The following is a 72,089-nucleotide window of genomic DNA, read 5'->3' on the forward strand; positions in this document are numbered from 1 at the left end:
ATCATATGCAGATTTTACCGTGAACACACTTGATTTGGTGTATCTCCAATACAACCGATCCTGGCAGCCTGTGATACTGAGTGGAATAGCTTTGATCTTTTGGATATCCTCTGCTATGAACCACCGGTTCAGTGTTTGCTGGTCCCAAGCTCCATCCACTATCAGCTCATCCACTTTCCTTAGTGTGCATTGTGGTTCCCTTCTAGTCTTAATCCTCCCCTCCTCACTCCCTTGTAACCAGTTATCCTGCCAAATATCAACAGTTTTCCCATCACCTATTATCTTTCCTAGTCATTTTGTCAGCAGTTGTCTTGTTCCAAAAATACTTTTCCATGTCCACGAAGCTGCTCCAGGAATGTCTTTCTCCCAGTTCTGTGGTTGTGCTAGGTACTTTGCCCTCATAATCTTGCTTACAAGCAAATCTGGACAGGACAGTATTCTCCACAGTTGCTTTGCTAAGAGTGCTTCATTGAACTTTTCCAAGTCCCTAAAACCCAGCCCCCCCTTTCCCTTCACCTGCGACATTTTTTCCCAACTAGTCCAATGTATTTTCCTCTCATTTTCTCCACCTCCCCACCAGAAATTTGCTATCATCTTATTGATATCCTTACATAGCACTTTTGGGAGTTTGAAACATGACATGGTGTACGTGGGAAGTGCCATTGCCACAGACTTAATCAAAATCTCCTTTCCTGCATGGCTAAGCAAGTTTCTCTTCCACCCTTGTAGCTTGTCTTTCACCTTGTGCCTAATATAGCTGAACACTTGTTGCTTTGATCACCCTACTAGCATAGGTAGTCCTAGATATCTTCCATTGCCCGCCTCCTTCATATTTCCAAGTTCCGCACAGATTTCCTTCCTTAGCTCATTTTTTGTGTTGGCACTAAAGAAAACTGCTGACATCTCATAGTTAATGGCCTGTCCTGAAGCTTGTTCATAGACTGCAAACATCTCTTTCATTTGTTTTGCTTCCTGTACGTTAGCTTTACAACAAAAAAGAGAGACATCAACAAACAAAAGATGAGACAATTTTGGGCAGTCCTTTCCCACCTTGACCCCTGTTACAACTTTATTGTTGAGTCTCTGATTCATCAAGTTTGATAGCCCCTCAGCACAAATAAGAAACAAATAAGGGGAAAGGGGATCTCCTTGCCTAATACCCCTGGAAGGTTTTACATATCCCACTTTTTTGCCATTCACATTAAAAGAATAGGCTGCAGTGGTGACACAGTTAAGGATCCATCTTACCCAAGTGGGACAAAAACCCATCTTCTTCATCATTCTCCCAAGAAACTGCCACTCTACTCTATCATTGGCCTTTGATAGATCAAGTTTAAGGGTCATAAAACCATTTCTGCCTGTTCTCTTATTTTTCAAAAAATGCATCAGTTCATGGGCAAGGATAACATTATCAAGGATGTGCCTACCCGGGACAAAAGCAGATTGGGCAGGACTAATGCAGTTTGGAATGACTCTTTTTAGCCTGTTTGCCAACACCTTTGCAACTACTCTATAGACAACATTACACAAAGATATAGGCCTATACTGGGACAGGTTAATGGGAGCTTCTACCTTAGGAATCAAGGTCACTATTGTTTCATTTAAAGCTTTTAATAGGTGCCCCCTAGCAAGCTTTTAATAGGTGCCCCCTAGCAAGGTCACATGTCTCGATTTAATTGCGCACATTTTGATGTAGTACACATATTAGTACTCGAATTACTCGAATTTGCACATACGCATATGTGCGCAGAGTAAACATATGTGCACATTTGAATGTATATATATTCTCCAAGGTGCACATTTTTTTCATTAAGATGCACGTTGCAATTCCAAAAATGCACATTGTGTTACGAGAGCAATTTAGTTATTTAGCGATAAATTGATTGCCTATTTTAATTGATGAATAGTAATACAAACCCCAAAATTAAATTACGTATAAGTTACTCCTTAATGAAACTCAATTTTTCCTATTCTCATTTTCCAAATTTCCCCCTTCCTCTTTTTTCCTTTTTTTTTGTTTGGGTAAAATTGCGGAAACAAGAACAGAAAATGTAGTACATATTAATGATAGAGTTTCAAGAAGTTTGTGAAGAAGGGAATGAGGTTACTTCATGTGGGATGAAATTATTAAAGAACAAGTCATAGAGAACACTTTAGAGTTAAGCATTAAATTTTAAAACTTTGAAGAGCATTTGAGAATCATGTGAAACTCATAGGGGAAGCTTTGAACTCAATGTAGGTTTAACTCAAACTAAATTTCTGATTTATCATGATCTTGAATTAAAATAAAGCAAGAATCTTTTAAGTTAAGTAAAGTTTTGAATTTTCTCTAAATACAAAAGCAAACATGGTAGTGTGGCAACGATATAGGAACCATCTTAGGAACCTAAATTAAAGTTATAAGCATTGCCAACGATGATCTCTAAGAATGCATATGTGTGTAGACTTATGTTGACTTATTGGCAATAATTAAAGACTCAAGTTTAAGCAATGAGTCAAGCAAATATGGTGAGAAGCTCTTGCTACTTTCGTTTTTCTAAATGATTTTGAATGACATACATTGGCAAAGAATGATGCTTTTGTGCAAGTACTGTTCAACTAAAATTATTGATATAAAATGGGACTATATGTGTATGATGTTATGCAATGCTTTCAATTACATGAAAAATAAAATGAATGAAATTTTATAACAAAAATTATGTGCATGCTATGTGTGCTTTGCATATTATGTATGATTCTAAATAAACTCAATTGTATTCATTCCAAGTTGGCAAACTATAGTTCACCAAAAGTTATGAAAGACGATGATAAGACCTTGTGAGATTAGCCGTTCCTAGACAACCCTACCAGTAAGGCATATTCATTAAGTTGAGTACCTAGTATTCCATCAAGAATTATGATTCACATACTTGAACTGTGGGGAGGACAGCTAAAGTTAAATTTAAAATTCTTATGTTACCAACTATGAAATAAAGTTCAAGTTTTATGTCACTCACAAAATTAAATGCTACTTAATTTAAAATGTGTACATGATATGCATGAACCATGTGTTGTATGCTAATGTTTAATAAAAAAAATGGATTATATACATAACTCATGTGATCTATAAAAGCGGTCAGAGATACTTGTTTAGCGATTGAGTTTGGTCATCCTATATTTATTATTGTCGCTGCAGACTTAGATGAATGCAAGTTAGTTGATGAACGTTCAAGTGAAGAGTAATGGAGATGCATAGTCATAGAGACAATAAAAAAAATTGATATGGTCCTTTAGATTAGAGTTTATATTTCATTATTGATGTAATAAGTGGCTTGTTATGTCACTAGGATTTAATGCTTATGCTTCTTCTAGATAGATAATTTCTTCATGGATGATTATTTATGAAGTATAACTTTTATGCAAATTTTAATGTTAATTTAATTAAAGCATGATTCCTTCTATGTTTGAGAGATTTTATTTCTAAAATGCACAATGTGATATGTGCAGATTTGGAGCATGACATATTGAAAAAGCATGTAAGTGAAATCATTCTTAAGAAAAAAGAAGGAAAAAAAATAAACATGTTCTCATCCATTGGTGCTTGTAAATACCAAGTTTACCCTGTATGCTTTTACATAACCATGGAGCCTAGAAAATGGGTTATCTATCTAAAGGTGGGTCAAGAAAAGCCAAGATTGATCAGAGGAAAATTGAACATACCCTACTTGGGGTTGACTTGTTTTAAATTATTGATGAAAAAGTAAGAAATCATCTAAACAAAGTTCCCCATACACTAATTATGACAAGAAGATGATAATCTAAGGTAGAGAATGCAAATTCAATTGGAGAGAGCAATGATATTTAGTTATTGTTGCTAAAAAAAAAAAGATATTTAGTTATTGTTAACATTTGAAATCATATAGATAAATTCTCTATGACCTTCCACCGTTCACAACATCTCTTGCTTGTTCTGAATGGCTCCTATGTTTCTTGATTGACTTGAAATGTAGCTATTAGAGAGGTTCTTACCTCTTTCTCTTCTCTCCAGCATGCATCCCTAACTAGTAATACTTAGAAAAAAGGTGGTTTTATCTAAGGATTGTTATGGCTTTATTAGACAAGCAAGAAAGAAGAAGGCTAATCTTGAAATGCCTTTTTCTTGAAGGTGGGATTTGCTATTTCTTAGTTCATCGCTTGGTAAAACAACACACTTGTGTGCTGAGTTAGACTCCCACAAAAGCATACATATATCAGCTATACATCTTCCTTGCATTTATGACGAAGATGTTGACAATGTCCAATCCAACGAGTCCCATGTCTTTTCATGTTATACTAATAATTTATTTGGTACTACATATAGTATTTGAAATACATGAAAGAAATATTCAGTTCAAGGAGCACTTCTTTTGTTCAGGTAGGATTGTGTCCTTGCATCGATTGGCACTATTAAGTCGGGCTGTCAAGTAAAGGAGCTACCGTACTTTAAGAAGTAAGGAAGGGTCATAATCCTTTTTGTTGACCTATCGATGGTTTGGATAATCTTTCCTGGCTCCTAGTCGATTAAAAGGGATTGAATATTCTTTGTTCTTTGGGTTCCTACACTCTGTATGCTCACTTAAGATTGCTCTTTGAAAGGTAGTTCTGAAAGGCAGCTCTTCATTCCTATTCAACCTTGTATAGAGAAGCCCCAAAACTATGTATGCTTGTCTGTGTGTGAAGAAGCGCTGAGCTTCCCCGAGGAGAGCTGACCTGATCAGCTCGGGGTGCTGATGGAAGAGCTGACTCCAAGCCTGCAAAACAGAAGGGACGAGCTAACAAAGGGGGCCCGAGGGTTGTCCCCGAGGGCACTCCGACGGTCAAGTTAGTTTTCCGGTGAGTAGAGTTCACGGGAAGTAATAACAGCCGGGAGAAATTTGCCTATGTTGAGCGTACCTTGGGCAATGGGTGTGTAGCACTATTTATACCTGAGCCAGAGTCCGACCTCCGTACGTTCCGGGACCTTCCTGATATAATCTCAATCCCGCGCCGAGCGGGATCTCCTCCGACCTCTGCGGGACGGTCTCCTGATCCCCCTGGAGCCCTAGCGGGGGTGCGGCCCAGGGCGGTCGCCAGGAGCCTGGGGCCGGAGCCCAGCTCGGCTTTACCTGGGCTGCCACGTGTCTAGGCCCAGTACGGGGCCTCTGCACTAGCCCCCTAAATTAGGTAAGGCTTCCAGGCAGACCTAATCTATACTCTGCCACGTGGGAGACCAGCGTCGCGCACTGCTCTGCCCTGGTCACCTCTGGTACAGTGCTGTCACTGAGAAAACAGCGCCGATCTCCTGGGTCGAGCGTCAAACTCCCAAGTTTCGACAAACTTGATCAATGCGTGCCGACCTCATGGGACCGAGCATCAAATTGCCACTGACATGGTTTAAGCCCCCGACTTTTAAAGTTTTGAGCCTTGCCGACCTCTTGGGTCAAACAAACCCATTCAAGTTAAAGCACAACGTGCCGACCTCTTGGGGCCGAACATCGCACTTTCCGACTTCAAAATTTCAAGCCGTGCCGACCTCTTGTGGCCGAGCATCATACTTTGAAGGCAGTCACGCCAACCTCCCGGGTCGAGCGTCGAACTCTGATTTTAGCGGATATGCCAATCTCTTGGGGTCGAGCATCACATTTCCAAGGCAGTTATGCCGACCTCCTGGGTCGAGCGTTGAACTCCCTGATTTTAGCAGACGTGCCGACCTCTTGGGTCAAACATCACATTTTCCAGGCAGTCATGCCGACCTCCTGGGTCGAGCATTACATTCTCAGGGCAATCGTGCCGACCTCCTGGGCCGAGCCAGCGTGCTCCCTGGTTTTGACAAGCTGCCTCAAAGTAAGTCACGGCGTGCCGACCTCTTGGGGTCGAGCATCACACCTTCAAGACGGTCATGCCGATCTCTTGGGTTGAGCGTCAAGCCTCCCGTCTTTAACAGGCGTGCCGACCTCTTGGGGTCGAGCAGTCCATACCCCATTAAGCGTGTTCGTGCCGACCTCCTGGGTCGAACCTTTCACACTTCCGAGTGTAAGCGTTATGTGCGTTTTTGCCGACCTTCTGGGCCGAACACTTCACACTTCATTAAGCGTGTTCGTGCCGATCTCCTGGGTCGAACACTTCACACCTCGTTAAGCGTGTTCGTGCCGACCTTCTGGGCCGAACACTTCACACTTCGAACACTTCACACTTCATTAAGCGTGTTCGTGCCGACCTCCTGGGTCGAACACTTCACACCTCGTTAAACGTGTTCGTGCCGACCTCCTGGGCCGAACACTTCACACTTCATTAAGCGTGTTCGTGCCGACCTCCTGGGCCGAACACTTCACACTTCATTAAGCGTGTTCGTGCCGACCTCCTGGGTCGAACACTTCACACCTCGTTAAACGTGTTCGTGCCGACCTCCTGGGCCGAACACTTCACACTTCATTAAGCGTGTTCGTGCCGACCTCCTGGGTCGAACACTTCACACCTCGTTAAGCGTGTTCGTGCCGACCTCCTGGGGGGTTGGTCGCGCGACTCATCCTCCGAGGGTTCGGGGAGTGGCTCATTCTCCTTCCCCTTCGCCTTGGAGGTCTGCGCGCCTCCAGCCTCCTCCCCCTCCTTTGCCTGCCGGATGATATCTTCCAGCATGGGGAGGTTCTCCGTCACGAACTGGAGGATCTGCTGCCTCCTTTCTCCTGAAAGGGCTGAGCCCCCGGCGCCCCGAGAAGCCTCAATTTCCTTTCGCTGGGATCCTTCACCGCCCCCCGGGCCGGTGCTTTCTACCGTGCGCTTGGATCGCGTCCTGGCCATCAGCACAATCTTACTTACCTTACGGTTCCCACAGACGGCGCCAACTGAAGAAGCGCTGAGCTTCCCCGAGGAGAGCTGACTTGATCAGCTCGGGGTGCTGATGGAAGAGCTGACTCCAAGCCTGCAAAACAGAAGGGACGAGCTAACAAAGGGGCCCGAGGGTTGTCCCCGAGGGCACTCCGACGGTCAAGTTAGTTTTCCGGTGAGTAGAGTTCACGGGAAGTAATAACAGCCGGGAGAAATTTGCCTATGTTGAGCGTACCTTGGGCAATGGGTGTGTAGCACTATTTATACCTGAGCCAGAGTCCGACCTCCGTACGTTCCGGGACCTTCCTGATATAATCTCAATCCCGCGCCGAGCGGGATCTCCTCCGACCTCTGCGGGACGGTCTCCTGATCCCCCTGGAGCCCTAGCGGGGGTGCGGCCCAGGGCGGTCGCCAGGAGCTTTGGGCCGGAGCCCAGCTCGGCTTTACCTGGGCTGCCACGTGTCTAGGCCCAGTACGGGGCCTCTGCAGTGTGATTAGTTGCTTAGTTGTTTGTCGTAAAAAAGTTATGATAAAATTAAATCCTTTATGAAAATAAACCACCAATATGCCTCAAATATCATGAATGAAGAAGTAGTGGCTTTTTCACCCCGGCCAAGTGGCTAATGATTGCTACCACTTTTAGTTCTTAAGCATGTGAGGAATTAGGTAGTAGTTAAAAAAGGTGCTTGATAATACATAATTTGTAGTACATTTATTTCTATGGGTTGCTATTTATCTATTCTATTTGAGCTTTAATTTGAATGAAAACTACTCAATTTATTCTTATATTGTTTTTATAGGTAGAGAGTTGAATTGGAGAGAAAATGGACTGGTTTTGGGAGTTCTAGGACAAAACAGATCACACAAAGGAGCAATGACAGAAGAAGACACAAAAACAAAGGATGACTTCTAAATTATAAAGGATATACAGATGGATCCATAAGGATCGATGCACGGATCCCTTGTAATCGCAGCTGGTCATTCCACCAGATTTTAGGTTGGCTTTGTTCTAATTTTAGCTTCGACAATGTCAGTGCCAGATTTTGAACTGGTCATTGGCCCGGCCTTTATTCAAAAAATACACAAATACATGATTTTTCAACTCCACTAAAACCTAACCCTATCCCATCTACGATATATCTTCGAGAAACTATAAACAGGGGTATTCTAGGTCATTTTTAGGTTAGAAAAACATTAAACAAATTTAGTTCATCTACTTTTTATAGTTTCTTCTTGAGAAATCAAGACAAAATGCAAGTGAATCAAGAAGCAAGCAAGGAAGAGATTGAAGCAGACGAACTAATAAGTTTTTCTTACTCTTTTCTTTATCTTTGCATTTGCTCATTGAATTTGTGGGTTTTAATTTTCCAAACATATTGAACTAATTTGTTTCTAGGGTTAGGATTTTATGAAGGAATTTTGATTAATTTTTCCAGTTCAATTCTTGATTTTCACTGTGATTTATCTATCTTGATTTAATTATATGTTTATACTTGATCAATATAGACATATTCTTAGGGTTTGTATTGAAATGAGAAGCGATATATAACCATATACTAGATAAATAAACCTACTTAGTCTAATCGTGAGAGTAGGTTAGGGTATGTATGATACATTATATCACCTAATTTTTTAAAGGGTTTAATTGAATACTTGCAATCTCAAAAGAGAAATAAAGGATTTATTTAGGCATACTTTAGATAAATAAAAAGACCATTTAAAACATAATCGCGTGATGCGTTAGTAACATGTTAAGAAAATAATTGGGTAAATTAACTCAAATTCTAGATTAAAATCTAAGACCCATTGTCTTGTCTATGTCTTCTCAATCGGTATTTGACTTGATTTGATTACTTATTTACTTCTTAATTGGCCACTTAACTCTTTTAAATTTAACTTCTAAAATTTGATAGAATAATTAAAATAGAAGATTAACTCGTCTTTATGGACTCAACCTTTGGATAACTCCAGGTGATTTTATTATTACAATAGACTTTGTGCACATATAGGAATTTATCAATCAAGTTTCTGGAGCCGTTACTATGGATGATGCCTAATTTTTCTACTTTAATTATTTTATTTTTGTTTTGTTTATTCTATTTCTAGATCTTCACTTTTACCTTCGATTTTTCTTGTTTAGGTACCTGGTGTATGACCCAATCTTCGCAATAAAGAGACTTATTGTTTGATCTTAAAATTGAAAAAAAATGCAAAATTTTTGAGGAAACAAGCTCATTTGCTAAAGTAAGCATTGCAACAATCATCACTAGGAATTCACATTGCAATAGAATTGACTGGATTGGGGAGTTCAGACGAATTGGAGATAGCTAAAGAGAACAGAAACAATGGCAATAATCAATAGAAAGTAGTTCAACCACTTGCTGGACTTCGTCTCAAGGACATCCAATATCTTGTAATTGTAGCCTCCTCCTTATTGTATTTGCCCAAATGATAGGTTAGGAATTACGAATTGTAAATAATTCACTACAATATGCCCCTTCCTTTTTATAGCTTGACTAATGAAGATCCGCTCTCTTTTATTGAGAAGTTCTTTACGGTGGTGTAAACTTTTCATTTGAGTGGTGTTTAAGAGGATAATCTAAGAACAAGGTGCTTTCCTTATTGTCTCAAAGATCATGCAAATCATGACTTCACTAGGATACATTGGTAATGAAACCCTGAAGGAATTAGTTGCTCCGTATGAATTGTTGACTAGCAATTGTCAGCAAAAAGCTATCTGAGATAAAAGAGTAGGAGTACATGAAGTGAATGTGTCATGGGATTTGGGGTCATAGGTTATTAATTAAGTCATCATATGCAACTAATCTTAAACATGGTAACTTAATCTCAAGAACCATGTTTATATTGTCATATGTATGGGCATACAACTGCAAGTTGCTATAACAGAGAGCCTTACACCATATTAGAAGACGTCAATTTCACTGGAATATATGGTACATAGAAATTTCAACCAAGAAATGACCCTTTTTTCAATATGTATAATGAGGGATAAAGAAACCATCCTAATCTCATGAAGAAATCAAGAGGTTAGAACTATGGGACCACTTGGGTTCCAAAGTCAAAAGTAGACCTCTCAATTTCCTTCCCAACCTGTGCAAGAGAAGATATCTAATCTTGAAGAAATGACACTGTAATATATGTAAAAGGTGGACCACATGATGGACAAATTCAATCAATTTGCCCAATCTCAATAGGCATCAATTTAAAATCTTGAGAGACAAGTTGGTTAGCTGGAAAAGGTAGTCACAGAGAAAGGACAAGGAAGTGAACCCTAAGAAAGTACAATGGTGGTGACTCTTCTTCGAGCACAGTATTGGATGATCTCATTATTAAATCCAAGGATAAACCTAGTGAAAAGCAAGAAGAGAGTAAAATAAAGGATAAATGTGAAGATAGTGGAGATGCAGTGAATGGTTCAAGTAGAAGGATTTAAGAGAACAATCAATGTATGAAAATGCCTGAAGTAAAAGTTTATGTACCGCCTATGCCCTTCTTTTAAAGGCTCAAGAAAAAGACAACTGTTGAGCATTATGAGAAATTTGTAGGGATCCTCAAAAAAACTTCAAGTGAACATGCCATTTTCTGAAGTTCTTTCCAATATACCCGCTTATGCAAAATTCTTGAAAGAAATATTGTCAAGTAACAAGAAGTTAGAGGACTTTGCGAGGGTATCACTTAAGATTGTAGTGAGGTCTTGCAAAATCATCTTCCAATCAAAATGAAGGATCCAGAGAATTTTAGTATACCTTGTCAATTTGAAAATACTTTCATTGATAAATGTTTATATGATCTTAGGTCTAGTGTTAATCTAATACCTTTATCATTCTTTAGAAAATTAAAGTTTTCCAACCTTGTACCTACCAAGTAATTCTATAATTAGCTAATCGTTCTGTGTGTTATCCTATTGGTAGTATAGAATATCTATTGGTTAAAGTCAACAGATTTTATTTTCTTGCTGATTTTCTTGTTCTTGAAATGGGTGAAGATCTTAATATGCCTATTATCCTTGGTGGAGGGTTCTTTAACTATGAGAGAAGGAAATATAGATTTATTAGAAGGAAAGTTAAATTTAAGGGTTGGTAAGGAAAAAAAAGAATTTAATATTTTTAAACCCGTAAAATATCCTTCTTTTGAGTCTTGTCATTATCTTGATGGTAATGACACTTTGTATGACGAGAAATATGTCACAGAGCAGGACTTGAAATTAAGGCTCCCGATAAATAATCGTCAATTTTCCTTTTGGGTGGTCAAAGAGTTGCATGCTGATGGAAAATATTGTGAGAAATTTTAGGCACATGCTATGGATGAAGTCAGATCATCTTAACCATATTACCCGCTATAACTATATATGGCCCTGTCTAGTTGAATATATTTAACACTTTTTGGGAGGCAATCCAACTTTCTTTTCAATTATTTACTCTTTCTTGATTTTCTTTTTTGGAATTAGTGGTGCTATTTATTCAGTTTAGGAGTTTATTGGTTTCTAGTTTGGGTTATTTGATGGTGTTTAATCCCTATTTATAGTGTTCATATGATCTTTAGTTTTAGAAGGATTTCACCGAGGGCCTAACTATGGTTGTTTTTTTTTTTTTTTAAAGCAACTTCGTAGCACTTTTATTGATAGAAACAAATTTTACAAACGGAGAAAGACCATTTCGAAGTACAACAAACAACACTAAAGACAACAAATCGAACACAAACCTCCTTGCCCCATTCAATAGCAAACTAGCTTCAAATCTCCTTTTTGCTCAGCCCTTCATCCGCTTAATTTTCCGAATTGAAGGCATCCCTAATCTATCAAGGCGAATTGCCCCACAAGCCATAGTTGGGAATGTATTAAAGGACTCATATAGCTTGACTTGATGCTCTGGATGAGATACTCCCACATTGGACAACGCATCAGCTACTGTGTTAGCTTCCCTGTAACAATGCGAAAAACGATAGCCTAACTATGGTTGTTGGTGACATTTCTCTCACCTCGCTTGATCATTGGTATTCATTTGTTGTCAAGGGAATTTCACCTTCACCCCTTTTCATGCTAGCTTTCCTATGTTTTTTCCCCAACATTAAGGATAATATTGTCTTTAGTGTGGGGGAAAGGTAAAAGGCTGAAATGAAAATTTTTTTGCTAAAATTTTTCAAAATTTTTGTTCTTATTTTCATCCCTAATATGCAATAGTTTATATTTCAAGTTTTATTATTGTTAAGGCTATATACATATGAATGTGTTAAATATGTATGTTGAATGGTGTTCCTTTAGAGCATTTCTTTGGTGAATATTTAGTATTTTGAAACTTTTTCAAGTTTTGGCTAAATTTTCCATGTATTATAAATATTTTTTAGCATTTTTCTTGTGAATTTGGTCTAATTATTAATCTTAATTCTCCATATTAGTAGGATATGATGGAATTTGTGTTTAGGTGTTTATTAATTTGACTTTACTCCATTGGTTATCATTACTTGGTAACCGGGTCTGCATTCAGTAAATGTGAACTTTTGCATTAAATAGTGAAGATAGCTAATGAGTATGTGATTCTTGAGTGGTGAAAAGCTGAGTAATCAGGCTTCTTTATTTGGGAGACATTGGAATTCACGCTAAAAACTTGAACAGTTGAGAAGTAAATATATTCCCCTTGTTAAAATGTGAAAAAGGTTAAGTATGGAGGATTTCATCAAAGAAAAAAAGGAAAAAAGAAAAATATGTTGATTATAATACTAGCCTATGGATCCATGTGGTTATGTGTTTAAGATTTTGATTAATGGTTGGTCCGTTTGCAAGAAAATATTCGATAAAAACTTTTATACACTTAGTTAAGTTAGATGGAGTTGAAAGGGTTGATGTTGTTAAAACTTAATCGAAGAAGTGTTTCTTTAATTTTCACTATTGGCACTTGACACTTGCTTAGAATAGTTACCTTAGCAATAATAGCCTTGAATATACCATTGTTTGAATTTTAATTTATTCTCGTTCTCATACTTGGAGACAAGCACGAGTTAAGTGTGGGGGAGTTTGACAAGACATAATTTGTAGTATATTTATTTGCATAAGTTGCTAGTTATCTATGCTATTTGAGCTTTAATTTGAATGGAAAATGTTCAATTTTATTCTTATGTTATTTTTATTGGTGGAGAGTTGAGTTGGAGAGAAAATGGACCGGTTTCGAGAGTTCTAGGGCAAAATAAATCGCACAAAGGTGTAATGAATGAAGAAGAAGCAAAAATAAATAAATAAATAAAAATGAGGGTACTGAATAATAAAGGATCCACAGACGGATCCACAGACGGATCCATAAGGCTTCACGCGCGGATTCCTTATAACCAACCCAGGTTGTTCCATCGAACATCAGGCCAATTTTTTTTTTATCTCAACTTTGCTAATGTCAGCACAGGACTTTGGGCTGGTCTTCATCAAAAAAAAAAATGGGCGAAAAGATGATTTTTAGCTCCAATAAAGCCTAATCCTATTCTTTTTGGGATACATTTTCAAGAAACTATAAATAGGGGTATTTTAAGTCATTTTTAGGTTAGAAAACATTAGGCAAGGTTAGTTCATCTACTTTTTATAGCTTTTTCTTGAGAAATCAAGATAAAACGTAGGCGCAAGCAAGGAAGAGATTGGAGCAGGCGAACTGAGAAGTTTTTCTTACTCTTTTCTTTATCTTTGTATTTATTTTTTGAATTCATGGGTTTTAATTTTCCAAACATGTTGAACTAATTCGTTTTTAGAGTTAGGGTTTTATGAAGGAATTTTTGATTAATTTTCCCAGTTCAATTCTTGATTGTCGTTGTAATTATCTATCTTAATTTAATTACATGTCTATACCTGATCAACATCCACATGCTTTTAAGGTTTGTATTGAACTGCGAAATGATATACAATTGTGCACTAAATAGATAAACATACTTAACCTAACCACGAGAGTTGATTAGGTTTTGTATGATGCAATTATATCACTTAAGTTCTTGAAGGATTTAATTGAATATTCGCGATCTTGAGAGAGACCATCAGATTTAATTAAACATATTTTTAAATATATCGAGAGATAATCTAAAATACAATTATTTGATGCGTTCATGGCATGTTAAGAAAATAACTATGTAAATTAAGTCAAATTCTAGATTAAAATCTAAGCTCTAGTCTTCTCAAACACTATTTTACTTGATTTGATTACTTATTTACTTCTCAATTAGTAATTTAACTCCTTTGAATTTAGCTCTCAATATTTGTTAGAATAATTAAAGTGGAAGATTAAATCGTCCTTGTGTGTTTGAGCCCTGTATTACTCCAAGTAATCTTATTACTATGACCTACCTTATGCACTTGTACAGACATATCACCTATAACATGATCCCCTTAATTCAAACATAAGGGAAGAAAGATTGTTCGAGGGATTGATAAAAGCTCATAACCGGACTTTCTGTTAACAGTCCTAATTACCACATGCACCATTATCACAAGGAAAAATTCAAAATCATTCTAATTTGATCTCGATTCTAAAGGGTCTATTCCATTACAACTTAAAAAAAAAAAAATTGGGCTAGAGCAAGGTAAGAGATTCATAGCCTAATAAAGTCTATTGCATGTGTAAGAGCTTTCTATGCTTACCGCTCAAAGTGGAACTTGCCTTGCCTTCATTGGTAGAGAGGTGAACATAGGAAAGAAGAGTTGCACAAAAGACTTTCTATTATCATACAATAAAGTGAAATCCTGCACTTTGGCTTGGACACTCTGTCCTCCTTCCTAAAAGTGGACATAAGTTGAATAAGAAGAGTTGCTACATCTAACATAAATTAGACTTTTCTCCTCTAAGTAGAGAGGAAGCCGTTAACAATTCAAGTTAAAGTTTCATACCTATTCGTTGTCCTTATTATGATAGTAGAATAGTGTTAAAATCAATAAGATAAGTATGGTCCATGACCTGGTCTTGAAAGATAGTCAATATTCTTGGTTTAACAATCAAAGTAATAATAATAGATATCATAACTGCTTTTTCACTCAACCAGGGATGCATGGGACTTGGAGAGTGAATTTCAATTAGAAGTGGCAAAATGGATTCATATCCACCAATCCATCCATATAAACCAATCTTAAATGGATTTGGATGATCCATATAAATTCAATGGTTTTAAATGGATAACCATTTAAATCCAATTATGTTGGTGGATTTAAATGGATTATCCATGTTATCCATATACATCCATTTAACTTAAAAAACAAAAAACATATTTATAAAAAAGTGAGATAGAATCTTGTGGGACCATCTATTCTTTTCTTCATAACTTTCTCATATGTCAAATTAATTTTGTGGGACCACCTACTCTTTCCTTCATAACTTCCTCATATACCAAGTTGTCAATAACATTAATTGCATTTTATTTGCTTCTAGTTCCTAGACTTCTTTCATCCTTTTCAAAATTATATTTTAGTCTCTAGTCTTTTTTTTTTTAATTAAACTCTCATGTAGTAATGATTGTAAACATTTATATTCTTAAGTAAAGAAAAAGCGAGAATGCATCATGCAGTGTCAAAATAAGTTTTATTTTTTTAATTATTTTATTTATAAAAAGAATTTTTCTAACGAGTGTCCCCGCAACATTGGTTAGGATATGTAAATGGTACCTTTTTTTTTTTTTCCAAATCCTCATACTTGCAATCCTTCTTCCCTTATCACCCAACCCAACTATCTAAAAAACAAAAGATACCTAATTTACTAAGTAATATAAGGTAGCTTGTATATCAATGGTATAATAAGGAGTTTCATACATTTTTAGGTACCACGTGCACATGTGACGAAAATATTTTACTTGTCAAATAACATAAGATTTCTTATTAGAACTCCACTTTTATTCAAGACATCCCTCTTGAACAGAAGTGCAAAAAATTGGAAACGTAAACTTCTTTTCACTGTAAAGCCATATTCAATTCATCCAAAAGTTATAAAAATGTAGCCAAGTTCTTAATTGTTCATTACTTTACAAAATAATACTTAAAGTAATGATGAACGGTTAAATTGACCACAACAGTTAAATTTTCTTGAATCTAAACTAATTTTATGAAGAATTGAAATAGAGTAGTAGTACAAGCATTTGTTATTACCAAAAGGTTTTAGGTTATTTAAGAATAGAACTTTGGAGATCTATATTTTTTGGAAAAAAATATTTGGATCTTAAATTTAGGATTTAGGAGAGTAAATGGATAAATGGATGGATCATGGTTTACACTATCCATTTAAATGACATCCATTTAGATCCATTTATTAAATGGTTTTAATTGGATTGGATCAATTTGATCCACTAGCCATTTAACTAAAACCATTTATCAACCATATATCCATTTTGCCACTTCTAATTTCAATACATGGAGGTCCGCTGGTAGGGATTCTTTGGGGATTATTTTGGGTTTTCATTGAGAGTGCGGATTGAAGCAACTGCAGCAAAGAAACGAAAGCTCATAATCAACAACATAGTTATCCAGTAGGAGAGCTACACCCGTATCCCAAATCTGGCTTCCTATTGATGAAATAAACATTAATCACATGATAGCAAATGATGTGATAAACCTTTTAGCGCCCCTTTGAGGTTTTGATGGTTTATTAAAAAGTACTTCACCTATAGAGTTCTTTATAAAAGCACTTATTAAATACTTAAATATGTTGTTTCGACCCATACTTTGATAAGTGATTATTGTGTTGGATAATATGTACTGCTTAATCATTCAAATGTATTTATCTCTTTCTTGAATTTATAATAGAGGATACAATAATTAAATTATATATTTTATTTTATAAAATATAAAAGCTATTCTAGAAATACCAAATTTGAGTTTTTGTTATACGTGCCATTAATACAAAAAGTTCTACTTTTAAATTTATGGGATGATGTTATTTTGGATGTTTTGAATGGTAAAAGCTAATATGTGATTATCTCATAAGTTGTTAGGCTCAGATTGTGATTAACCCAAATTTGTATTATCTTTAACAAAAAAAAAAAGAAAAAAGGAGAGAGAGTCCATTAATCAATTGATATTGTTTAATTGAGTTCCAAATCTCCAATCACAAGCCTTATTGGATGTGCGGCTATAGATTACTACTAGGAGAGATAGGCCAAATCTTGTTATTATTGTTGTTATTATTAGTATTAGACAGCAAAGATTAAGTGGGATAAAAGAAAGGAAATAACCAATAAGACTTTCTTGTCACAAGACCTCCTATTGCTAGCTTTCTAGTTGCTTCTCGCGAAATCATATATTTATGATGTGAACATCCACATTCTCTCCCTACTTGTGTACGTTTTCTACTTCAAGTCTACTATTAGGGACTAACTTAATTTTTTTTCCATCTAACTTAATCGACCCATAATAGCTATTAAGTAGGTTTATCACCTCCTCAATCCAAATTCAAAAACTGTAGCTAACTTGTGATTAATGTATACAAGCCCATTTGAGAGAGCGGTGCTTAAAAACAAAAAAGTACTAATTCCACTTTGCACCCTCAAACTTATACCATTTTTTCGCTTTGCACCTTAAACTTCAATTTTAGATATTTTGTATATTGAATTCTCAATTTTGAATATTTTGCACCCTAAACTCTTGAGTTTGCTCTATTTAAGTTCAACGATGATAACATTAGCAAAATTAGCAGTATTGAGGTACAAATCAATGATAATTTAGTGATCAAAATGAGCCAAGATATCCCAATTATAACAAAACTATGTTTGCTATATTATTTGTGTGGTGAAGTTAAGTTTGAAGTATGGTATCTTTCTCATAATTTGCACGCTCCACAAAATACTACTCTTTTTTAGCAGTAGAAGTCACCGGAACTCTTTTTTGAATCATACAAGTACTCTTATAAGTAAGTTTTTTGGATAGGTGCTTTTGTAAATAAGTTACTTATACACTGTATGTAAATAAAGTACTAATTTATGTATCAAATATGAAGACTTTGATGCAAAAATGTACTTATATGGTGATATAGGAAGACAAAAAAAACTTGTAAAAAATGTGTTTTTATGATAAAATGGGAAATAAAGAAGCACACAGAAAATACAGTTACATGGTCAATTATTTTTTCTATCTCTTCATGTAAGTACATTTTTTACAACAAAGTGGTAACATTTGGATCCATGGATTACACTTTGTAAATAATTTATCTACAATAGTAATTGTATAATTCAAGAAAGAGTCTCGATGACTCATATTGCTAAAAAAAAAAAAAAAAAAAAAAAAAAGTCTTTTGTAGAGCATGCAAACCTTGAGGAAGACACCATGCTTCAAACTGAACTTCGCTATACAAATTACTATAGCAAAAAAAAAAAATGTTGAATTGCAATTGGCATTTAAATTAAGATTCAATCAAGTACATGATATCATGGTTAAGATCAAAATTGACCATGATACCGATCTCTATATTGTAATTGTTAAAATTAGTATTCTTTCTTTTATTGATGACAATATGCACTTTAAACTATAGAAACATGCATTTTACTAAATGGATAATGTGCACTTTAAAATGATTTAATAGTATCTTCAGAAAAGCCTAATAAAATAATAATGCTTCCATCCAAAGTACAACAATGCAAGTGGGTTAGTGGCCATGAACTCGCGGGTTCAAAACTTAGGGCAGCTCCAATGGGGGTGTAATGGGGAGCCATTACACCGCTCCATGACACGGCTCCCCATTGGAGCCGTGTCATGGAGATTACACGCATCACATGTATGATGCGTGTAATCCATTGAATGTGGGCCCTATTTGTATTTTATTTGATTTAACTTATGTAATATTATGTTATGGAGTTCAACTAATTACATTCCGAATTATTAATTAAGTATGGATTATTATGATATCTTCGCATTTGAAGTATCAAATATTTGTTTAATTTCCTACATAATTATTTTTAAAAAAATAACAATATATTATTTTTGAAACATAGAAAAAGATATATTATTCAAACTTAAAAATTAATAATATCATTTTTAGAAAATAAAAAAATTCAAAATGTACAAAATTTAACAAAAGTTAGTACTTTATTTTTTAAAAATAACAAAATTAGTTTTAAAAATTACTTTATTTATTTATGGGATATGAGTTATGCATTATTAAAATAAATATTTGATTAATTGTGGACCCATGCTATTACACCTTGTGGAGTGTAATCAATTGTAAGTGAAAGTGTAATAAAAGAGGAGAAAGTGAAATGCTGACGTGGCATGTAGATTACACTCCACAAAGTGTAATAGCATTGTGGATGCTCTTAGAAGTAATAGTGGGTCCGTTGTTTAAAATAAATGTTCAGAGACTAGGCAATGGGCAATCAAGACATTTTACGAAATATCAAATATTTCTTTATTAGTATGAATAGTTCCCAATTCCCCATCTATGAATTAGCCCAAACTTACATCACTATTCTGAATTATGGAAGTTCCGGCTTCCATATCCAAAGTTTTCCCAATATATGTATTGTATGCTATAATAAATATGATTTATAGTTTTGCATTTCTGAATTTAGAAATCTCAAAACAACATTTGAACCAAATTTGACTATTTGTAGTTTGAATTTTCAAAATTACCCACCAAATTCTAATTTATGGACTTCAAAATTTCAAATTCAATTTAAAATTAGTCACTAACCCTGTAATTTACTTTTATATTAGTATGCAGAGTCAAAAAAAGGGAAACAAGTTTTACTTTATATTTCCAATTTGTTAATTGACGTGGTTTTAAAAGAAACAAAAAATTCACGTGTAGATCTTTATATAGGAGTTCAATATATTGTCAATCTGATGTAGAATAGTACTTCATCTTCTTTGTATTTGTCAAAGATTAAATTAAACAAATCTTGAAACAAGTATTTTAACCCGTGCATTTGCACAGTTTTTTTTATATATTAGTATTAATTATGAATTTATGAAAGCATGAATAATTCAAGAAAAATAATAATATTCTTACATGTTTATGAGTATTTATTTTAGAAAATGAATGTATCTAAGTGTTTAGGTACCATATCAATTTTTGAACACTTTTATATATTTTTTCTTTTGATATAATATTATTCATAAGATATGCAAGGTATACAAAAATATTGACATATATTTTTTAATTAATTATTAAATTTTTATATGATTAAAAACCTAAAAATACATATACAAATCTGTATTAAACTAAATACCAAATGTCCAAAAATATATTTTCTTCATGAATAAATATTAAATTTCTATCAACATTACTAAGTAACAATCAAAATAAGAAAGAATTAAAAAATTAATACATATGAATAAAATAAATTAAATGGATTTATAAATAAAGATATTTTTGTTAGAAGAGGGAAAATAGCCATAATAAAAAAATTATTCAAATTTATTAAAATGGATTAAGTTGTTAGAAATGAGAAAATTTATGAGAAAATTTGAAATTTTGAATAGAGAAGAGTTGGATATGGATATGGGTCAAACCCAAGTATCTAAATGACCCATTAATTCTATTCAATTAAGCATCTCACTTAAGAGAGAGAGATCATGAGTGTGTGTGTGTGTGTAAAATTACTTAACGAGTTTGTACAAAATAAAGTTATTGAAAAAAGAAAGAGAATGCTTAAAATGGTCTTTTTATCCACCGGTTCTTCAGTATACAAGGTCTAACTTGAATGCTTCGCTAGGAAAAACTAAGTCATGGGAACAGTTATGGAAACACAAGTAGATTGAGAAAAGGAAAGGTTTATTAGAGGATTATTAAACATGCTTCATGTGGTCTTGATTTGTTTAATTTGGTCAAAATATCAAAGATTAATTTGACACACAGGACCAAACCTTAGAGATCCAAACTGCATCTTTCCCATTTCTTTATATTTCCCATGTTCAACTTTTGAAATACAAATTCGTTTATGAGAATTAAGTTGTTGTCACAATCTTTTCAATCTGTGTTATTTTTCTCTTTCAATTCTATTTTGGAAATATCAACTCTCTATTGCTTCCTCCTATATAGGGCTATTTCTTCCTCTTGTTTAGGGTTGAAAGACAAATCAAATTACTCGATATTCGAATTGAGTTCGGTTTAATAAGAGTTCGTTTGAGTTTGGTTCGCAAACTTATCAAGCCAAACTTAAACAACATTTTTTATTCGACAAACTTTTAAACTCTGCTCAAGTTTGATTTGATTAACATAAAATTAAAATTTATAAGCAAAAAATTCAAACTACTCAAATTCAACTCGAACTTGGTTCAATAAAAGCTTGTTTGAATTTGGTTCGATAAATAAGTAAATCAAATTTGAGCACAATTTTAAGTTCGTTAAAATAATCAAGTAATCTTGAACATTAAAGTGCTTGATTTAATTAGACTCTTTTACACCTTACTGTTATTATCGTAAACAGGAACACTGCATGGATATACTAGAACTTAGTTATCAACAATTGCCAAATCATGTGAAGCCATGTTTTCTCTATTTTGCGGCCTTTCTGGTCGGCAAAGAAATCCTGACATATAGGCTGAAGAGTGCATGGATTGCAGAAGGATTCGTTGAAATGCAAAATGACGAGAACGGAAGGTTAGAGAATGCAGCTGAAACGTATTTGAACGATCTAATTGCTAGAAGCTAGCCTCGTACTAGTTTCCAAAAGACGATCTAATGGAGGTGTCAAAGCAAGCCGTGCTCATGATCTCTTTTTTGGTTTTGCCCGCTCAAAAGCTACAGAAGAGTTCTTCCTGCATTAACTAAATGGTCATGATAAACCTTTAAATTCATCTTCAGGTGCCCATACTGAATTTAAGCCACGCGGATACCATGTGTCCACTCTGGATTGAAAGATCTTGCAGCTAAATCAGAAACTTCCTACTGGTGTGTCTGCTCTCTAATACAGTCTTACTCTGCAGGAATACATGAATCATACGAGGATGCTTCATTTATCTCTAACCACTTTAAACTTCTCGGAGTGTTAGATCTTTGTAGGATCAATGGTATTGTCTTGGCATATTTCACTTAGTTCCCATTAGATTCTCATCTCTAGAAACTTTACATGCGAAGGATTCCGCTATAAACAGGCAATCTCAAGGACTTGCAAACGTTTCTACTGAGAACCTATACAATTGTTGAATTACCTACAACTGTCTGGAACTTGGGAAGACTGAGGCATTTGAAAATAGAAAGTTGTTCATACTTTTGTACTTTGCCACAATACACTGTCAAGAAATCGTTGAAGTTTGGTACTTTACAATCCCTTTCCACACCATTTTTGTGTTATCGAGAATATGCTGAACAGATCAGGAAGGCTTACCAAGTCTTCCAGAGCTAAGTTGTGCATGTCTTTGATTCATGAGATGATTCTTCTAATTGCAATGGATTTCCAAAATTGGACTTCCTTATCCGGCTTGAATCACTGAAAGTGGAATATAGACGCACGGGGAAACATTCTTGTGAGTTCAACTTTCCCACAATTCTTAAGAAGTTAACCCCGTCCAAATTTTGCCTTCCATGGAGCGAAACGTAGACCGTTGGGAAGAAACTGCCTAATCTTCAAGTTCTCAATTTATCAAGCGGTGCATTCGTAGGTAAAACATGGGACATATTAGGAGGAGAGTTTTGTCGACTAAAGTTCTTGAAGTTAGAGCCATCAGACATTGTAAAGTGGAATACTTATAGAAGATCATCTTTCCTGCCCTGAGACCCTAGTTTTGAATTCTTGGAACCTAGTTGAGGAGATTCCTTCTTGTTTAGGGGCTATACAGGCACTGCAGAGGATTAAGGTGCACTATTGTTATAGTCACTCTATTGGATTTCAGCCAGGAAAGTCATGGAAAGCAAGAGGAAATGGGAAATTTTTAGTGAGAAAGTAAGTAACAGAAGTTCGGTATTCTTATGGATATTTTTAGTACTCCTGCAAGCATTATTTGGATATAAAAACAAGGCAAACCAAATATTATAGGGGACAATGTCCTATTTCAATCTTGAACTACTTCAAATTAACAGCTAGGAAGAAGTTCAGTATTATGGAACGACATATGAGGCGTTCACCAAGAACAACTCCAGATATGGAGTCAGATTTGCATAAGAAACCAAACTAAGGTAAGGTCAAAAAGCATTAGAAGCCAAAAAGGAGAAGGGGGAAAAAAACTAAGAAAAGCTTGTTGAACAAGAAGACTATGCACTTCTTTGTTTCATGCGTTCAGTTTATGAAAAAAGGCCAACTTGACCTCGAAGTGGCTCGGTGAAACCTGCCACAGGAAGGGGCATACATCATAAGGGGTCAACTGCCACAGCTCAGCGCTAATCCGTCAAATGTTTTGACGAACAGCCCCTATTATGTGCTGCTACCGCTTCATCCTCTATAGAATGATCGGTGCAGAGACTTTGAGCTAGTGAAGTTAGCCTTTCAGGCTAGGGAAACTGAACTCACTTTTGGCTGTGCAAGGCATGAGAACGAGCCCTTCAGATTCAATTGAGACGAGCGTGTTCTTTCCCTTCAAAGACGGCATTCTCGGCATCAAGAATAGTTGCCAAGAAAGCTTTAAATCTTTTAACTACTATTTAAGTAAAACATCCATTTAAAAATCACAAAAATTGGCTTTCCCGTAGACACTGTCTATCCTACATATCAGTCAAAAACAAAGGGAGAACAATGAGGGGGGTTGAAAGAGACAAACTGGGAAACTCTGTGATTCTATGCCATGGATAAGAGAATCAGTTTATCACTCTTTTAGAACATTGTCTCACAACCTTAGCAGTGAAGAGGCTTGGACTCAGGGCAGAGATTGGAAGACCACGTAAAAGTCAGATCAACATGAGGGATCTCATCCTTGCAAAAGTTTTGACTGTGGGAGACAAAGCGAGAGATGTTAGCTTACAGAGAAAAAATTGAAAGTCTGCAGAAACATAATGTGTTTCCGTGCAAAATTTATCCCCACACTACCGAGAGGAAGCTTAGAAGGACAGTACTAATTATAACAATTATAACAATTATGTTAATGACTGATATGATCCCTATGAATCTGCAGGGATGCATTTACTCAAAACTGATGAGGCCAAATTGTCTCACTACAGTCGCCAGTGGAATTCTTGAACCTTTTTTACACTAAACCAGGAAACATTTCACATCAAAAGGACAAATAGAATCATCAGAGGCATCCCAGGAATATTGGTTTTCTCATTACATCCATGGAATGCCCCATCTTTCCCTATGGAGAGAGTTCAGGTGGGGGTACGGATGGTCTGGAGCCAATTAAACCCCAGCAGACAGTACAAGGAAAACAGAAGTCAGAAAAACATAGGGAATTCTTAAGTGAAACTCTCATCATCAGAAGAAATAATGTCCCCGGTTGCAAGGCATAAAAAAAATGCTGTTAATTATCCCTGCTAATGGTTCCAAGCTGAGATCATGCCGCTAAGAAAAAAGAAAAGGAGGAACAGAAATGTAACAATCTGAAGCATTTGGTTATCAAGTCCCAAAGACGAATCAAAGGCTACTATTATAGAACACATGAATAATCAGACACGTAGTGAGCTGATTGGCCAGTTGAAGATTATGCAGATATTCTGTACAAGTGGCTGAAAATCATTTTTTAGCATGTATTGATGCTCTAAGAACAATATATATATCAAGAACTTATCAGTTTACTGAATGCAAAGATTTGGTCTCTTAGCTTTAATCTAAGTATGTGAGGTCTAAATTCTGCTTTTGTTTTGGATGTAGTGGAATGACCCACCTCAAAAGAGCAGAAGCACATATATATATCCATACAGTTGGTGTGTGCGTGTTTGAGAGAGAAAGTAATGAGCGGATAATCTGTATTAGATACATTCATGAAACATCTACATGCATAGTTCTATGTAAGTAGGACAAATTATATGGCTACTCGGTTGACTTCTTTGTTATGCCATTTGCTTCACGTTCAGGCAATCAAATATCTAAGTAAATGCACCAAAGTTTGTTTGCTTTTGTGGTATTCTGATAAATGCACTAAACTTTGTTTGCTTTGCTCGGGCACTCAACTCCTTTGTTTGCTTCTGTATCAGTGGAATGAAATGAGGAAGACTCCTCCATAGTCTGGAGGAGTAGAAATCATGGGATCATTGTCATCCTTCAACTTGAATTGCTTTTCTGATGACAATCAGTATCAGATGATATTCATCACAGAAAGAATCAGTTACTTACAGAATCAACTTGTACAGTATTACTGCACCTTGGCCAGTACTCCTCTTGGAAAGTTGAATCTTATGTCCATTTTTACCTTATAGAAATTCTGTGGCTTCAGGTTTTCTAGCCTGAAACTTAAGTTTTGCCAAAACTTTCCTGCAACCATTTTGCTTGGACATGCAGCCCAGCATCCCTTAAAGCATTCAAAGCTGACCTATATAGTCTGACATCTAATTTGGTGCCTTCTGTCTTCATATCCTGCAAAAGCTTAACCAATTCATCAGCTCTATTCAACTTAGAGAAGACTGCAACCATGATAGCAGCCATTGCTCTATCAATTGCTCCCCCATTAAGCCTGAACTTTTGGTAATATCTCATACACGTTTCAAACTCCCTTGCCCTGCTATATGCACTTATAACACTAGTGTAACTAACCCTATCAGGCAATACCTTTCTTCTGTTCATCTCCTTCCAAATTTTCTCCACTTGCCTCAAGTTCACGGCCCTTCCATGCATGTCTAGGAGAGAATTGTAGATCCAAACATTAGGTTCACAGCCTCTTTCCTTCATTTTGGCCACCAGCCTCATTGCATCTCCCACCCTGCCAGTTTTACCATACATAGCAACCATGCTAGCGTAGGCCACAACACATTTATCAAATCCCTTTTCCTCCATCTCAGAGAATATCATCTCAGCTTTGAAATATTGTCCAAGCCGGAAATAGATGTTCTGGATTGAAGCATAGGTCACTTGACCTGGTTCACAGCCCTGCAATATAAGATCTTCATATACCTTAACTGCAGCATTAAGCCCTCTTCTTTTAGAGAAGCCATTAACTATTGCACAAAGGATGCAATCAGAAACTCTGATGCTAACACGATTCATCATCTTAACAACATCAAGAGTTCTTTCTACCAATCCTTCTTCAATGTACATCAATACAAGTTTCAAGAACAAAGCTGGATCCCTCAGCATTTTCTTACTCTCACCTTCCTCTAAAAGCTCTTCAGCCATTTTCACTTCTCGCATGCTAAGAAATGAAGAAATCAGAGAGGAGTAAAATAAATGATTCTCCAGAATACCTCTTTTTGTCATTTCTCTAAAGTACTCAAGAGCTTCAAAAGGCCGTCTTAGTTTCCCCAGTGATTCACACAAAATCCAGTAAATCTTCGGAGTAAATGGGGTAGAACCAAAATCTTTTGTTTCAAACTCTTCAAACAGTGAAACAGCATTCTCATATCTTCCAATTTTCATGTAGGCTTCCATTATATGGTAATAACAGCCTGAATCTAAAACAGTGCCATTCGATTTCATACGCTCGTACAATGAAATCGAACTGCTATACATATGCAACTTATTGTAGCCTTTCATGGCAGCATCAAAAGCCAAAAAAGCAATACTTTCATCAGCTGTGAAAATTCCAAGCAAAATATTTACAAGTTTGAATTTTCTAGCTCTACTGCAGCTACTAATTAATCTATAACATGTAGAACCATCAGGCAAGACTTGGAAACTTTTGAAATCTTCACACAATGAATATAACAGACCCCAGTTTCTTGAATTAATTAAGTACCTGATAACAAGCTTGAGGGTCAATTTCTTTGGTCTAAAATCTGGCTTGTCCTTAGCTCTTTCATAGTAATCATAAGCTAATTCCTCAGTTCTGGAATCCTCAAACAAAGCACAGATAAGGCCATTCAAATCCTCTGTTTCAGGCAAGCTGGAAACTTGATCATCAAGATCTTGCAGCTTCAAGTCCAACTGAATTACTGGTGAAGTGGTGGATGAAGCATCTTCCAAGACTGGTACTGATGAACAACTTGAAGACTTTGCTATTAAAGCTCTGGAATTCAAACACAGGAGGGAAAAAATGGGATGGCTTTTAAAGGGTTCTGAGAATATGGAAATTGGAACGGGATTGCGGGATGATTTCATACGATTGATTGAAGCTAATGACCATTCTGGAGAATTGGGAATGGCCATTTTTGCCACAATTTTGGAAGGAATTTGCAAGATTTTGTATTTGTACCTTATCGTATCTTTGCTAGTGCAACGCATGGTTTTATATGGACCACCGGTTGATGGACATGTGGAGGATTTTGAACTTGGAGTTTGTACTATGACTTTTAGTTTTAGCCACAATTTTGCTCAAGACAAGGAAGAAAAAAAATCTAATGGCGTAGTAGAATTTTCTTTTTCTTTTCTTTGTTTTCGTTACCAAAATAAATAAAATTTTTAAAATTAAAATGTTCGTTTGCAAAATATTGCAACGTATGATTGTATATTTTGGAGAAATTTTAATGCTAGATTTTTATACAATTTTAGTTTGTTATGGTTTTCAATTTATCTGAAGCTAGTCTCTTTCCCGTGCATTCAACAACACGATTAAATATTGCAATATAAATTTTGAAAATTAAATATTTATTTAAGAAATAAAATATTTTTTGATCAGCTATTCAAATATAGTTTGAGAATGGAAAAAAGGATATACTACATGTAAAACTTAAAATGAGCCAAATTTTGAAAAGAATTTGCAATATACCAAACAAAATGAGAGTTAGGTAAGAGCACTAAAAAAAATATTGTAAACAATCAATATAAAATTAAGGTAATTCTTTTTATAGTTAAGGTTAATCAAATTAACAGTGAGCAAATTGTAACACAATTTCAATTTAAAATTAATTTAGAAATCAATGTTGTCTGTTAGTTAGGCTCGTGCGTATTCTGGAGCAATATTATTGGTAAAAAGGGAAGAAGCATCATAACGTGTTCAATAATATTTCAGTATTGTTGTGATAGCCCCACATTCCCCTGAGGCGAACCTAGGACTGCAAACGAGGCGAGTCGAGTCGAGTCGAGTTTTGGGCTAATCGAGCCGAGTCTCGACTAAATTTTACCAAACTCGAACTCGACCTCGAGCTCGAAAAAAAATAAAAAATAATTATTTTATTTTTTAAAAAATAAATAAAATAATATTTTTTCTTAATAAATATTAAAATATTAAGGATATATATGTAATTTTACTATTAAAATAAGAAAATAAGAAAATATATATATACTTAAAATAAAAAATATATATATACTTAAAATAAAAAAATAAAAAATATTATATATATATACTCGAGCTCGCAAGCCTAACGAGTTTAATATTTTGATTTCGAGTTCGAACTCGATTTCGACTCGAACCAGCTCGAGCTCGACTCGAACCAGCTCGAGCTCGACTCGAGCTGCTCGCCAGTGGCTCAATTCGTTTGCAATCCTAGGCGAACCAAAGGGTTCGACGGATCGCCTGCCCAACTCTCGCCAGGACTTGTTCACTCTCTTTAAACAAATAGGATATCACCTTGAGGATAAGTGAAAATAATCAATCTCAATGCTTAAAACGTATACTTACATTCATTCCCATCTCAAATAGAATACAATCCCAATATATCGAAAGTTCTCAGTTCTTAATACATCCAACCCTATTCAAGCACTAGCGCGAGAAAAGCGAAAAAACAAAATTCAAAAGAACTAGTCCAGGCTAGTTTGCACAACTCTCACGCCCTCGCTCGCATCCCTTGTAAGGAAAACAAAACTAACGGAATGGGCTAAAAATCCAGTGAGATTCCATACACATAGCCAAGTAATTAAACAAGGACATTAATAACAAGTAATTCAGAAAACATTTACAATATAAAGCAATGATAATATATTTATTAAAAGGATACATGCTCACATGGAGCCCTTCGTTCATTCATTCCACCAACCATTTTTTTATTCCTCCAGCATTAAAAATAATTTCATTTATAAGTGAAAACCCCTCCATTGTTCTTGTCATTCATTCATTCATTTCATTTTCCCCCTACTGGACACTGGCTAGTCTCCACCAGACTTCGTGGTCATATTCGAGTATACCAAACATTAATCCAGGGTCACCAATCGCCCGACCGAGTCCGCTTCTGGCTCGAGTCGACCGGCAACGAAGGGCAAGGACCCAATTCAGCCAAAAGATTTACATTCATGTACAAGTAGTATTTAAACATTTAATCATTTAATCATCGTAAATTTCACATTCATTTAGGTCGAGTGCGATAAAGTACACACTTGCCTAGCAAAATTCATTTTTAGAAATCATTGAAAACATTTAACATTTAATCCAACATTCACAAATAGTCACATAGTCACAACAATTCACATAGACATTGGAAACATAACGTACAAAGAACACTCACCTATTTAAGCAAAATAACGTCCAAAGTATCCTTCCGGATAACACCATCAATCACCAAGGAACTCTAAGATTAACCAAGAAAACATAATACTGTTCAACTATCAAAGGTTTAGGTGAATCAAAGAAAATCCGAATAACTACTAGTACAATGTATAAATATGATTTTTGAAGTGAAAAGAGTACATTTAGATCAAGGAACATGAGTAACTAAGAGGTTCCCAAACCCAACACAAAACTACACTCAAAAGGTTTTAGAAAATTTCATCGGGAAACAAATGAACAGATGCCACGTCAGAATCCAGCCAAAACTTGGTCGGATATACGGCCGGATATGAAAAATAGTTTTGTTCAATTTTTTGTAAAGCACTTTGTTTGACTCGAAACTAACACATATGCAAAGAAACAACGTATAACAAGTGTTTTGAGTAAAATCATATGAAAAAGGAAGATAAACAAACCCTAAATTCATACCCAAAGCCTTGCTTGATAGAATAGGTTTTGTGGTCGAGAAACCCTATGCAACTCCTCTTTGTTTTGGGAAGAAAATGAGTAAACATTTGAAATTCAAAACTTAATATTTGTAACTAAGTATCATGTTTAAAACGGTCATCACATTCATCATGCGGAAATGTATAAGTTCAAGTGAAATCTAGCTCATATAACACCATTAGTGTGGACCGAAGCATGTTTAAGCAAAGTAAATCCAATGCATCACAAAATCACATTTCAAGTTTCACTTTCACTTATTCTAACTACGAGGGAATAAACGGACAGCATTTCCCCTTGTTTTTCCTTTACTTTTCCATCCTAGAATCAACACCAACTCATCTCAAATCAACCACAATTTCACATACAAATCCTAGGCAATATAATACACCTTTCGGTATAACAACCACAACTGAACCTACACTTATCGGATTAAAACGAATCTTATGGTGTTTTGAAGCCAAGACATATACCTACATTCCTTATGAAGACCTCCAAAACCAAATCATGCATTTTCATGGTCAAAAATCGAAATCTCAGAGAGGACAGAACTGTCCGTGAAACAAGGCATGTGGGCAGTCAAGGGTATTTCGGTCATTTCACAAGCTACAGTCTTCAGATTGAGCTGAAATTTTACAGACAGCTGTATAACATCATTTCCTACAACTTTTATATTTTGGGCTAAGCCCAATTCGACCTCCATCATGGCCGAATGAAACTGGTCAGAACAGGGCAGAATTCTCTACTAAAGCTGAAATTTAACACACAAGCTGAAAATTCCTTAGGCAAATGAAACTAACACCATAACACTAGATTTTTAACATATCAAAGTTAGTAAATCATGGCCAACCATTAATCATCACATGAGGGCAGAAATTACACCATAAAACTGAAAATTTTCATATCACCATCTCAACTCATGGAATATTACATAAAACTATCAAAATCTCAACCGTAAGCTACTAGTTTGCACATATTAAAAGTAGGGAAAAGTTGCTAGCCAAAAATACCTTGTAACCTCAAGAAAAATGATAGCTTAGTTTTTCCTCCTCCAAAATAACTCCACCAAAGCCTTAAAGCTTCCCTAGTGAGCACTTGTATGGAGTAGATTCCAATTTGGTTTGTTAAAACTCAAGATTTGAGCAAGTTTGAAAGCTAGAAAATGAAGAACTTTTCCTTGTTTCTCTCCTCAAAACAGCCAGCCAAGCATGAAGGAAAATGGTAGGAATTTTGGTCAAAATTAAGTTTTAGGAAAGTTAAATAAGGTTGGTCAAATTCCATCTTCCAATAGGTTTGTGACAAATGGCACCTTGAATGTTTTAAACTTATCTTTCTTCTCCCAATGGTTAATCTATCCAGCTAACCTTTAATTATCTCCTAGTACCTTGTAAAATAATAACACTTGGCACAAAATCACTTAGTCACCAAAATTTTATCGCACTAGCGGGTCCCACATCTATAATGCACTTCAATTTTAACGTACACTAACTTATGCTAGGAAAATGATTTAAAACTATATTTACTTATAAAAATGCATAGAAATTTTAATATTTTAAAGGACAGTATAAAAATGTAGGCAAGGAAATAAAATAATGCTTTAGAAAATGTGAAAATTTTCGGGTTCTCACAATTGTCCCATAAAAAGAAAATAAAGTAAAGATTAAAAGAAAGAGAGAGAAAAGGTTGTATATTATTTTTCATAAAATGAAAAGTTAAAGTGCAAAGACAAAACTATTACAATCATCATATAACTATGGAATTTTATGAGCCTCTGATGCTTGAACATCCAAAGTGGTTCTGTTTTTCTTTTTCCTCGGGAGTGAATCAAGGACATGCCATGGGCATGGGTTAAGCAATTTATATGGTTTAGTTGTTCAGCAAGTCCATCGTGGAAGTACTCAGAGTGGGAAAAGTGATTGATTGTGAATATAAGTAAACATATATAATTTTCATACTTTATATAAATACAAAAATTAAGGATAACAAAGTGGTAACTGATTTTCGTTAACGAGCTTAGTAAGTATTCTAAACTATGACCAAAATTAAACACACTAAGAAGGTAAATTAAGGATAAATTGATTATTGTTAACAAAAATACTACACTCAAAATGTCAAAAAGCTTAAGATTAGTTGTTATTAACAAAAATAAAATAAGTTAAACCTAACCATATAAATTAAGGCAATATATACACATGGCAAAAACAGAGGTCCACTTGGTTTAATGTCGCAGTATTTTGAAAAGATTTATAGTGTCGAACGTAATTCATGTGAATTTCAAATTTCTTATTTGCATGGTGACAATTTGGAAATCGGAAAACTAAAACTTGAGAATGATTGGATAATTTTGGAAACCTTAGGGACCTCCCTTGAGGTTTCTCTTAATATCACTTAACATGTTTGAAGTTTCTAAATTGTCATTTACCTCCCTTAAATAGTTAAATTGATGTTTTGTGTAATATTTTAGCCCCTTTAGAGTCCGTTCGGTTCACGAATTGGATGAGATGGGATAACTCATCCTCAAATTATTAATCCTGGGTTGAGTCATTCTCGGATAAATAGCTGGTGTTTGGTTGGTTCTAGGTTGGATAATATGTGTTGGGAAATAATTCTATCCTGTGTTTGGTTGCAAATTGGATGAGGTAAGATTATTATTTTAATGACCCAAGCACCCCTTACCTTGAAGATTCGTTTTAATAAAATAATAAAATATTTAATAAAATAATTAAAAGAGTACAAATTTGTATTTTTTTAAAAGATAAATTAGTTTAAAACTTTATCATCCTATCTATTAGTTATCTCAGGATGACTAATACTACCTCCCCCATGGGATTATTTTATCCCAGGAATAGGGAATTAATTCAGTTAAGTATGTATGATATGTCATCCCATGTATGAAATACAACCAAACGTATACAGGATAATTAATCTAATCCTATGTCATCCCATGAACCAAACGGACCCTTAGGAGAAAAAAATCATTAAACAATACATATAATACTAGAGAAAATATTTAAGTTGCGTTACTGCCCCTGTCATATTTATGAAATTTGTAGCAACAATAAAAGTCTATAAAGTTAAAAAAAAGTAAAGATAAAAAACGCTAGGGAGTACAATTACAACAAAGATTAAAGTTGCAACAACACATTAGCCATTACCCATCATAATAGATGCTATTTTGAACTAAAAAGAAAAAAAAATGTATGGGCAGTTATATTTTTGGTATAAGGGTAGGCTACACCAAACTACATATATGAAAAAGATTTTTAAATTTTGAATACAGCTTAAATAGCATCATCTATTAAAGTATACTTCCTAAAAAAATTTAATCCATAGAAAAAAAGTGTTAAAATATATTAATCTATAATTTTCAAAATATGATAAGAGTTTCTAAATGTATCAATTTACTGTTTTTATAGTATGATAAGAGTGATCAATTTGACCTTTTTTTAACAATAGATTTGTTGATTTAAACATACTTAGCTTTATGAGTAAAAAGTTATTCAGATTGTAAGGGTAATATTATCAATTTGGAACATATAGTCTTATCAAACTGACAAGGAAAGTAAGTAAAATTTTGAAAACCTCAGATGTGCTAGGTGATACTATGAGAAACTTCAAGAGAGGTTTCCAAAATTATTCCAGAATTATTTTGGTCAAGTATCTCCCAGCTAAGAGAAATACAAAGAATGAAATTGCATTCTGAGCTCAAGTTATGCTGAATTGCAGCCTTAGAGAGTAGTTAGTTATGATCTTTGAGTGTGTTGCTCATTTACCAATATTGGTGTTGATTTCACACACATAATAGATCTATTCATCCAAAAAGGAACTTCATCTCACGCCATAGAGCAAAAGAAGAAAGTAAAAGGCTAAAGAAAATTTAACATGGTAATGATTTGATCATATATAAAAAAATGTAGTACAATTAATGAATATTTGACATATGACAGAAGTGGAACTTGATCTTTCCGCCTATTAGAATAAAATTCTCAATAGGTTCGTGGTCTATGACTATGAAAAATCGAATCATCCAACCATTAATCAAATTATAAGATTTGACCTTGGTCCTGCACATAGTACTCCCTTATGTTGAGGGTTTTCCCCCTTTTTTCCTTGATTATTATTAGTATTATTGAAGTGAAAATATCAGAAACCTCCTCTAAGGTTTCTTCTAATATCACTTAACACACTCGAGATAGTAAAAATATCACTTACTTTCCCTCATAATTGCAAATGACTATATTAAGAACCCTCACTGGATATGTAATTTACATATCACATAAATAGAGATCAAAAAATTAAAGAAAAAGAAAAAAATCACCATCTTCTCTTTCCCTTTCTCCAACATTTTCTCTTACTCATATTTTGATGACTATGTAATTTTTTATTTGTAAATTAATTTTTTTGTCCTTTTCTTTTTATGATTATGGTAAAGTGGGGTATGATTTTTTTATTTATTTTAAATGAGTTTTTATTGTGATATGTGCAACTTAAAGGTTCATGTCATGAGTTGAGAAGAGGTTGGGTCTTTTATTTTTTATTTTTCAAATTTGTATTTTTATAGACTATATTTTTGTGATGTGGTGTTGCTACAAGAGATTGTTTTTTAGGTTGGAGTTTTTTTATTGAAGTAAGCAAAGTGGTTTAGGAGTATTTTCATTCAGTAAAATGAGCAAAAGTGTAGTTTAGAATATTTAAAAATTTTGTTACACAAACAACAAAAGGAAGGAGAATAAGTGATATTTTTAAAATTTTAGAGATGCCAAGTGATATTGAGAGAAACCTCAGGAAAGGTTTCTGATATTATCCCATAATTTAATTTGTTCATCAATTAATTGGTTTCATTTATTCATGTTTACAATAATTGTAGGTCTGCTCACAAGAAGTCCCAAGTGAGCACTTCATATATATATATACATATACACTAGTTTTTTGGCTAGCACAATGTGTGAACTTGCCTACATGAGTGCCCTGATTTGTTGAGCGTGTAAACTTACTTATGAGTAGAGGTGTCAAAATGGATGATTTGGGCGAATTTGGGTTGGGTAAAATGAGTAATGGGTAGAAGTGAGTCAATCAATTTATACCCATTTAATTAGATGGGTATAAATGGGTAAGTCAAAAAATTGGGGATGATACTAAAACAGAAAGAGCTTATGATAAAGTACACGAACAGACTTTACATAGTTGGAAATTAATTGAATGAATCCGACTTCAGAAATTACTATACATGCTTTTTAGTACCACCGCAAAACCCTCTCGATGGATGCATGAAATGATGAAGACATTCCACTGTCATTCTTCTCTTCCGTATACAATTGTATCAAAGCTACAAAGGAAGTTCTTCTTCAGCGGCCATTTTCCTTTTCCTGAACTCATCCACCAATGAAATCATAAGTATAGACAAAATATAATTAAAATCCAAGCTCTAGATGTCAACTATGCTAAGAATCAAAACGATATACAAGTTTGCATAAAGAAAAAATATTAACACTCAAAAGATATTGACACTTAAAACCTGAAGGAGACAAGAAACTATTACAATCAAGGTAAAGAAGCCAAACAATGATCACCGTACTACTTCCACAAAGCTACCTAGTTTGAATCCATAGCTGTAACTTACCAATGCACTGAATTTGTAGAATGTTTAAAAAACATGAAGACACTAAACAACCAGAAAAGGTAGAGATTTTTTTGGGGTCAAAATATCAGAAAGAGGAAGAAGGTTATTCAGCTTTTAAGAAGTTTTGTGAGAATAAGAAGGTATCATACCACATGAACACTCAAAGGTACAATGCTGTAATTTCGGGTGCCTCTTACCCATGCTTGCCCACCAGATGTTAATATGCTCAAAACCTTTCTAGCCAACAAATATTATGCTCGAGAAAATTCACTAAATTTGTTTAAATAGATGAAGTTCATTATCCCGTCCGATGCAACCTGTCCGACAGGCAGATCCCTAGGAGAGGTTTGAACCTGAGTTAGCAGGAAGACAGGACATCAAATTTATCATCTCGACTAATTCAAGAATATGAAATTTCACTTTGCCTATCACTTATGGCAATACTTCATTAGTGTCTGCCCATTGTCATTGTCCAAAGGCCCTATTACAACATTGAAATCATTTCCAAATAGTAGTATCAAATGCATCCAATGTAAAAATCAACAATGTCATTCATAGTGACTACTGACTTGCCTAATTCACATTATCACTTGACAATATTTGGACGAACATTCGAAAGGCAGAAACCTCGCAAAGTCTGCTTCAATATCATCTCACATTCTTTTTCCTATTTCCTCGATCATTGATCAAATTTATACAACTAAGTGTGTGTATCTTCATTAATCAACAGAAACTAAGAGCAAAAGAAAGACAGAGGAATCCTTGCCTATTTGCCTTATTTTTGGCTTCCAAATGACCACAAAGCCAGCCTTTTCCAGGTTTTCATTTTCGTTCTCCCAATCTTTGGCACATAAACTGTAGCAAGCACTTTGGTCTTCCCTAATACCAAATCCATGAAGATTTTATGAATCCTAATTTAAAGAAAATCATGTAAAATTCCCAAAAAAAAATTGGCATAAAACCAAATCTGATCAAAGCAAAGTAAAAAAAAAAAATTTTAAAAGTTCAAGAACTATTACATGATATAGGAAAAGGAAATAATCAAGAACTATCAACCAAGGAAATCCTCAGAATATCTAACGCATAGAATGAAATTGAACCAACACGAGGGAAAAAAAAAAGCAACTTTCAATAATAATTTAGAACAAAATAAGCAGAGATAATTGCAGCTTCACTTGTTGATTGGTTTCTTTCCCTTATAGATCCTAGGTGCCTGCCATATCCAATTTGAACAGAAATAACTTGAATTTTTTAATGAATTTTCCTTAACTTTCTTTTACGGAGGAAGGTAGTACTTGTGAGGAGAGGAATATAAGAACCTAGATACAGAGAGCAAGAGGGACATTGCAAATTTGCAATGGAGAATAAGAGAAAGAAGAAAGAGTCAAAACATGAGAAATAAAATGAAAATGGTATCCTAAGTGCTGCGACATTTACATAGGCAGGATAATTTAACACAAAAGCCATGCATAATAGTAGAATATGAACCTGCCATAAGTGCACGAGTCTATAGCAAGTTGAATGCCAATGAGTACTCTTTTGCATGATAATATCCAGCATGTTACCAGGATCTAGGAATTTGTTTCCTTAAAGGTATCTATAATATAATATTAATTTCTTGACATTTACCAAAAAAGTGTAAGAGGACATTATTTGACGACTTTGTCTTTTCAAGCTACTGGGCAAAAAGAAAAAATGTGTTAAATCGTTCAATTTGAATTACAGCCGTTGGGCGGTTATGCACCCCTCAATGGGGATGAGACAATAATGGTTATTATTGATGGTGTTTGGTACGCCACTGTCGACTTTTCCATTACCCACTTTTGGGTCTTCCATTGCCCAATGGATCCCTCCCATTACCGATCAAGATAAACAAATAAAACAAAAGCAAACAGAAAATAGGAAAGGAAAACGGCGACTGCCGCATCGAATCTGCAACTTCTCCCTTCTAGCTCCACCTCTCCCACCTTCCCCCCACCTCCCTTCATCCCAATCTCTCTCTCCTGCATTCTTTCTTCCTCTCTCTCTCTCTCCCATGAAATTTGTCCCCTTTTCTCTCTCATAAGAGGTTGTGGTGTGATAAGACTTTTTGTATTTATTTTTAGTAATAATTTTTAAGTTAAAATTTGTTGAATTGGTGTCTGTGATACCAGAGATCGTCGGGTCTGATCGTGGTGAAGGCATTGGCAGTAGTGATAGTGGTAATGGTGGTCATGGCAACGGCACTATCGGTGAAGAGGACCAAAAAAACCAAAAAATAAAAATAAAAATAAAGAAGAAGAAGGAAAAGGAACAGCTATGGGAAAGCAAACAAAAAAGATCGGGAGATTAATTGGCAGCATGGCAAGAAATCACGAGGAAGGAAGCAAAAACCAAAAATAAATGGTGGTAGTGGTTGGTGGCCGTTAAACCATTGCTGGACCCTAGAGATAAAGAGAAAGAAGGAAAAGGATAATAATTTTATATTTTTTTAATTCAAAAAGTCATTCCCATTGTAGTGGCTACCAAACACAAGATTTCATCAAAAGGAATCTTCACAAATTCATTATCATTTAGGGGTTCTACCATAGTGATTGTCATTGCTATTCCTTAATAGCAGCCAAATGGGCAGGATGCTTTAATATACACTCAAATTTTTCAGACAACTGCATGAAAGTACTACACATGGAAGTTACTATACCTGGTAATTGGGAGCGGATTAATATTAGATTTTCACTTAAATAGGTTATATCCAACTTATCTAACTTTAGATTGGGTTGATTTTGGGTTGGGTCATATTGAGTTATCTCAAACCCATGACCTAAATATGACCCAACATATTAATTAATACATTTTAAAATATAAACTTTTTCACATACATCTTAACACACACACAAAAAAATTTTCACACATATAAACATATTTTCACATACATAAATGTATTTTCATGCACACAAACACACACTCACTTCTTATACTTCTTATACTAAAAAATTAAAAAAAAATCAGGAATCTTGTGATTACTAAGATTATAATACCTGATCGAGAAAAGTAATACTACTACTATATATATCTGTTTGTAGCATATAATAAAAGTAAGAATTAATTTTTCCTATACTGACAGTGTATGCACTATTATGAATGACAACTGTGTAAAATTTAAATTTGAAATTCCAGATTGTTTTGAGTCTAGCAAATAATTGACAACCAATTAATTAAGGTGCACTTTGTAACTAGCAGAAGCAGAAGCAGGCTTTCCTTAATTCATTGGACTCTAATGATTATAAGTATAATAACATTATTAGTATCAACAATTAGAGTACTCTTGAAACCAAAATTTCGGCTTGCAAAGTTTATGCATTAGATATCAAGACCAAAAATTCTGTATCAGTCAGAATAGCTAGATTCGAAGAAAATGCTTTTGGCTACGTATGTGAAACGGTGTTCTAGTATTAGTATTAGGTATTCTCTTTATTTGTGTCCTGTTCAACATATAGAGTCCATATGCCTTGTAATAAGTAAATACTCGTGTTCTAGAATGATTGTATTAATCACGACTTATAAATCAGTTTTAAGAGTTAAATGCCTTTTAACAAATTGCCAATTTAGTACTTTAAATTTATGTTAGAATTTGTTTCACTACCTGCGGATCAATTGTAATTTTTTGTTAAACAGCAATCAAAAAGCATTGTGGATTTTTTTTAAAAAAAAAATTTATCTGGGGAGAAAAAGAAGAGAGGTAAAGAACTGAATAATTATCTTCAGACCAATAAATCGGATGGAGACATGATTTAAAAGAAAATAAAGATGGTGGCTATCAAGTGTCATCTTGGGCATCTTTTTTCTTTTAAATAAAAGTTAAAAAAATTGATTGAAAATATATATATGAGAATTTTGAATACAAATTAATCAATGCATTATTAACACATGCCCAAATACAAATAGTTGAGCATATGCGTATTGAATATTGTATTTATTATTTTGAATTATTTTTAAACAAGTTGGGTATTGGGTACCCAAATTAACCCAACCCATCCAATAAATAAGTTGGATTGTTCTTACCCAACCCAACAAAATCCATAACCCAATTAACCCAACCCATCCTTTAAAATTAATGGGCGGGTTGGGCGGGTTGTTAGGTTTTGGGCTTTTTTGCCAACTCTAGAAGTTACTATGCAATCATAGACAAGGGATACTTAGGCAGTTACCTTTAAAGCCTTATGGTTGGACACATTAGATTCTTGTCTCATCGAGCTTTTTGATGGACAACTTCTCTTTGCTGATGCATAGAATTCACCATCTATCATCCAAAGACTCTATGCTAGAGCAAAATTGTATAGTAACCTAGCCATTACTCTCCATGTTTTTGTCTGCTGAATTTGCTCTTTGGTAACAAAAACACTTGCTTTATAAATGTTACTCGAATTTTTTACAAAAGAATTGTTTAACCTATCATTGAGTTGTCATTTCCTTTTCTATGCTGAATTCATGAAACCACACATTATCTTACTGCTGGGTCCGTTGCTTGTTTGGATTACGAGGATATAGTGTGACCTGTATCTTACTCACTGTTGTCAATTGTCATCATTATTTTGTAACCCTCTTAATCCTTTCACTAGTGCTTGCTAGGGGACCAAGTTAAAGTTTTTTCTTCTTGCGTTGGTTGTTTGGATCACAAGGATATATTATAACACATATCTTATTCATCTTGTTTTATTTGTCACTATTATTTCCTAACTATCCTTGACCATATGACTAGTGCTTTCTAGGGGAGCAAGCTAAAGTTTTTCATGTTGAGGTGGAAGACTTTTAGAATGGCCCTAGAAGGAAAACGACTGAATAACTAAGAGTTCTCCCTCGTTCAATCGCTTACATATCTCCTTCTCTCAAGACTTTTTTGTCTCTCGCATCAGTTCATGAGGTACAAACTACTCTTTTGCTGTTTCTCACTTTTTCCCCTAAATGATTTGATTGTTCTATCTGTTTTTCTTGCTTACCTCAGATTTCGTTGCTCCCTTTGGTGTAGATTTGTTTCCATTTGATGCGAATCTTGTTGATGATATATGTTGATTTCTTTTTCTAGTGTAATTTTTATTTTCAATTCTATTTGGGAGAGAGAGAGAGGGGGAGAGAGAGGAAGTGGGAGAGAGACAGAGAGAGTACTTATCCTCATATGAGTCATAGTCTTACAGAGAGAGAGAGGGATTCATCTACAGTTTTGCTCTCATGACTTGGTGATACCACATTGGTGGGATCAATTTTTGTCCACTTTTACTCATTCTTGTCTTCATTTCCTTTCTTTCCTTTCTTTCCACATCTGCATTTGAATATTTTTTATCCAGTATATTACGAAGGATGCAATAAGATCTATATAAAAGTTTTATTGAGGTGGTAGTATAGTACGGAGGCAATCCAATATTTAAATCATTTCTTTTGTTTTAGTGTGTTTTCATGTTTATTAGATGTATTAAGTAGTGTTTGTTATACTTATTTTGTAAATTCCAAAAAGTTGATGCAAAAGCGACTTTTTGAAGATTGGCAAGAAACACAAAACATGAAGAACTCAACCTCTCATTTTACATTTTAGAGGTTTTTGATTCGTTATGAAGGGTTAGATTGGATGTTTAGATCATTTTAAACTTGTTTGAGACTTTACATTTTGTGAAAAAAAATGATCAAATTCATGTTTCTGCAAAAGTTGGAATTGGAGTGAACAGTGAAAAAAATACAAAAATCTACACTTTAGTAGAAAAATTTAGAGATCTGCGAGGCGATCCACGAGGTATCCCTGCATCTCGTGGATCAACCCCTTTTTTGCTAAAAAAAATGCTTGTTCTTCCTTTCTCATTGCCTTTCTTAACCACACACTCCAAGTTTGTAACTTTTGCATAATTTAAACCTTAACTAATTTGTTTGCCATTTTGCATTATAAATCTCTATTACTAATAGTTATTATATGGAACTTTTGCACTCTTTGACTTTCATTTATGTAGGGAATGGTTCGAATTGAAGAATGATGAAGTCACAAAAGATTGGAAACAAGAGGCCAATTCACTATAGAGGGAGTATTTCTTTTACTCTTATTTTTTCTTTTCATATATTGAGAACAATGTGCATTTTAAGTGTGGGGAAAAGGTTTATTACTTTCTTAATTGTGGTGCTTTGAGAGAAAATGGTTAAAAATTTTTCAAAATTTTATCAAATTTTCAAAGAAGTTCCATGACCATTAGTAGTCAAATTCTCCCTTTGAAGTGAAATTGATGTGTCTTGAGAATCGCATTCCTTATTTAAATTGGAAATAGCTCGTATATGACTAGAATTTTGCTACAAAGAAAGTATATCTTGTAAAGTGGACGTAATTATATTTTGAATTTTGCATGTTTAATAAGTTTCCTATTTTGATTGAATTTCACAATTTGAATGATGAATATGGTCACTAATTGCATTACTTTTTCTATAATCGTTATATATGAGGGAAGTTCCAAGATAAAAAATAAAGAAAAAGTGAGAAAAAAGAAAAAAATTAAATAAATGTTTACACCAATGATTCTTGAAATTTAGTAATCGGGAGTTTTTATTTACAAATATCGATTTTTGCATAAAACAGCTCTTGAATTATGAGTATGCAAAGCAACTCTAGTTAGTGATAAGGTTGAGTAATCGGAAGTTTTCATCTACCAATGTCAATCTTCACATCAAAAGACATCTTCAGTACTTGGGAAAGTTATTTATTGTGTATTAAATAAATCCCTCTTTTAAATAATAAAAATGATCATGGAAGTTATATGCCTTGACTTGACCCTATGAGTTACTTAAAAATGAAATTGAGTTGAGGGGAGAAAATGAGTTGGACAAGTCTAAATTCTTGATATAGTTATTTCTTCTTTACTTGGTATAATAAGTATTTGTGGTGGAATAAATGATTATATAATGGTGGTTTACTTTGTTATTGAGGTAATGAATTTGAAAAATACATGAACATAAAGGGATATATTTGAACTATTATGATAGTTTGTAATTCTTAAATTGCTTGAGAACAAACAATAGTTCAAATGTGGGGGAGTTTGATTAGCATTTATTTTACCTATTCGTAATTAGGCTTTAGGGTAAGTTTTTTTATGTGTTTTAAATTAAATAAAAAAGAATTAAATTCTTTTATATGTTACTTTTTATGCAAGTAGTGTTGTTTAATCAACACATGCAAAAATGTGGGTTAATATACACATTTGTGTTGTTTTGGTAATTGATTCAAAACAATAAAAGATTGACAGTTTTGATGCACCTTGGTATTTTTGTTATATCTTGAGTTACAAGTATCGAATCAAAATGATTCTTGAGCCATTTTGAAACAAAGACATAGCTATACAATTTTTATGAGACATTGAAATCTAGTTCTTAAATTTTCTTGGTGAAACATCCAAAATACAGTCGAGAAATTTTCTGTCAAAAGCTGAAACAGAGCATCAACTAGTTAGGCCTGTAGAGATCCAAATGAGATATTCTTGATGTACTGGAAAGATAACTCAAAGAGTTATAACATTTGTGTTTTGTTTAAGAACTAATTTAATCCCTGAGAAACAGTTGCAACTTGATTCTGAAACTTGCATTCATTTCACATTGCTTTGTAGACCAATTTTTCTGATAGAATCTAGCTAGAACCAGCTAATCTTAAGTTGAAAAAGTGAAGAATAACTTTATGACCACATTATGAACAATTTTCTCATCCAAAAATATCTGTATATAACCCTTGTATCTCATTCATTTGAACAATCTTTTGCCATCTTTTAGCATCTTGTAGCACCTTATAGAATAGAGTAGAAGTAGAGATAGAAGTAGTTTAACTCTAGTTTTATATTGAGAGTTTCTTTCTTAGTTTAAAGAGTTTTGAGAGGAGGGTGAAAACACTCTTGTATCAATCTTATTTGAGAGATCAACTTGTGAAGCAAATCAAGGAATCAAGATTTAAGCTATTGAATAAGAATTCTTCTTCCTAAACTTTGTCTCTTGTTCTTATTTGTCATACTTTGTTACAAGTTTGTTTTATACTTATATGTTCTTAATATGATGTCTAGCTAAGTTTTTTCATATCTTAAAGTGAAGATGAATTTGTTATAGTTTTGATTTGAAGTAGTTAGGGGATGATTATACTTTTTCATGATTTGTTATTTTGAGAACTTGTGTTTATGCTTTATAGTTGTTTGACCATCAACTATGAATGATTTGATAATTATTGAGCAATGAAAGTTGCCTTCAATAGATCTAAGTTCTTAAATACTAACCTTATTCTCACGAAAGTAGTGAATAATGGTTGGTTGGATTCACACAATAACTTCATTGAACTTATTTAACTTGTTTCTTATCTTTTCTCTATGAATATGGGTGAAAGATGATTTAAGAAGTTAAAAAAATTGGCGAAAACAATTTCTACAGGAATTAGTCAAGACAGTTTCTCTTAAGATTGTCCATTGGTAAACCCAAGGACATCTATTTGGAAGTTATTCCTTGACAATTCATGGAAGTATAAGCATAATCACCTTAATTAACTTTCAATCATGACATAACAAAAGATTCTAATCCCTAGGATTCTCTCACTTAATTTTTAAACAATTTTAATCTAATTTATTTTTACTTTTATTTATTTTTTTACAACATACCACCTAAATGGTTGGTTTTACCACTTAATGGCTAGTTTTATATTTATTACTTATATACTATGGCCAATTGTACCGTCTAAACTAACATTTTTTATGACCGATTGTACCGTCTAAACTAACATCTTACATGACCGATTTTATCGCCTAACTAACTGTATTAGTTTTTACTTCCTTAAATTTTGATTGTTTAGATAATAAAGCAAGTGATTAAATTCAAATGATTGCCATATTTTAAATCCCTATGGGATCGACACCTATTATCCCTATAGTCAATAAACGGACTGTGTACTTATGAAAATAGGGTAATAAGGTTTTAAAATTTGTAGTGAATGAAAAGGCTCTATCAAGTTTTTGGCGTCGTTGTCAAGGATTTAGGTGCAACACTAGAGTTAAAATAAGTTTTATTAATCTAGATTTCCTTACTTTCTCTTTAATCTAGACTTCATTACTTTCTGTTTATTTTGCTAATTTTATAATTTTTATATTTTAGTTGTAATTTTGGTTATTTGTAGGTACTAATTCTTCACCAAAAGCATAATTTGCCTTCAAAAATTAAACATGGTGAGAAGAGGAAGAAGATGCGCCCAATAAGAGCAAATTGAGGTAAAAAGTAAAGGTAAAACTTTCGTCGAAATGGAGAAGCAAAAACCAAGACCTTTGAGAGATTATGCCTTGCCAAATAAATCAGGAGTACAACACAAACATTACAAGACCAGCAATTAATGCAAACAACTTTGAAATTGAACACTTACTCATCCAAATGGTTCAACAAAGTCAAGTTGGGGGAAATGCAACGGAGGATCCTAACATTCATCTAACTAATTTCATTGATTTATGTGGTACAATTAAAATAAATGGAGTAAGTGATAATACAATTAAACTAAGGTTGTTTCCTTTTTCACTTTGTGATAAAGTGAAGGTATGATTTAATTTTTATTCACCTAATACTTTCATTTCTTGGGGTGAGTTGACAAAATCGTTCTTGAATAAATATTTTCCTCCCCAAAAAAGGGCTAAATTTTATATGGATATCACAAGTTTTAGTCAACATGAAGGTGAGTTGTTATATGAACCTTGGAAGAGATTCAAAGATCTTTAAAGAACATGAAGAAAATGTGATGAGTTTGACAAGCAACAAGGATTGCAGAAAGCAAACTTCTAAAAGATCTTTGTTACCAAAATGAACATTGATCAACTAGAACACTTAAACGACAAAATCTATTCTGGCCATTTATAGACTTAGTTGGCAAGGAAAAAAAAAGGCTTAATATGGCACATCAACAAGGGCACTCTACTCCAATTTAGCTCTACCAAGCTTTATGGCTTTGTGTCAAGTCAAAAACAATCATATGTCCAATCATTACTCAGGGTCAGAGTAATTTTTGGCTTTTTTCTACCTCACTCGTAATAGTTCACGCGTTTTGCACGTGATTATAATATTCTAAAATATATTATTGTTTAGACACCAAAAATTTTTGATAAATTTTTTATCATCAACATCATAATATAGTGTTTTTATATTACTTATTTTTTTTAGCCAGTTAGTTTCAAAATTTTTATTAAATGGAAAGAGATAGAAAACACTTAAATATAGTTAAGCCCTGGATCATAAGCCTCAGCAGAATCCGTATGAAGCAACATATCTCTTCTTGAAGGAATATTAGGGGAACAATGTTCCGCCACTTCCTAAGATTCCCTTTTTCTCTTTCAACTATTTGACTATAGAATGCTTCCCTAATATGAGGAGGAACTTGCAAACAAGAAGATACATTAATCTGGAATCCTACTAAGTGGCATTTCAAGCGACTAAACCCGCTGATTTCTTTTCCACAATGATTGCACCTAACTCAAACCCGATAATTTCTTTTCCACAATGATTGCATCTAACTCAGTTCTTCTTCTCTGTAAGTGCAGTGCCATGGTCTTGAATGCTAATGCAAAAGTCAATTGAAGCCATTATCTTGGTTTATGTACAACAGTGACATACACAAATTCTTCAACTAGCAAGGATCTCAAATGAAAGCAGGTTTCAACTTACAACTCCTCTTGCCCCTTAAAGTGTTGGTTTTATGAAGTGTATAATCCAGTTGAAGTAGAATTCGAACTGACAAAACCTTTCTTAGGAACAATCAATAGAAGCTGTAAGTCCTAGGCCCAAATCTCTTCCAGTGTGCTAGTTGAGTTTCTTAGCATGGTTTCATTGCATATGCAGCTAAGAGCAAGAGAAATATAGTCAAAGAATATCAACATATAAATTAGAAAATGGCAATTCAGAACACAAAGATATGCTCATCTTGTTCAAGATAAATTTAGTGGAGGTATAATGCAAAACAACAAATGGTTGAGATGAAAAAGATGGGAGTCCTAAGAAATTATGCGCAGATAAAGAAAGTAAACCACAAATAAAATGTTTACATTAATTTGAATCCTTGGTTGACGGACAATTGCACATGAAGTTTTGGTACAGGTAAAAAAATTCGTTCTCAAATATTTGGTTTTAAAAAGTCTGCTAACCATTTCCTATATGAGAACATGAAGCAAATGTGATGAGTGTGAGATGCAACAAGGATTGCAAAAGGCAAACTTCTAAAAGATCTTTGTTACATGAATGAACATTGATCAACTAGAACACTTAAACAACAAAATCTATCCTGGCCATTTATAGACTTAGTTGGCAAGGAAAAAAAAGCTTAATATGGCACATCAACAAGGGCACTCTACTCCAATTTAGCTCTACCAAGCTTTATGGCTTTGTGTCAAGTCAAAAACAATCATATGTCCAATCATTACTCAGTGTCAGAGTAATTTCGGTCTTTTTCTACCTCACTAGTTATAGTTCACGTGTTTTGCACGTGATTATAATATTCTAAAATATATTATTCTTTAAACACTAAAAATTTTTGGTGAAATTTTGATCATCAACATCATAATATAGTATTTTTTTTATTATTTATTTTCTTTAGCCAGTTAGTTTTAAAATTTTGATTAATGGAAAGAGACAGAAAACACTCAAATGTAGTTAACATGTCCTTTAGGATTAAATTTGGAATTATGAATCAAACATTTTTTTGATTTATAACTTGAAGTCTAACATATCAAATATTGATAATATCACGTATTACCAAAATTATTGCATATTCATTATTTTGTTACATACAAACCACATTCATTACAATTTTTGATAAATGAAGGATATAATTAAGTTAGAAAAATAAACATACATGCAATTTGAATTCTCAAGTCACTTGAGGCTACTTAGTCCTTCCCCAGCATCCCAAGGAAAGGTGAATGAGAAGCATTAACGCAAACAGGTATTGAGTTCTAAATTAATAAGAAAATGGTTGATGTCATTGGGATTTCAGCAGAATGTCCTGCACATCAATAAAACTTTTATATAGATCACACTGTGTCCTTTGTACTATACTGGAGCAAAAATCTTCAAATGCAGATGTACAAAGGAAGCAAAGAAAGGAAATGAAGACAAGAATGAGTAAAAGTAGACAAAAATTAATCCTACCAATGTGGTATCACCACGTCATGAGAGCAAAACTGTAGATAAATCCCCCCTCTCTCTCTCTCTCTCTAAGACCAAGACTCATGGTAGGATAAGTACTCTCTCTACCTCTCTCCCCTTCCTCCTTCCTTCTGTCTCTCTTCGACAAATAGAATTGAAAATAAAAAATCACACCAAAAAAAGAAATCAACATACAAAATCAACAAGATTCGCATCAAATGGTAACAAATCTACACCAAAAGGAACAACAAAATCTAAGGTAAATAAGGAAAACAGATAGAACAATCAAATCATTTAGGGGAAAAAAAGAGAAACAACAAAAGGGTAGTCTTTACCTCATAAACTGATGCAAGAGACAAAAAAGTCTTGAGAGAAGGAGATATGTAAGTGATTGAAAGAGGGAGAACTCTTAGTTATTTAGCTGTTTTCCTTCCAAGGCCACTCTAAAAGTCTACCACCTCAACATGAAAAAACTTTAGCTTGCTCTCCTAGAAAGCACTAGTCATATGGTTAAGAATAGTTACAAAATAATAGTGACAAATAAAACACGGTGAATAAGACACATGTCATACTATATCCTTGTGATCCAAACAGCCAACACAACAAGAAAAAACTTGACACTCTGCCGACTTAAGTGTTGAATTCACCTAGCCATTACTCTCCATATTTTTTCTGTTGAATTTGCTCTTTGGTAATAAGAGCACTTGCTTCATAAACATTGCTTGAATTTTTTACAAAAGAATTGTTTAACCTACCATTGAGTTGTCATTTTCTTTTCCGTGCCGAATTCGTGAAAATCACACATTATCTTACTGCTAGTCTGTTGCTTGTTTGGATTACGAGAACACAGTATGACCTGTATCTTACTCACTATTGTCAATTGTCATCATTATTTTGTAACCACTCTTAACCCTTTCACTAGTGCTTCCTAGGGGACCAAGTTAAAGTTTTTCTTGTTGCGTTGGTTGTTTGGATGACAAGGACATAGTATGACACGTATCTTGTTCAGCGTGTTTTATTTATCAATATTATTTCGTAACTGTCCTTAACCATAGGACTAGAGCTTTCTAGGGGAGCAAGCTAAAATTTTTTCATGTTGAGGTGGAAGACTTTTAGAGTGGCCTTAAAAGGAAAGGAAAATGGCTGAATAACTAAGAGTCTTCCCTTTTTCAATCACTTACATATCTCCTTCTCTCAAGACTCTTTTGTCTCTCGCATTAGTTCATGAGGTAAAGACTACCCTTTTGCGGTTTCTCATTTTTTTTCTCGAAATGATTTGATTGTTCCATCTGTTTTCCTTGTTTACCTTAGATTTCGTTGTTCCTTTTGGTGTAGATTTGTTTCCATTTGATGCGAATCTTGTTGATTTTATATATTGATTTCTTTTGTTTGGCATGATTTTTTATTTTCAATTCTATCTGCTAGAGAGAGAGAGAGAGGAAGAGAGAGAGTTGGAGGGAGAGAGGAAGGGAAGAGATATAGAGAGAGTACTTATTCTGTCATGAGTTGTGGTCAGAGAGAGAGAGAGAGAGAGATTTATCTATAGTTTTGCTCTCATGACGTGGTGATACCACATTGGTGGGATTAATTTTTGTCTACTTTTATTCATTCTTGTCTTCATTTCCTTTCCTTCCTTCCTTTGCACATCTGCATTTGAAGATTTTTGCTCTAGTATAGTACAGAGGATGCAGTGAGACCTATATAAAAGTTTTATTGATGTGTAGGACATTCCTACTAAAATCCTAGTGGCATCAATCATTTTCTTAGTAATTTAGAATTCAATACATGTTTGCCTTTATGCTTCTCATTCACCCTTCCTTGGGATGTTGGGAAAGGACTAAGTAGCCTTAAGTGACTTGAGAATTCAAATTGCATGTTTGTTTATTTTTCTAACTTAATTATATTCTTTATTTATAAAAAATTGTAATGAATGTAGCTATATGTAACAAAATAATGAATATGCAATAATTTTGGTAATACATGATATTATCAATATTTGATATGTTAGACTTCAAGCTAAAAATCCAAAAATGTTTGATTCATAATTCCAAATTTAATCCTAAGGGACATGTTAACTACATTTGAGTATTTTCTGTCTCTTTCCATTGAATAATATTTCTAAAACTAATAGGCTAAAGAAAATAAATAATATAAAAATACTATATTATGATGTTGATGATCAAAATTTCACCAAAATTTTTTAGTGTCTAAAGAATAATATATTTTAGAATATTTTAATCATGTGCAAAACTCGTGAATTATTACTAGTGAGGTAGAAAAAGACCAAAAATTACTCTGACACTGAGTAATGATTGGCCATATGATTGTTTTTGACTTAACACAAAGTCATAAAGCTTGATAGAGCTAAATTGGAGTAGAGTTCTCTTGTTGATGTGCCATATTAAGCCTTTTTTTTCCTTGCCAAATGAGTCTACAAATGGCTAGAATAGATTTTGTTGTTTAAGTGTTCTAGTTGATCAATGTTCATTCATGTAACAAAGATCCTTCAAAAGTTTGGTTTCTGCAATCCTTGTTGCTTCTCACACTCATCACATTTTTTTCATGTCACTACAAGAAATTTGGTCATCACTGATAACAAATTGTTGTTATAGAAAATGTGAAAGTCATCATTAATGTGTTTTACTGACAATATTTAAGTCGTCAGTGAATCTCTGTCGATAAAGATACACAGTTACAACCTTAAATGTCGTCAGTAAATGTTATTCGTTAGTGACAACATTTTTCATCAATAATAAATACACATATAGTGACGACATTTCACCTGGCCAATGATGCTTATAGCAATGTCGTTAGTAAAACCCTTTTTATGGTTGCCATTGGTAATGATTGGTTGCTCACAAGTGTTTGGAGTTGTCACTAAAAACGGCTCATTACTGATAACATTTGTCATCACTATATGCTTTTTTGGGTTATACACCCTATTTAGTGACGACTTTTTGCTATCAGTTGAGAAATCCGATTAGTGACAATATGTTGTCATTATGAAATATGATACAAACGATTGTCCTAAAAGCAGCCAATCCAACAATTCATCAAATTAAAATCATAAAAGGCCTACTAATTAATATCTAAAAGCATCCATTATACTACAAAAGAAATCCAACAATCATCAAATCAAAAGAACCATAAAAGGCCTACTAATTTATAGTTAAAAGCATCCATTATGCTACAAAATGCCAAAATATAATGTTTAAGTTCAATGTCATCACACATATACAGTGCTACTATGTAGCCCAAATTGTTTATGCAAAGTCAATTAGGTTTAAAAAAAGCATCCGAGGGCTAAAAGTCATAAAAACTTCCAAAACACTTCACGAGCCAAAAAAGCAGCTTTGTCTTCATCATTCTTGAATCCACTTAGTAGCTGTGAATCTTGCACAAAACCTAATACAGTAGCATTTGTCTGCATAAAGTAGTATAACAAAAGTAAGTAACAAGTATTTTGGGAAGGAAACAAAATCTTAGATTTACTACACAAAAACTGCCATGCGATAAAAAATTGTTAATTATAAAAATTAGCCATGGATAACATAAAACAAGGATTCGCTGAAAATTGCTATGCTGCAATAACTTGATTAAGTTCATTTTTCAGCCCCTAAAAGGTTATTTTAAATTAGCTTACTATCCAAAATTAAACCATCTATCTAAAGGCCCTCATTAAGTCAATTGGACAGAAAATTATGTCCACAACTCATATTGCAATTGATTTGTACTATTACAAATCCAATTTATTAAAAGTATGATCAGAAAAAGGCTTTACCATGCATTACGAGCATATGCGCTCTCATTGCCCTACTGCCTAACTTCCAGTTGTGCTTTTAGAGATTTAAGCAGGCTCTGCATTTCATTCAGCTAGTTCTGCATCTCAATCTATTGGCTCACAAGTATTTTCATCAGTTGCTGCAGGGATTGGACAGTCATTTCCAATTCAGCTGAGCATTTTTCAGTTTGTTCAGCTCTTTTCTTGAATTCTTCAATCTCAACAACTTTTTGTGCAACTATGTTAGCCTTGGAGGGGCTGCGACCATGCACATATCCAGTGACACGTCCGATTACTTCAACACATATGTCTTCTTCAGTTCTATTTCCACCAGTAGCCTCAAATTCCAACTTCTTTTCCTTCATCTTATGCTGCAGACAAGTTTTTGATAGTTACGTGTGCATAAGAGTTATACATACACACTATTTGAAACAAGTTCAGATTATCTCACTAAATTGGCAGTCGATATCTCGTCAACCATATCATTCTTCTTTGTACTGAAATGCGTAATGTCATAAAGTTCAATCGGACCAATTTCCTTTCCTTCTTGTGCTTCCTGTTGGCATAGCAAGTTAAAATACTTGATCATACACACTTGAAGCAAATTTTCATAATGGTTAATTACCCGTTCATATTTATGTCGCAGAAATGATTTTGTTCCAGTTGTATGAGCAGTTTGTTGCTTTGCTCTATTACTCTTTTCCTCTCGCTCACTACCTACATTAAAGAAGTTGTAGGATTGATCAACTTCCACAAAATATAGCATGTGTAATGCTACAAAAAAGTAATTGAACAATAGTCAGCCTAGATACCTTAAATTCTGGACCACAAAAGTAGTTACAAAGGTAACTCCAATCAGATTCTGACACATATTCAGGATGATGTGCTAGTGCTTCCTCCACTGTCCCAAATTGCTTGAAGATCTTGTGAAATGTATAACGTCGACTTCGGTATTGTGAATTTAGTTGCTTAAGCAAATTTGACTTAACGTGTAGGTCTTCATCATGAGTGAAACTATTTTGAAATCTCAAGTTCAACCCTATTACAATCAGTAAAAATGATACAACTTGACAAGTTAAGTGGAAAAATGTGCCTCTCAAATGAAGTTAACTTACATTGGCAAGTTTCAGCATTCCTTTTTTGTCTATTTCTTCAAGCTTAGACTATTTGGGTGTTGTCCATTTCCTATATTTTCGAATGACACAACTTGCTCCTGAGATAAATTTTTGAGCACCTTCTCCAATTATTCTTCCACTCAATTCTGTGACGTTGACTTTTACTTTCTTTCCAGCTTTTTTTCGTTAGACAATGCAATGTTACGAGTATGCCCTCTTTTCTTATTTAACATGATCTAATGCAAACACATTAAGAACCTTATTAATATAAATAATGAAACATGACATGATATATATTAAGTAGTAATGCAATTAGAAGCAAAAATCTCACACACCAGTTCCATTCTCAGTCTGCTGCTCGCTCTCATTAGATGTGTTACTTCCACCAATGGATTACCTGTGCTGAAGTCAGTCTCAGCAGCTTGCATCTCAACAGAATAAAAAGATGCCTCTTCTTCTCTTGATGATCTTGTAGCATTGTGTTGAACAATAGATGCCTTAGGAGCCTATACATTCTAGCAATTTATACAAGACACAATCAGTAATAGGGAATGAAACGTGATTTAAATAAGACTATTTATCATATTGGTTAGATCTAACCTGATAGTCAAGCATAGTCATTACAATCAAGTATAGTCAAGCATAATCTATATTCACCTAACCAGTCATAAATGATTTTTAACAACTAGGGATAACTATGCTTTAGAGATTGTTTTAGCTATTCAAAAGTAATCTATACACCAGAGATGCCATTTTAACAAGCAAAAAACAGAACATTAAGAGGATTAAATGAGACGAAATAAACCAAACAAGTTGCTGGATAGATTGCACAACTTGTTTAGAATTTAAGAGCAAAAGTTACCAAATATTATCAAGTGCATACATTTGCCTCTAGAGCTTACAGTGATGTGGTTTTGTTAATAATTTGATGCATTTTAAAATAGACAGTATTGAACTATATTAACTATATCTTTGTGGTTATGGCTCTTTATACTTTCAGTTTCAGTTGCCTGTGTTCTTGAACCTATTTTTTTACTAGGAATGTTTCCTAAAGTGGCTTTTGTCTAGTACTTCTTATTTGTACTTAGTTTAATCTGCCAAAATCATGGCATGTCCTTGTATCCATACTCTTTGCTCTTCATGGCATTTTGCAGGCCTTGTCCATAAGTCGTTCACTGACTGAAGCTAAAGTTGCAGCAGAAAATGGACAAGTTAATTGCAAAGAATTACTCAGCTCAGTGATCTAATCTACACAAGAAGCTGGTGGATTAACTGATTATGCAGAGGTCAGGCATCATACATAATTATTCTCAGAACAGTAGTAGGAACACAAAGGATTGGTTTGGTAATGGTTGAAGGTAGTATCACAAAGCCCAACATCAAATCCATCGTAGAAAAATCCATTTTTTTCCTTTTTTTTTCTTAATGAGGTCCCTTTTTGGGAAATAGGAAAAAATTACCGCTCCAAACAAAACAAACACGAAACAGGGCCATACACATTCCAGTAATATGAAAGACAAAGCACACTCCAACTACGTAAATGGTTCATTCGTTAAATTCCCATTACAGTTAACCAAATTCAACAAAACAAAAGATATCTTTGATAGCAAAAAAATTTTCACCAAACCTTGTACCCATAATCGAATCGCTCTAAATCCCCTTGTCTTGTACAAGAAAAAGTTGGCAAAAAATAATTAGGGTAGAAACCCGCAACTAAACAAATTCTACTATCAGGAGATGACTCCATCCATAAATCAAAAGAAAACCCAAAAAAAAAAATTGGAGAGGAATTTTTAGCAAAAAAATAATTAGGGAAAAAAATTTGGGGAAAATTTCAGGAGGAAAAAAAATAGGGCGTACCTTCTATTGTAGAGGGTTGGTGATGGAGGAAGTCTTCGGTTCAGCTCTACAGAGCCATAATCGATCGACTGAAATGAGGAGGAGAAGTTCTTCTATTTCGTTTGGCAGAGATGAAGAGGGAGAAGTTCTATTTTGGTTCTAAGTGTTGGTAGTTTAGTGTGTAGTGAAAGAGTACTAGGAACTGCACCTTTTCTTTGTTTAGTCGCTTTTAATGAAATTTCAATTCCTTAACTTCCCCCCTTTTCTTGTTTGGTTGCAAAATTTCAAACAAAGCTTTTTAGTTTTATTTTTTAGTTGAAGTATAATTTTAGTAATACATTATTAATTGCTATTTGTTTTATGTTTTTGTGAAACTATTCATAAAGGGTGAGAAAATTTGTTGCATTATTACCAGTGATACATGTTGCAATTATCTTTAAAATAGTAAATACAATATACCCTTAAATTTAACCATATAAGCAACTGCGTTGATACTTTTTTCTCCACGGTAGGGTTTCCACTTTAGGAAAGCAGAGGAGCTCGCTGGGTTTTCCAACTTGTCATGGCTGCAACGGCAGCCCTTCAGCCGTTGGTTGAGGGGCTTGCTGGTTCTCCGACTGGCAAGAAATCATTCTCTCAACTTTTCACGCAGCCAACAAATACTCAGATTTAGGTTCGGCCAACATCTACATACAAAGGGGAGGCAACTATGGTTTTTTCAAAGGAAGACGCAGATAGATTAGTGGCCCCCTTTCACCTAGCCCTTGTCGAGAAGTTCTCTCATGGTCGGCCGCCATTGGAGGAGATTAGGAAATTTTTCGCCACTCTGAATCTACGTGACCAACTCTCTGTCGGATTGCTGGACTACAGGCATGTTTTACTGAGATGCTCAGCAGAGGCTGATTTCAATCGTATCTGGACAAGGGGAGTGTGGCAGATCGGCAAGTACCTTATGTGTGTGTTTCGATGGACCAGAGATTTTCATGTTCATAAGGAGTCCTCCTTGGTCCTGGTGTGGGTCTCTTTGCTAGCTTTACCGATACACTTCATGACAAGAACTCCTTGTTCTCAATCCTATCTCCCATAGGGAAGCCTCTCTTTGTGGATGCAGCAACTGCGGCGAGAACGAGGCCAAGTGTGGCCAAGGCGTGTGTAGAAATAGACTTGTTGAAGGCAATCTGTTCAAGAGTGTAGGTGGCAGTGGAGGGAGAAGGTGGTGATGGAGGATGGACCGAAATACTGTTTGAATTGCTAGAGGTTGGGTCACTCAAAGGAGGAGTGTAGGAAGAATGCCACCGACAATGGCACCACTAAGACGCAAACCTAGGGGCACCCCTCTCAGTTTATCGTGCGATCGCCAGCCCCTACTACAGACCATGATCGTCACGAACCAAAGCTGGGCTGTCTGGAGGAGGAGTGCACGATGAAGAGCGCAACTTTTGGAACGTCAGAATTGCCGCAACAGGGTTCGAGTGACCAGCGTGGCGCCAAGCCGTATGCTGCACTCACCCAACTCGGCTCCATGAGTAACCAGCAGAGGCAGCCTGAGGCAGTTTCGACTGCAGTTGAGATGGCCAGACATTCTATCGCGGTGGGAGAGGTTGGCGGGCCACTAGTGGTGCTTGCGCGAGAGGAAGAAATAACGGAGCTCAGGGTGGAGATTTCAAATAGAGGTGAGTAGACACGAGCTGGGGAGGTATCTCAAGGCCAGAGATGTAAGAACTTGGTGGGAAGTCTGGGGAAGGTGTTGGCCACGTACCCAACAGCAGTTGCTTGCGGATGGATGAAGAGAGGGATGCTGCCGGCTTTGAAAGGGATATGACTGAGCTAGTTTCTACTGCTGGGAATCTATCCTCGAGGGCAAGGAGCCTTCAAATAGGCCAGACTGAATCTTCTTTGGAAGCTTTAAACCTTGAACAGTCTAGAGGTAATGGATTTGAACTCAAGCAAGGGAAAGCGAAAGGAATAAGGGCGAATTTCCCATCGGATAGACAACTCTGGTCATCTTCAACATGTTCTCAAAATTCTTATCAACCGTTATCCCATGATTAGTAGTCTTTTTTGGAACATTAGGGGGATTACAAGACCCCCCCCCAATTTCAGGAGGTTAAAGAAACTGTTACGAATGCATGATATCAAACTTGTTGCAATATATGAACCCAAGGCAGGGATTTCCCAAATTGAGTCCCTTAGGCTGTGATTGTCGTTTGACATAGTCGAGACTAATGCATCGGGCGATATATAGGTTTTTCATAGTTCATCTTTTGTGTGCTCCATGATAGGACGGTCTTCCCAACATCTCTCCCTTCAAGTCCAACATCTTTGGCTGCCCGAACCTTTAGTCATTTTTTTTGCTCATGCAAGCTGCTTAACGCAGGACAGACAGACACTATGGCAGGCACTGTTGAATGATAAACCCACTTCGCTACCTTGGTTCGTATGCGGGGACTTTAATGTGATTATGGAGCCACAGGAGAAGAGGTGAGGACGGCTTTCTAGCAACAATGAGGGTCGTGAGCTATTGTCTTTTATGGAGGAGGCTGCGGTTTTTGATGCAGGATTCACGAGATCAAACTTCACATGGTGTAACAATCGACGGGGACGAGCAAGGATTTGGAAAAGATTGGACAGACTATTGATTAATAGCGAATGTTCAACGTTGACATCGTCTGTTGCAGTAACTCATCTGGCAAGGCATCCCTCGGATCATGCTCCCTTAAAGATTTCCTTTGTGTTTCGTCTGGATGACAAGCCACGACCATTCCGATTTTTAAATGTGTGGACCTCCAAGCAGTTCCTATTGGAGGTGATTCAACACGTGTGGAAGCAGGATGTTGCTGGATCCTTGTTGCAAATCTTATGCTCCAAGCTATTGGCTACCAGAAGAGTGATACGAGAATCGAATAAGAACTCCTTTGGGAATGTTTTTGAGGCTGTACGCACTGTGGAGAAGGAAGTACTTCGTGTGGAGATAGGAGTCGAGAATGATGAATCAGAGGAGGCCCAGATTGGGCTAAACAAAGCCCAAGCAGAGCTGCAGCATGCTCTCTTACTTGAGGAGCAGTTTTGGAGCCAAAAGGCTCGGGTGAAGTGGTTACGGCATGGGGAAGGCAACTCAAAATACTTTCATGCAACGGTTCAGCAGCAGAGGATAGAAGGGGCGATTCATCGCGTGCGGGACTTGAATGGGGACTGGGTAGAGGATGACGAGGAAATTGCAAACACAGCCATCAGCTATTTCTCAAATTTGTTTTCAGGGTCAGATAACACGATTTTGGGGATGCTACATCTTATTCTGAGTCTCATTACAACGGAGGATAATAAGGCCTTGGAGGAGTATCCTTCGATGGAGGAGGTCAAATGGGAGGTTTTTGGGGATGGATAGGGACAGCACGGCGGGCACGGATAAGTTTACTAGTAAGTTCTTTACTTTTGTATGGGATATTCTGGCTCAGGATATGTATAATGGGATACTGAGCTTTTTCTGTGGGGCTGAGTTCATTTTATGACCTCTACATCTATTGTGCTCATCCCGAAGCTTTCGCTCCCTCAGGATTTCTCTCAATTCCGCCCAATTAGTTTATGCAATTTTTTTAATAAGCTGCTATCACGCATCCTGGTGGATAGGGTAGCACATCTTTTGCCCAAAATAGTATCCCCCGAACAGACAGGTTTTATCAAGGATAGGAGTATGACGGAAAATTTTCTGCTTGCCCAAGATATTATCACGAGTATGGGAAAAAAGGCTAGAGGGAGCAATGTTGTGCTAAAGTTGGATATGTCGAAAGCTTATGATCGGGTTGGCTGGATTTTTCTGATCAATGTCTTGCATAAATTTGGGTTTGGGGAACGGTTTATTGACATGGTGTGGCGACTAGTGTCAAATGTTTGGTTTTCAATGCTTATCAATGGCTCATCCTATGGCTTCTTTAAATCCAGTAGAGGTCTGCGCCAGGGACACCCCCTTTCTCTTGCGCTGTTTGTAATTGGGGTTGAAATTCTATCACGAGGCCTTAATAGCCTAGTTACGAAGCCTGGATTCCGGAGGTACACAATACCGAGGGAGTGTGAGCAGGTTACTCACCTCGCGTTCGCAGATGATATGATAATTTTTGCCAATGGATTCTCGATAGCTTTAAAGCAAATTATGTGTATGCTAGACAGATATCAAAGAGCTTCCGGGCAACTTATCAATGCCCAGAAGTGTGGCTACCTTATGCATCCATCCACGTCACCAGCTCGCCGAAGGATGGTGGAGCTTTTGACTGGCTTTTCGAGACAACACTTCCCGGTTAGGTATCTAGAGTTTCCTTTGTATTTTGGTAGAAGCAATTTCACGTATTACGGGGAAGTGTGTCAAGCCATACTGGGAAGAGTCATCTCCTGGAAGTCGAAGTTCCTCTCCCCTGGGGGAAGGTAGTCCTCATCAAGCACGTGTTGGCATCGATCCCTATACATCTCCTGTCTGCCGCTGTGATGCCAAAATCAATTTTCAAAGTCATCGAGAAGACCTGCTCAGATTTCTTATGGGGGGCGCGTGGCGGGGAACCTAAACAATATTGGACCCGTTGGTCTCAATTGTGCCATCCAGTCGAAGAAGGGGGAGTTGGCTTTTGAAAGTTTAGGGACGTCTACACGGCATTTTCATGCAAGCTGTGGTGGGCTTTTCGTACAAGGTCGTCCCTCTGGGCTAAGTTTATGCACACAAAGTATTGTAAGGGGCTCCAACCATGTCAAGCGGAAATTAAGGCAACTACGTCAGCAGTTTGGAAACGGATGGTCAATATTAGTAGACACATGGAACTGTCCATACTATGGTTGATTCACAAGGGGCCGTGCGACTTTTGATATGATAACTGGTTGGGGAATGGGGCGTTATATTTAACAGCTACTGTACTGCCAAACTTGTCCCTTGAGGACTTTATAGTGCATGGAAAATAGGATGCCTAGCGGTTCGGGCAGTTGTTGACCCCGGAAATCACTTCCTTCATCTTGAAGCTGGTGGCCCCAAGTGGGGACCGGGGTGCAGAGGCAGTCTGGATGCCAACATCAACTGGGAAGTTCACCTTATCCTCAGCATATCAAGAGGTGAAACAAGCCTAGAATAGGTTTTTTGTTTTCTCTCAACTATGGCAACTGAATCTTCCTTTTAAAGTTTCATTTCTAATGCTGCGTTTGTTAAGGGGAAGGTTACCCCTGGATGAGGTGTTATGTAACATGGGGTTCCAATTGCCATCCAAGTGTTTCTGTTGTGAAGCAGTTGCAGCGGAGACTATTGAACACGTCTTTTTCACTGGAAGACTAGCGGTGGAGGTATGGAGTCTTTTCAATGGCACCTGTGGTATAGATTCCCAGCCCCCCAATTTAAGAGCATACTTGCTGAGTTGGTGGCAGCTGGTCTCTACATCAGCATAGCGGCGATTCCTGTTCGTCGGATTGCCCAACTGGATATGTTGGCATATCTGGAAGGTTAGAAATAGAGCAGTTTTCGAGGGAGTTCAAATGCAGGGCCGAGATGTCTGCCAAGCGATCTTTAAGGATGTCAAAGCAACATTCGAGATTCAGTTTCAATAGCTGATGGATGTTCGCACGTTTCCTGAGATGTATGATGCAATTGCCAATGTTGGCCCCCAGAGGTATGGATTTCTCATTGTGAGATGGAAGCCCAATGCAGCTGGCTGATTGACGCTGAACATAGATGGGAGCTCCAAAGGCAACTCGGGACTGAGTAGTGGGGACGAAGTGCTTCAAAACTCCAACGGTGATTTTGTGGTTGGGTTCTCAGCTTTCCTAGGCAAACAGACTAGCTTACAAGCAAAGGTTTTAGCGTTGTTGGTAGGCCTCCGGTTGTGCGAAGCAAGGGGGTGGTCACACTCTTTATTCAGTCGGATTCTGCGACTTTAGTGGGCATCCTTCAACGATGGTTTCATTGTCCTTGGTATGTTCAGATGGAGGTTGAAGAGATATGGCAAATGGTGGCGGGGAGCACTGTTTCTCACATTGTCTTCCAGAGACAAACAAAGTGGTGGACGCCTTGGCCAACGTGGGGGTCGCACATACCCAGGACTCGCTTCGAATCTATGACAGTCTTCAAGCAACTCCTATGTTGGTGAGAGGGGAAATTTGACTTGACAAATGAGGAATTCCTGCTATTAGACGAGTGAAAAGGACCATGAGAGGACAAAATTTGTCATGTGCTTAGAAGATTGTGTTTCCTTTCTTGTATTTGGATTTTTTCTTATGAATAAAATTGAAAATTTATAAAAAAAAATCATATAAGATTATTAATGTTAATTTTCAAAAGTTTTAGAATTTTATTTATTCTAAAAAGAGAAAAAAAAAAGATAAATGTCCATTTTTTCACTTCAGATAGTTCACTTTTTAATGATGTCAAATAGTTCATCCAGTGTTAATATTGATATCACTGTCTCGAAATTGTGAAACTAAATTATTATGACTTATTTATGTTTCTTTTCATCTTTTTAGCCTAACAGTATAGTAGTTTTTTTAGTTATTTTACATTGAGAAGCATGGATTTTAACAGCTATTTTTGCTTTAAATTATTATATGAGTATTCATTTGCAAGACCTGGTACAAATTTTATTTTAGTTAGTGACAATAATAAGTCGTCACTAATGGCTTCCATTATTATCACTAACAACAATGGACACATTGTCAAAGAAAGGGGAATTATTACTGACATCATTTAAAAAGTTGCCACTGACGTACTTGTGTGCGTTTTGGCGGGAATTCAATTGTGACAACAATTCGAGATCATCAATGGTGCCTTTGCTCCTTTCAGTTAATTGTGACAACTTTTTATGTTGTGGGTAATGAGTCCCATTTTTTATGACAATTTTTTGTCACTAGAAAATGTTGTCACTAATAACCAAATTTCTTGTAGTGTGTTCTCATACAGGAAATGGTTAGTGGACCTTTTAAAACTAAAAATTTGAGAACAAATATTTTTACTTGTGACAAAACTTCATGTGCAATTGTCCATCAACCAAGGATTCAAATTAATGTAAACATTTTATTTGTATTTTACTTTCTTTATCTGTGCATAATTTCTTAGGACTCCTATCCTCTTCATCTCAACCATTTTTTTGTTTTGTATTGTACCTCACCACTAACTTTATCTTGAACAAGATGAGCATATCTTTGTGTTTTGAATTGCCATTTTTCTAATTTATATGTTAATATTCTTTGACTATATTTCTCTTGCTCTTGGCTGCATATGCAAGCAAACCATGCTAAGAAATTCAACCAGCACGCTGGAAGAGATTTGGGCCTAGGATTTACAACTTCTATTGATTGTTCCTAAGAAAGGTTTTGTCAGTTCGAATTCTACTTCAAGTGGATTATATGCTTCATAAAACTAACACTTTAGGGGGCAATTGGAGAAGTAAGTTGAAACCTGCTTTCGTTTTGAGATCCTTGCTAGTTGAAGAATTTGTGTGTGCCATTGTTGTACATAAACCAAGATAATGGCTTCAAAGAAGAACCGAGTTAGGTACAATCATTGTGGAAATGAAATCAGTGGGTTTAGTCGCCTTAAATGCCACTTTGCAGGATTCCAGCTTAATGTATCTTCTTGTTTGCAAGTTCCTCCTCATATTAGCGAAGAATTCTACAATCAAATAGTTGAAAAGAAAAGTGGGAATCTTAGTCAGGAAGTGGTGGAACATTGTTCCCCTAATATTCCTTCAAGAAGAGATATATTGCTTCTCACAGATTCTGCTGAGGCTTATGATCCAGGTCTTACTCGAGCTTTTGGCATGGGAAGCGAAAAAAGGCTGAAGATTGGTCCATCTTCAGGAAACCACAGAACACTGTCAATTGCACTTACCAAGACCAGGCTTGATTCTCAATCAGCTGTGAGTATCCTACTTTCCTGTAATAGGGAATTCCGGAAGAAGGTTGGTAGATTCTTTTACAAAGTGGAATTAGTTTGGATTGCGTTACATACCCTAGCTTTTTGATGTTGCTGAATGCCCACTTTGGTTCTAAGATAGAGCTTACCCAATTCCTAGCTGTGAGGATTTAAATGGGTGGATTCTTCGGGAATCAGTGGAAGAGATGGAGCAATATGTAAGAGAGATTAAAAGCTTATGGTCAAGCACAAGTTGCAGTATAGTTTATCTTTGATCAGCAGACATCTCCAATTTTGATCAGGAGATTGGTTGCATGTCGGGGTTCCTTGATGATGTTCTCAAGGAAGTTGACGCTCAAAATGTAGTACAGATCATCACATACTCCATCTTGGATGGTGACTGTTGGCCAGCAGGTGATGAAAAAATATAAGACGTTTTGTGCAATCAAGGAGGAACAATCAAGGAGGAACTCGACAATAAAGAATCTATATACATGCCATTTTGGAAGGCAATTGATGACATCTAGAATGGATCTTTGCATAGCCCTCTCCATGCCATAGGATATTTTTTGAATCCAAAAATATTTTTATACTAATGGTTTCTATGCCGATTCAAAAGCTTTGAGAGCCCTTCTGTTCTGTATCGTGGGCTTGGATGAAGATCCTGGCCTTCAAGGGGTAATAACTTCGCAGCTTCAAGAATATCATGCAGCAAAGGGTCCTTTTGGCCTTGGAATTGCTCATCTGCAATCTTCTCCAGGTAATATCACATGCTGCTTTAGCTATTGTGATTTGTATTTGGGACCAAAATCAGTTATTTTGATCTGTAAAATTTGTTGCCGATAGTTGGTGCTTAGATTATGGATATGGATGTCCTCGACTCCAACAATTTTCTAAATGCATCTTAAGCCAAACATGTAGTGGTGCTGCAAGATACAGTTCAAAGAGAAGCTTGGCTGAGAAGTTACTCAAAAAAGGGTGGAATCGGATAGAGCAAGAGAGGCTGGGTAGTTTACAAAGCACCACCGGCCGTGTCTCAGAGCGATGAAGAGGGGAAAGAACTTACATGGAAGGAATTGGATTGTGGGAGCATTACAGCTGGCAGAAGGGAAGATAATCCAGGACATTCTAATTTCCATTCAATGCATTAGCCCATGTTGTTCTGACTTTTGGGAAGGCTGAGCAAATTGTAAACCTTGTAATTTTTCTCTGTACAATTCTATATGCTATTATCTGTTGTGTCTGTTTATGTTTTTAGTTTAGTTTAGGATCTTCTCTCGAAGATATAGGCCTAAAATTTTTACATGGTATGAATTTTCTGATTGCACTCTATAAGCACAATTGTACAAGTCCTATTGAGATTGTGCCTTGGATGCAAATCTTTTAAGGAAGTATTTGAATTGGAATTTCAATTTTCCTTCTCTGTATTGTTTATAACCTACCTTTTTCAAGAAACATACTTGGGTATCTTGTGGGCAGGTTATGGGATGTATCTTTTTAGGACAATTCTTGCTGCTTTAGAAATGTCATGTGTGACAACAAAAGTCATTCAGCTATTGTTACCACATAATTTTGCCACACTAAATGCCCCTTTTGGTATACTAATAATAGGTCAGTGATTATAGTATTATAACATACAATATCTCTTATATAAATATAATATTTTTGTAAAATAGTATTAGTTACGTCATAATTTAATATTTTCATATTTTTCATCTTCTTAATCTATTGTCCTCAAGAACGTTATTTTAAATTGAAAGAGACTGCAGGTATCCTTTATTTATTACGATTTCTTTGGGGATTATGGATTTAACATTTTGTGAACTTATTTTTCTTCTTTTTTGAGCTTTTCATGTTTTACAAAAGTTTATCATATGCTCGTAATCTTGTTATACATTTTTTCCAGCAATTGTTATTTTATTAATAAAAACATAGGCATTTACATTGGTACAGGGCATACCCTCATTCCTACCTAATGCAAATTTTAAAAGCAAATGAGGAGTACTTGCCTTTTACATTCAGAAAACAAATCTTTAGAGAATTAATGCACACCATTAAATTCAATGTCTATTCTTCATCCCAACATGAAAAACCAAAGAACCTTTCTTCTGACTTCCACCACCTGATTGCATTGATTTATTCTCCACAAACACTTGCTTTTCTATTGCCTGAGTCCTAGCATTTTAACACAATTGCCCCAAAATATCCTGTACAACTTTACAAACCTCTACTCGATTGTTAATTTGTATCTCATCTAATTATTTTGTTGATTTTACATGGGAGTTCGTAAAAATATTAAACATTTGAAATTTGACCTAATCTTTACATAATTATGCTAAGGCCAAAAATTTGTGAAAATAGATAGAATTTTGTTTTTTGAATTCTTGGCCTTCCTTTATGATGTTCATGCAATATTGTGGTACATTAAGTCAAGCTTTCCCAAGTTAATTAAAATTCAAGTGAATTTATTAAACTTTGGACTTCTAATTTTATGATTTTAGAAACTAATGTAAATAGTTTTTGGTTTGATGGCTTAAAATTAGTCAAACTATTACTAGTAAAAAAGAATAGGATGCTGATATTAATTATTAATGCATGTACAATGTCGATCTAACCACAGAATTATCACATCTACTCAGGACTACAAGTGAAAAAGGCATAATAGGACATCATAGTCAATCGTCAACTAACGATCTGTTATATTGAGTATTCTATGTTCTTTGCACTCTTAGAGAAGAATTATGACAAAGTAGTGAATTTTTACTCTTCATTTATCTAGGAAAGAAATCAGGCTTTCAAATATGCATCCTGCTTCAAAATTTACATTTTTGTCTCTAGCTTTTAAAAATTCATACTTTTGCTCTAATAACTGTTATTTTTCTCGCTTTAGTCCTTAAGAATCTTTGTTCATGTTTTTAATGTTAGTTTGTTATTTGGTTCGTGACATTAGTGAGTTTGCTTTTTCTTTATGAATGAAGTTTTCGTATATTTAATGATTAATTGTTAATTAAATTGGTACCTTGTCGCATTTGTTGATTTTGAGTAATAGATAACTTTTCCTCCCTTCATTTAACCACTACTTCAAAATGGAGGTATCCCTATTATCCCTTAAATTCCAATTACATGATTCTATGTGCTCCTATGTGATTATATGTTTTATATATTTTGTCTTTTATTTATTTTCTTTAAGTCTTTATTCATTTCTACGTTTATTTATTTAATTAAGTCTTATAATTATTTTGAGGGTACTTAAATGCTCAAGATGTAATAGATTGGTTATATCTTCTTATGCAATAAATGTAATTAAATAGACAAACGTAATAGATAGATTCTATTTTTGCAAGAAATGTAATTAGAAAGACAAATGTAATAAGTAGATTAGCTAGGTTTATTTTCTTACATTCCCTTTTTTAGATTATAGTTAGGGTTTCCAATGTATTAGTTAGGTCTTGTGTATTTATGTATTTATGTGTTTTATTTGAGTTTTCTTAGGATTTTACATTTACATATCACATTTATATGATACATGTTTTATGTGCTTTGCGTGTTCCTATGTGCTTGAGGTTAATTTTTTACTCTACTTATTAAATTATAAATTGTGGACATGTGATGTCACCATATTAATCCAATAATAGTTGTAACTTCTTCATTGGCCCTCACTAGTCCAATACTAGTTGTAACTTCTTCATTCGACTTCTCACATATCACGTTTTTATGATACATGTTTTATGTGCTTTGTGTGTTCCTATGTGCTTGATTTTAATTTTTTACTCTACTTATTAAATTATAAATTATGGACATGTGATGTCACCATACTAGTTGTTACGAGGTGTTTACTCTCACTAGCCAACACGCACGTAATGACACTGGTAAGCCGCACTACCAGTCAGCCTATACACTCACACTTGCACACAAGTATTCAGAACATATAACACTTTGACAAAGTAAAGGAACACACGCACAAATTACAGTCAACACGGCCAACCTTGTATTTCACAACAACGATTACAAGGAATTTCTACAAACACTTGGCGTGCAGAACATCTAAGGGTGATTCTCACTATCTGAGACTCTCTACCCTTTAGTCTCTGCCTAACCCGTTATTTATAGGCACATTTACGGTTGACAAGAGACCCAACCGCTGGTCCTATCTGAGCGTCCCCAAAGTCAAGAACCTGCTAAGAACAAGACTGAGTTGGCTGGTAACCATCAACAACTCCTAGCAACTGCCGACAACGGTCAGCAACTGTCCAACATTCATCTTTGGCATGCACAGGCGACCGCCGCACAATTCCGCGGGGCCCCGTTTCCCACCATCGGCAGCGTTCCGCTCCCAACTTGCCCCAACACTTAGCAATCTTAGACACCGTGGTTCCTAGCACTTGGAACCACCCGAAATAACCCACTGAACCATAGTCATTCTGTGGCCTTGGCCCTTAACCCTTGGCCTTGACTTGGTTTAGTCACAGTTATCCCTCTATATATATGTCTTAAAGGAAAACTTACAACCGTTAGTAGAGGCACCCCTTTTTCCCCAACTAACTTAGAGGCATCTGATGCCTCTAAAACTTTCTCCAACCCATACTTAGGCTTCGAAAACATTATCAAACACTTGTCCACTCGTTTTCAATAAACTTCACCTTCAGCCTTCCCACGTAGGCCATGGCTGGCCGAAATTGGCCACGGACCACCCCCACCTGAAGGGGTTGACGCCCTCGTCAACTTGGCTTGCTTCCGAACGTTTCTTAGGTACTCAGCAATTTTGCTTTCGAACTGCCACAAGGTCACGTCCAACTTGATCTCCCCCTTCCACTGGACTAGATAATCTGTCCGTCTATTCTTTTTGCTCTGCCCCATGGTTTTGTGATCCAACACTGCCTCCACCTCTTTTTGGAATTACTTGCGGATCACCGGCGGAGCACGTTTTGCTTGCTTCCGTCCCTCATCCATCTCATCCTGGTTGAAGGGCTTCAAGAATCTCACATAGAAGGTCGAGTGGATCTTTAGTTTGTCGGGCAGATTCAACTGATAGGCTACACGACCCACCTTCTTGATTACCTCAAACGGTCTATCGTACTTCGGAATGAGCCCACGATGGACTGTCTTGCTGCTTACTTTCTTCCAAATCTGGGGAGTCAATTTCAACATCATTTGATCTCCCACCTGAAATTCCAAGTCCCGTCTATGTTGGTCCGCATACTTCTTCATGCGTTGTTGCGCCACCAGCAAGCTATCCCTTGTTTCATCCACCAGTTCCTGCTTGGCACGAGCAAATCGATGCGTTGCTGGGCAACGACTCCCGCCCTAAAGTGCAACTTCATGCGGAGTCAGAGGTTATTGTTCGTTTACCAACTCGAACGAACTCAGCTTGGTTGCGAATGACTTGTGCAGATTGTAGCAAAACTGCGCAGCATCCAGCAACTCCATCCAATTCTTTTGACTTGCGGTCACATAATGCCTTAGGTACTCCTCCAGCAAGACATTGATCCTTTCCGTTTGTCCGTTGGTCTGAGGATGGGCGGCAGTAGAGAACTTAAGTTCAGAACCCAGCAATATGAACAACACGGTCCAGAATCTCCCCGTGAATCTAGTATCCCTGTCACTTATAATGTCTTCAGGTAACCCGAAGTACTTCACAACGTTTCTGAAAAACAACTCAGCGGTTACATCAGCTGGGCACGCTTTCTGTGCACCGATAAAGATAGCATATTTGAAAAATCTATCAACAATTATAAAAATAGAAGCCATACCATCGATCTTAGGAAATCCCGAAATGAAATCCATTGAGACCGATTGTTATGGTCGATCAGGGATTGGCAAAGGCTGCAACAAGCCTGACTCCTTCTTTCTTTCCACCTTATCTTGTTTGCACACAAGACATGTTCTTACGTATGCCTCAATATCTGCTTCCATCTTGGCCAGTAGAAGCTCCGCGACAGTAACGCCGGCATTCGTTCCACTTCGAGATGACCAACCCGAGGAGTGTCGTGGTCTCTCGTAGCAATTGTCGCCTAAGTCCTCCTCCTGTCGGAACATAAGCTCTACTTTCCTTGGCAAAGAGTAGGTCGTCTTCGAGTCAGTAACGATGAATCTTGCCCTTACGGACTTGGGTGGTCAGGGTCTGGTACACTGGATCATTTGGGGACTCTGACTTGATCTTGTCCCGAAAGTCCATTTCCACGGTGCTGAGGGCCGCAACGTACTCTTCGACGTACTTTCGATTAAGCGCGTCGGCAACCGCGTTCTCCCTTCCTGGCTTGTGCAGCCAGTCAAAGTCGAACTCAGCCAGAAATTTCTGCAACGAGTTTGTTTCGGAGTCAATTTTTTCTGCGTTTTGAAGTATGTATTAGCTACATTGTCGGTCACCACCACGAACTTGGTTCCCAACAAGTAGTGCTTCCATGTCTCCAGGCAATGCACTACGGCCATCATCTCTTTCTCATACGTGCTATATTTCTGCTCGCATTCCTTTAGCTTTCGGTTCTCAAATGCAATTGGGTGCTTGTCTTGCATCAGCACTCCTCCAATTGCATGGTCGGAAGCATCAGTGTGCACTTCGACGGCCTTTGTGAACTCCGGAAGTTGCAACACTGGTTCTGAAGTGACTGCTTCCTTCAGCATTCTGAACGTATCCTCGTATTCATAATCCCACATCCACGGTTTCAGTAAGTCTGTCAGAGGTGCTACAATCCTTGAGTATCCCTGTATGAAGCGCCTGTAATAGTTTGCCAGACCAATGAAGGACCTTAATTCTGCGACCTTCTGGGGTGTGGGCCAATCGAGAATCCCCTCAACCTTCTTGCGATCCAACTGGATCCGGCCATTGCTCACCACATGGCCAAGAAAAGTAATCTGCTCCCTGCCGAACTCGCACTTTTCTTTCTTTACATAGAACTCGTATTCCCTCAACTTGCGGAATACGTCCCTTAAGTGCCCTACATGCTCTTCTCGGGATTCCGAATACACAATAATGTCATCTAAGTGCACTACAACAAACTTGTCAAGGTATTCATACAAGACATCGTTCATCAGCCTACAAAATGTAGCAGGTGCATTCGTCAAACCGAACGACATGACAAGAAATTCAAAGGAATCATACCTTGTCACCACCGTCGTTTATTCCTCATCTCTTGGGTCTATTCGGACTTGCCAGTATCCCGATCGCAAGTCAATTTTGGTGTAGAAACGTGCCCTCGCCAGCCTATCGAACAAGTCATATGTATTCGGGATCGGGTATCTATTCCTGATCGTGATACGGAGCCTTCTACGGTCTCAGCGTTTGGCTCTCTAGCAACTCGTTCAGTTGGCGCCGCAACTCCGCCAACTCCACCAACTCCATTGGAGACATGCGATAAGAAGCCTGGGCAGGGGATTGGGCCCCTGACACCAACTCGATTCTGTGCTTCACAGCACGTCTAGGAGGCAGCCGCCTCGGTAACTCTGCATGCATCAGGTCTGCGAATTCCTCCAACACATGGACCACGGTATCTGGCACTTCCTAGTACATGTCGGGTTTCATTTCCATCAACGCGGCAATGTACGCCACTTCGCCGCGTCTAAGGCTGGACTCGATTTGTACTGCTAACACCATATTCTTTCGTTGGTTGCCCTTCTGTTTCGGCAACCCTACTGTAGCAACAAAGCCTGGATTTTGGTCATCGTCCACCATGACGCCATCCAGATGCGGAATTGGGTAGATCCTATTGGCAACCATGAAGTCCTTGCCGAGGATCAAGTCAAAGTCATCCATTTGACTGGCCATAAGGCTACACCAACCCTTTCACGGCCCTAACTCCAATTCTACCATTGCTACGCCCAACACTGGCTTGGCTTTAGAGTTGACAGCCTTCAACTTGAAGCCCAAGTCCTTCAACTTCAACCGGAACTACTTTACCACACGTTTTATTACACAACTGTGCGATACTCCCGTATCTACCATCGCTAGTATTTGGTTACCATTTAATGTAACCTGCACATATATCAAACCATTGTAAGTAATACAACCATTAGTACCTATGATGGCGTTCACGAACTGCATGGGGTTGACCCGTGCGTCTTGCATCTCCAACCGGTCGTCATCGTCTTCCGCTATTAAGGCACTAACGTTCTGATCCTTCTTTTTGTTGGGACAATTGTGGGTCCTGTATGGTCCTCCGCAATTAAAGCAGTCATCTTTCTTTGGATTTGACGCTGGCTTTTTCTTAGAAGAAGAAGCACCACCGATTTCGTTTGTTGTCACCGATTGCTTCTTTTTTTTCTTCTTCGCGAACGGTCCACTTTTCAGGTCCTTGCCCTTCTTCTTCTTCTTGTCGTTGGATCCCATGGACTTGAAGTCTATCAACTTCTCTGCGGCAGCGAGTGCTTGAGACACAATCTGAACATTCTGTCTCCGCAACTCCATCTGTGCCCATGGCTGCAATCCACGAATGAAGGTGTAGAGTCTGTCTTCCTCAGACATCTCCTTCACATCCAACATCAGGGCCTGAAACTCAGCAACGTACTCGTGTACGCTCTCACTTTGCTTCAAGTTCCACAACGCGTCCCGAACTTTCCACGACACATTCGTGGGAATGAATTATTTCTTCAATTCCTCCTTCGGCATGTCCCAAGTCTCAATCTTGGGCCTAGTGGGGTCTGATTGCATCGTTCTCCACCACAATTTTGCATCACCGCTAAGGTACATGGATGCAATGGATACCTTCTCTCCTTCTGGAACGTCAATAGCCTTGAAGTACTGTTCGACATCCCATAAGAAGTTTTCTAGATCTTTCGAACTCCTACTCCCCTGGTATGGTTTCGGTTCTAGGACTTTAACTTTCCCTTTCGAAGATTTCTGAACAGCCTGTGTGTTAGAAGAGCCAACGGCCTTTTTCAACACATCGATCTCCGACTACAAAGCCACGATCTCAGCATGGGACGAAGCCACTTCGTTCCTCAACGATTCAACATCCCCAACGGAAGAGACCTTAGCCCGAGTTTCCTCCATCTGCACTGTTAGGGCGTTGATCATTTCTCGGGTCTGCAATAGAGCGTCCACGACATTGAAGCCCTCTGGAACGTCTCCCAGACATTGCATCAAGTTTTTGAACGCCAATTCCTGACGTTGTAACCGCTCTTGGACAGTATTTCCTTGTACAACCATCATTACCTACAAAACAAACACAACAAAAGCACGGTTTAATGGATCAGTGTCGTGCTCTGATACCATGCTGTTACGAGGTGTTTACTCTTATTAGCCAACACGCACGTAATGGCACTAGTAAGCCACACTACTAGTCATCCTACACACTCACACTTGCACACAAGCATTCAGAACGTAGAACACTTAGGCAAAATAAAGGAACACACGCACAAGTTACAGCCAACACGACCAACCTTGTATTTCATAACAACGATTACAAGGAATTTCTACAAACACTTAGCGTGCAGAACATCTAAGGGCGATTCTCACTATCTGAAACTCTCTACCCTTTAGTCTCTGCCTAGCCCGTTATTTATAGGCACATTTACGGTTGACAAGAGACCCAACCACTGGTCCTATCTGAGCATCTCCAAAGTCAGGAACCCGCCAAGAACAAGGCTGAGTTGGCTGGTAAACACTAGCAATTGCCAGCAACGGTCAGCAACTGCCCAACGTTTATCTTTGCCGTGCACAGGCGACCGCCACACAATTCCGAGCGCCCCGTTTTCCTCCATCGGCAACATTTCGCGCCCAACTTGCCCCAACACTTAGCAATCTTAGGCACGGTGGTTCCTAATATTTGGAACCACCCGAAATAACCCACCGAGCCATAGTCATTCCGTGGCCTTGGCTCCTAGCTCTTGACCTTGACTTGGTTTAATCACAATTATCCCTCTATATATATATGTCTTAGAGAAAAACTTACAACCATTAGTAGAGGCACCCCTTTTTCCCCAACTGACTTAGAGGCATCTGATGCTTCTAAAACTTTCTCCAATCCATATTTAGACTAGGAAAACATTATCAAACACTTGTCCACTCGTTTCCAACAAGTTTCACCTTCGACCTTCCCACCTAGGCCATGGCT

The 72,089-nt window shown here is 36.2% G+C and overlaps 1 protein-coding gene across 1 annotated transcript; it reads right to left on the reverse strand.

Moving 5' to 3' along the window:
• Positions 1 to 24,603: 24,603 nt before the first annotated feature.
• LOC113715384 (uncharacterized) lies at positions 24,604 to 27,032 on the reverse strand. The gene has a single exon (XM_027239567.2). It carries the CDS (start codon positions 27,022 to 27,024, stop codon positions 25,102 to 25,104), a length of 1,923 nt encoding a protein of 640 aa, XP_027095368.1. The 5' UTR covers positions 27,025 to 27,032; the 3' UTR covers positions 24,604 to 25,101.
• Positions 27,033 to 72,089: the final 45,057 nt, after the last annotated feature.

The sequence above is a fragment of the Coffea arabica genome, chromosome 11c, assembly GCF_036785885.1.
Source record: "Coffea arabica cultivar ET-39 chromosome 11c, Coffea Arabica ET-39 HiFi, whole genome shotgun sequence".
NCBI classification, from domain to species: domain Eukaryota; kingdom Viridiplantae; phylum Streptophyta; class Magnoliopsida; order Gentianales; family Rubiaceae; genus Coffea; species Coffea arabica.

Excerpts from the sequence above, each read along its gene's own strand:
- LOC113715384 (XM_027239567.2), bottom strand. The coding sequence starts at position 27,024 with ATGCGTTGCACTAGCAAAGATACGATAAGGTACAAATACAAAATCTTG.